The sequence below is a fragment of the Anas acuta genome, chromosome 2 (assembly GCF_963932015.1).
Source record: "Anas acuta chromosome 2, bAnaAcu1.1, whole genome shotgun sequence".
Classification (NCBI taxonomy): Eukaryota; Metazoa; Chordata; class Aves; order Anseriformes; family Anatidae; genus Anas; species Anas acuta.
Genome location: NC_088980.1, coordinates 144596379 through 144668467, shown reverse-complemented (window position 1 = coordinate 144668467; position 72089 = coordinate 144596379). Strand labels below are relative to the sequence as shown.

The window sequence follows — 72089 nt, the reverse complement described above, 5'->3', positions numbered from 1 at the left end:
GAAGTAAAGGAAAATCAAATGAGGATAAATATTAGGTTGTTATATATTTTTCTAACACTTTTGATGACCAAAGCATGAAAGACTAAAGGAGAGAGGGTATCTAACATCACTTCAGTGAAAAGAAAGGGACTTGAGAAAGGTTTATTCTTGTGACTAAAGTGTAATCAACTGATATTTGTTCACAAATATGCTCTGTGGCAGAGATACTTGGAAACATGAGCTAAAGTTATGAAATTATGTACTTGTTGACATTTTCTCAAGGGGACATGACACTGCTTCCAAGCCCTACACCTCAATTTCTGCAGTCCCTGCTTCTCTCCTCAGGTTTGGACAAAATGCTGCCTATTGAACAAGTTCATCTTGAATACTGTAAATGCTGCAAATCTTACTCTGTGTTGTATGAAAGCAAAGCATGTGTATTCTTTTGAAGAATTTCATGCTAGAGCTGTCTACCCTCCATCTTGTGATAGATGGCAAAGCCAATGCCCACTTATGGGCATATTTAAGATATTTCTGATCATATCAGTATGTTGCTTGAACTCAAAGAATATTTCTGCTTACTGCTTCTTAAGATCCATGCAGCAACTGGAAGGAGCAGGACAGTGACAGTTTCTTCTGTGTTTGTATAACTCTGAGCATGCATATGTTATATATCATACGGAACAAATAACTTTAAAAGCCTAGTACCTCAGACTTGAGTTCTAAGCTAGATTTTTCTCACTTGTTTTATATTTAATGTATTAAACCTATCTTCTGATACAACCAAAAGATAAATCTTGCACCTTTTTCTGCCTTGTCTGAAGTCTCTCTAGCAACAACAGCTGTGCTTATGGGTATACTAGTGTTCTAGTATACAGTATGCAGGTATGGGTTCTAACAGTTCTAACATTATTGCATGAATATTATGAGTAGAAGATGTTGTTTTCCTGAGAAACTTGCTTCTGGAAGTTAGTAACATCTTCAGAATGATGCCTTTCCACACTGGTTATAGACTGATGATTATAGAAATCATGATGGTGAAATAATGATCTTAGTGATGAAGATGTATAATTAAAGATTCTAAGGATGCATATTTATATGCATATTAGCTGTTTCCATTTCGCTGCTCATTAATATTTAGGCATAATCTTGTCCTTGAAATTATTTTTTTATTTATTACAATGTATTCTTTAGCAAATTCTAGTGAGAAATCCAGTGTTAAATCCATTGCATCATTAATTTTACCAAAATCACACCCTGCTATATGCTTATATTTTAGTTTTGAGTACTGAATCCCCAGATATGCATAATCTGTAAGTGAGGGGAGGGTTGGCATAAAGTACCTGCAGTTAAGTCAGTAGTGGCCAATGCACATTAAGTGCTTCTGGTCAGGATAAAAAAAACAGGGAGGAAATGTACAGGATGCAAACTCAGTTGCAAAGTGCTGAAAGCAAACTTTAACAGCTATTTCTTGACAAGCTGCACAAGACAGAGAAATATAATAGCTGTAAACATTTTCTGTTAGTTATGCAACTAATCTTGATTGGTTTAGATTTCATTTCTGTATTATTGTTATTATTTTTTTTTTATTTCAAAGATTGATTAACAGATTGAAAGAAAAAGGGAATAAATCTTGAACTAAGATAAAACAAAAGATGATTTATACTGTCTTGTGAGTCTTTTCTTCTTCCCCCCCCCCCCCCCCTTTTTTTTTCTGGCACTGGTTTTAACATTTTTTCCTAATGTTCTGACTAGAAAAATGCCACCACCAGTTTGAAGAGAGACAAGCTCATTCCATTATGACACAGCAGCTATGACAACCTCTTTTATTGTTGCTTAATGGTGTGTTCAAGAATGTCAACACAGCTTGCAAATATTTCTGGTTCTGCTGTTTCAGGGACATGAAAACAGCAGCTTCAATTGTATTGAAATATTATTCAGAACAGCTTAATACTTTCAGAGCATTTCTTGGCTTCAGTGTGCTTGCCCATATTTGTAGTGATAAATTGTCCACTAGTCTTTGAAAAGTTAGTTTAAAACTCTTAGTACAGTGAAATAAGCTATGCTCAATAAAACAGAGGTGCCATTTAATTGGATGTGGAGACTGAATACTTGATGAATAGTTACCTTTTCATTTCTCATTCACAAAAATCACAGAATAGCCCAGCTTGCCATGACCTGTGGTTTCCATTTGAAATGACTGTGTGTGATTGCCCACTTTGATATGAAATGGCTCCTGAACAGTTTTTGTGAAAGTGGTGCCAAATCATAAAAATCACCATAATAAATGACACACTTATCAGCAGTTTTCAGCAGTCAGAGGAAGGAATTTGCTGGACACAGTAGGTGAAATTTGTCTCTGGAAACACAGTTTAAAAAGACTAGGCAAAATTATTATCTGCTCGCTCAAACATATATTTTAGGAAAAATCTAATAAATCATAGGATCATAGGAAAAATCACATTGGAAGGGAACTCAGTAGGTCTCTAGCCTGACCTCCTGCTCAAAGTAGGTTCAGCTCAGGGTTCACACCAGATTGCTCAAGGCTTTGAGCAAGCCCAGTCAGGGCTGAAACCCTCCCAGGATGGACCCTGCACAGCCTCTGGGTAATCTGCTGCAGTGTTCGACTGCCCATATGGGGAAAAAGTTCCAGTTTATACCCAGCTGAACCTCTCCTCTTTCAGCTTATGCTGAATCTCTCATCTACCCACCAGGAAAAACTGTGAGAGCCTGGATCCCCATTTTCTTGATGACCTCCTCATAAGCACTGGGGTCTGCTCTTAGGTCCCGCCAGGACTGTCCCTTCTGCAGACTGAACCAGCCCAGCTCCCTCAGCCCCTTCTCAAGGACAAGTGCTCCTGCCCTGAGCATCTTGGTGGACCTCAGCTGAACTCCCTCTAGCTTGCCAATGTCTTTTTGCCAATTTGTTGGCAGCCCCCAGACTGGATCTCAGTAACATATCTCAAAATCAGAAAATTATTTCTGTCTTCATCTTCTCCATTGTTCAAAATCAGCTCATGAGGTCACCCTCTGAGCTTTTCATACAGTAAATCAGGTCCCAGGCTGGGTACCACAGAATTTGATTCTCAGTTCAGTGTAATGGTTTTCTTTTATTCACACGTAGATGTTTCTCTTCCAGTTCGTACACTCACACATTTTTTTTCCCAGACCTATATGATAAAATCAGTTCATATTTCTATCAGTGGTACTGCAAACGTCTATTTTCAATTCTCTTTTCATTAACTCACACCTCTGATCCAAATATACGTCTTGCTCTGCATTATCTAACCTTGAGAATGGGAGATACAGCATTAGCCAAACAATATTACTTTGCTTCCAGAATGTGTGGGTGTGTGTAGGAAATAAGAACTTTATTTTGTTGCTAGAACTCTGTTCAGTACCCTATTGCTCACTTGATTTTACAACTTCTTTCTCCAGTATCTTTACAGGTAGTGAAGGGCAGAAAGAAAGAAAATTAGCTTGAGCACGTTATTTAATCAGAAGTATTTGAGGATATTTCCAAAAGGAAACAAACAAACAAATGAAAACAAAACAAAACAAAACAGAAGTAACACTATCATGACTGTTTCAAAATACAATGATTAAAAGAGTTCACTTTTTAGGTACTATGCCTCCAAAACATGCTTATTTTAGAGTCATTCTTTACTCCTCACTGTTTCAATGTCAGGGGAAATAAAACATCTAAATGCATTGGATGTCTCAGTGCAATGGAGAGCATGAGTTTCTGTAGGCAGGCCAGCCAAACCTGTCCCTGACCTGCTGAAGTGGCTTGGTACATGCTGCCTGGACTTGCTCTCCCTAGCTCATGTGAAGGGAGATGTGCCTTCAACAGCTGTAGAAGTGCAGGCAGATCGCAAGCTGTCAGCAAGAATGAGCATTCAGCTTCTGACAGACATTCTTGGAAAGGGCTATGAGGAAGGAAAACCTCTCTGAAATCAATAGAACTTGAGAGATCCAAAAATTTCATCTGTGAGGGAAGGGCCTAGGGTACACCATGAGGCACCGCCACAGCACTGACTCTATAGTGCTGTCTCAAGCCATTCTGATTTGGTCCTCTGGACTGCAGAAGGGCCATCAGGAAAGGCTGATTTTATTAAATGTATGGCAAGGCAGCACTGCCTAGTCCACCGACTTTGTTGTTGTCTTTTCAAGCTGCAGAGGAACATTATTATCTTCTGGCCTGGCCTCCTGAGTAGCCACGAGGGAGAAAAGCTGACTGAAAGCAGTGCTACATTAGTCTCAGGGTTAAGAAGCAACCACTCTCCTGCAGGTCTACACAAGCTGAATGGAACCTTTCCACACTCCTCCACGACTGCCATAATGAGTATTTTGCAACTTGTTATTTTTTAAAAGCAAAACAGAAATAAAAGAGCATGGAAAGCTCAGTGTGCGCTCCACAGGTGACTGAGGTAGCTGCACTTCTGTGCTGCCAGCCTGCTGTAGGATGCTATCTGCTTCCGTAGGCAGTTTTCTTTTCTTGGCCCCCTTAAGGATAGCTTAACCCAGAGAAATTTCATCATTTTAATGCATTTATAGTCATAAAAGTGGAAAATAAATTCTTTGGAAAGGAAAGGGAGAATTTTATTTCATATGGAAGTACAAATCATAAAAGGCCTATCTCTGACTATACATAACAATGATAATCCTTGCTTGAGCAGGGAAAGTGGCTTTTACAAAGAGCTGTGGAAGAACAACTTTCTAAATGTGCCGACAATTTACACTACTCTAGTATAAGTGCATTTCTCCTCCACCCCCCAAAATTGTCTGTAAGTAGAGATTTAAATCTGAACTTCCTTTCATTTGCACATAGGTTTCTGGAGCTGAGATCTTGAGCCTGGGTTCCCACCCAGCTACCACGATCCCCATTTGCATCTGGCACTGTGCTCTGGTGAGAGGCTGGGATGAAGCGTGCTGTGTTAAAGAGGAGTCTCAGGACTGCAATTCTCCAAAACTTAAATTAAATATAATCATGATCCATGCACCATCAACCATGTAAGTGATTTTTGAATTGCCATGAGAAAGCATGTTCATTCATTGACTTCCTATGCTTGTGTCTTTTAGATTCATATTTTCATTTGACCATAGTGTCTAGCACATATCTGTGCGGAAGCTGATGCATGTGGGGCGATCCCTTGAACCTAGCTGACATAGAAGCAGTGTCTGCGGGGGTAAACAGCAAGTGTGGGGGACCTGTGATAAAACTGCCTTTGCCTGCAGCTCTGGAGTGAGGCTGCCGTCTGTGCTGTCCAGGAAATTTGGTGCAGAGGGAGAAGATAGAAATGATCCAGGAACCCTCGTCACCTGAGTTTGGGTGACATGCATATTGCTAGAAGATAAGCAGTGTGATGGACTGCAATAAAATGATTTTTAGTCTGTTCCAGATATGGCTGCAGGCTTCTCACAGCTTCTGTTGAGATTTTGGCAAAGTAGGAGTGTATCCTGAGCGTAGTGGACAGGCCTTTGCCTAAATTTAATCTAGAGTCATATCAAAATACTGTGTCCTTGACCCTGCTCCATTCACCTCACTTTACAGGGGACAGATCCCAAAGAACACAATGAAAGGACTGTGGAAGAGAAATGTTATCCCTTCTCAGGAAACAAATGTCTTACTGTATATAACAGGTTAGAAGTATTTTAACTGTGCAGAATTAAAGAATGGCTGAGGTTGGAAGGGATCTCTAGAGGTTGTTTGGTCTAACTCCTCAGCTGAAGCAGGGATGCCCAGAAAAGGGTGCCCTGGACCATGTCCAGGTGGCCTTTGAATACCTTCAAGGAGGAGACTCCACAACCTCTCTGGGCAACCTGTGCCAGTGCTCTGTCTCCCACACAGCACAGAAGTGATTCCTGGTGTTCAGATGGAAGCTTGTGTGCTCCAGTTTGTGCCCGTTGCCTCTTGTCCTGGCACTGGGCACCACTGAAATGAGCCTGGTGTCAAGTGTTGATATACATTGATGAGATCCTCCCTTAATCTCTTCATATCTAGGCTAAAAACTTCCAGCTCTCTCAGCCCTTCCTCACAGGAGAAGTGTTCATCTTCATGGACATTTGTTGGACTCTCTCCAGTACATCCACGTCTCTCTTGTACTGAGGAGCCTGGAACTAGTCACAATACTTCAGATGTGGCTTCACCAGTGCAGAGTAAAGAGGAAGGATCACCTCTCTTGCTGGCGGTACTTTGCTTAATGAAGCCAAGAACACCATTAGCCTTCTTTGCAGCAAGGGCATGCTGTTGCCTCATGTTCAACTTGGTGTCCACCAAAACCTTCAGGTCCTCTTCTGCAGGGCTGCTTTCCAGCTGGTTGACCCTCAGCATACATTCATGCACAGTATTTTTCCTCCACAAGGATTTCAGCCATCCATGATGGATTTTCCTTTGTTATGTTAAGAAATGGATATAGGTATTTCCCAACTCCCTCACCTGGTTAAAGTGCCTAGAAGATTACATAGAAGCCTGCTTCCTTCTTTCTCTCCTTTTTTTTTTTTTTTTTTTTTTTGGTAGAGAGTGGTTTAATGCTGAGTGGCACCCACTTTGAACATGTTTTCCCATCGCTGCTCTACCAGCTCTGAAAACTGCTTTTGTTTGGATATTGTTATTATCTGCTAGAGACTGATAGGAATGTGGAGTCACTCAGTGAGAAAGGGAAACATGGTTCTCATTCAGAAAGAATGCAGTTTCATCCACGCAGTTTACAGCACAGTTGTATTTGAAGTTGAGCCGCAGGATCTTGTGGCAGTAAAAATCATTGTGATTTATAGGAAAATGTCACTCTGGCTGTCTCCTCTATAAAAGCTTTTTACTACTCTTGTTGAATATAAATCAGAATTATGTGGCCAAGAAAATGATGGTTTTGGCAAAATGTTATGAAGACAAAAAAATAAACGGATTTGAATTGTCTTGGCTTTATTCTGAAGAGAGATATTACTGGAATTTATTGCCTTGCCAAGATCAATATCCCTGTCCTTAAAAATAGGTGTGTGTAACTGTATGTCTAAATTCATATCCAAATTAATATAAGGATGTTCACTGTGAAGCTTACCTTCAAATCACAATAACAGTAGATCTTAACTGCTTGAAATGAAGCTGACAGTTTCAAAATCTTACTCTGGCCATATTTGTAGCACCACACTTCAAACTTTGGATTTTTTGTCTCCTTCTGGGGGGATATATGATGGGTCTCAGCATATGTGACTCAAGCTCAGCTAACTTCAACCAAGAATTTAAGTAGGAGATGATCCTCCCCTCCCATGCTGTGTATTAGTTTAATTTATAGGGAAAAATATGTATAATAAAATAAATAAATGATCAATTCATTAGTTGGTTGTTACAGTTTTGTGTTTCTCCCTTTGGAGTGAAACTGCTAGGGAAATGGATGAGCATTATCAGAAGGTGAAGGAAGCCAAACAGAGGGTAAGAGAGTTTGGGGCTAGTTGTGTACTACCTCTTTCAAAGCCATGCTGTTAGCCAGGGGTTCCCAACCTGCAATATTTTACCTACACATGGGTTTTGTGTGTGTAGTCAGTGCAGCTTCCTGAATATGTCTATGGAGAGGGACATGGGGTCTGGGTGGCCAGTATGTTCAGCTTTACCTAGGATCTGAGTAAACTCAGCTCAAGCCTGTTCCTGGTTAGTGCACAAGGATCATTTATGCCCTGATCATAGACACCAGCAGAGATGTACAAACTACCAAAGAGGTTGGACACAGAGCAGGAGGGCACACAAAGGACTTTCCCGGCTCAGGCATCCAAGCCCTTCTTTCTTAGAAGTCTAAATCTCAGACAATATTGGGCAATATCATACAGGGGGCTAGAAGGGGAAAATACTCCATCTCTTGCTTCTGTAGAAATGGCAATAACAATCTAAAAATTGGGATATAAGTGGTAACACCAGGCTGGGCCCAGCATTGTTCTAATAGTTTGTTCTTTTATTTATTTATTTATTTATTTATTTATTTATTTATCTATCTATTTATTTATTGAGGGGGGAGGTAGGAATAAAGTATCATCTAGACCAAATTAGTTGAAATGGTATTCCACAGATAGCCACAGGTAGCTCACAAATGAACCCCTGAGTGAAGAACAGTTCCATGTCAAGTCATTAGTAAAAATGTACTGTGGAATGATTTAATGTAAAACAAGTTTTAATACACTTGAATCAGGCATAGCCCAGGGTTGATATGGACTTTGGAAGGACTGCATAGTAAATGTAGTATTTAGAAACATGAACATATGTGGTAATGAGCCTTTATGTACTTCTAATCCATTCTATATGTTCTGCACAAAAAATGCTGATATATCTCTCTGAAGAGTCCTTATGACGCTCCCAAAGTATACTTGTCTATTTTGACCACTCTAATGAAAATTCAGGATTAAGTGATACAGATTTCTGACTTCTGAATTAGAGGTATATTTTCTGATGTGTCATATTTCTGCCTCAGTCTTCCTGTCTGTGCAATGGAGATAACTTCACCTACCTTCTTTCTTCAAGGAAGCCAGGTGGGATTAAATGATTAATACTTATTAAGGATTTTAAAAATGGAAAAGATGAGACAAGCACAAATTGCATTTCTTGCCTTACATATACAGTGAAAGGTGTTTCCTTTTGCTTCTATTGTCAGAAGATTGCAACAGGCCAGAACATTCAGCCAAAGCAGTCACAGATGTTGCCTACACCCACATATTTCTGAAGCTTTTGGTGATAAGTATGCAGTCTGCATACCTACAGGAATAAGCATGTACTGGTTCACACAAAAAATGAAGATACAGCAATTTAAATCAAGTGCTGATGAATTGTGTCTACCTCCCTCTAGCTATTTAATCCAATTAAAAAAAAATGAGAGAAAAAAAAAAAAAAAAAAAGGAGAGAGAGATTAAATCAGTAACTTTACTTCTTCCTCCATAAGACAATAGGTTTTCATTCCTCTCTCTTCTATCATGCTAATGTCAAAAGGTCAAGGTGGTACCTTTCAAAGTCACTTCAGTTGGATCAGATATTGAAAGGCCAAAGTGAGAAAGAAATTGGAATGAAAATCACTTTAAGATTTGCATAACACAGAGAAGTTAAATATTAAAACTGTTCAGGCCCTGGAAATTTATAGTTAGCTACTATATTTTTCTGAATACTGCTGCATACACAGTTTGTTGACCAATAGCTCTGGCAGGACAGAAAGAAGGAATGTGAAAAACTACTGTAATACAGAGAAATATTGTAAGAATTTAGTCAGTCTTTTCAGAGACAGATTCATACTTAGATTTCCAGTGTAATACATATGACAATGAGATCAATACAAGTATGCAAAATTTTCAAGTTTTGGTCTGTAAAGCCCAGCTTTTCAAATAGAGTGTTACAGTTCTTAAGACAACCAGATTTCATCCGTTTGGAGGAATCTGTGATGCTTAGACTCTGAAAACCAGAATGTATGTCTATTTGATAATTAATTCCTTGATTTGGGAAGAAAATGTCTCTCGCAAAATATAAAAAAAAGCTTGACTGTGACATAAAATGCATCATGTTTTTCTTTGCATAAATGCATTTGCTTTCAATCCTTGTCCATAGTGGAAGCATTAATGTGAACTCTGTAAATAAAATAAACTTCCTAGATTTTTTTTTTTTCAACCATGAGCCCTTATTTTACCCATAGTCATCAAGGCCCCAGGCTTTTCTAGTTAGTCACTTCTCTGGTCCAGCTTCCTTTGCTCTTGTCTCTGACCTGGACATGTATTAGTCTGTTTTGGTCACACAGTTACATCCTTTATGCTTTAAACTTCAAATAGCAGAACCAGGCGTTGGCTCTAGTTTGGGGTTGCTGTCAGATTGCAGAATCTCTTCCTTCTGAGGATGCAGAGCCCATGATTAAGTCATTTTCAGGAGCAATGATTAACTGTGTAGATGAAAGTGACAGCTGAACCAAATGAGCTTGACAAAATGATTACTTTGACTAGCAAAAAATAATTTACATACACAGTTAAAAAAAGAAATGTGCAGGTATCATCACATCTTGTTATTTTTACTAATAAAGTCTGTTATGAGATTGTGGATCAATGCACATGAAAGAGTTTAGATTTCTTCCCCTTCCTAATGTCTATTATAAATGGATTTTCTGGTAACATCTCTCTTGGTCCAAAAGATCACATGAAGGATATTTTAGAAGAGTTCCTCTCATGCCTACATCAACACAATACCTATGTCGTTGAGTCTTGAGACAAACCTATAACCCACTGTGTTTCCAAAACCTAAATATATTGATTTTGATTTAATCTGTATTTGTTAGACATAAGAAACCTGAATAGAGGCTTCAGCAATCTATATATCTTAGAGCTGGGTGGCAGGCGGATATCTTAAGTCTTCACTTATCCTCTTCAGTGGCTGACTTGTTTGTTTGCTGTCACTCGTGAGGCATCACTTCAGGGGGGAAAGCATAGAGAAAGGGTGCACAAAAGGCTGATGCCCATTATCTTGAATATACTTGGAAGCAGAACAACAGCCAGAGATCATCCCACTTGAACAAATCCAATGAATTATCTCAGAAAGAACTCTGAAATACCCCTGAAGGCAAATAATGTGGATGGGTGTTGCGTTTGGCCTAAATCCCAGCCTTATGTCTGCTCTTGCACAACCAAATAGATGTGACCAATAAAATTGGTTATAGGTCTGTGGCTAATCACTTCCTTAAGTGCTTTGTGTTTAAGAAAAGTGTAGAAGACACAGTGAAAATGTAGGCTGTCAAGATTCACAATGTTTAATATGCAGATTTCTGTCTATTTACATATTTATTTGAACAGGTTTAACACAGTTTGGCTTACTAGACAGCATAAGAAACCAGGATCTTTCAGCTAACATTAAGGAGGATATGAAGACACAAATGAAGTAGATACAAGGGATTTCTGCACAAAGTACTAAGAAAGAAGATAAATGTGATACCCTGGTTTAGTCTAGGTTTGAAATGGCTAATAAATATTGGTAAGCACCATATACTTTTTTGCTTGAACTTTTGGTGGGTCAACATAATTGCCATGTTTTGAGCTGTCCTGGCATTGCATGCAGGACTGGGTAGCATACACATATATTCTGCCATTAAAAATAACCTTATGAGAAAGAAAATAACCTTTTGGAATCTGAGCTGAAAGAAAAATACATGATTTTTGCCATAAGTTGACATAATTTGGCTGTCATATTTATCTTCATAAATCAAGTTCTACAAATAGATTAGTAACATGATTCTGCTGGTAAAGGGAGTCTGGCATATACCTGACAAGCTTCTGATCTAAACACCTGTGTTTTCAGTACCTTCTTAATTAGGTGCTCAGCTTTTCATGCCTCCAAATACATGAGCTGTAGCTGGGAGGCATTCTGCCAGTGCTGGGTGCAAACTGTCAGAAGTGACAGCATGACTTCAGCTGTACCTGCAGAAATCCACATGTACAACCACACCTACATTTCTTTCACAGCGCAGGTGATGGAATTGCAAAATGCATTGTTTGGCATGTTCCCAGGCTGGACATGAAAATAGGAGACTGATTTTGAAAAGATGAAGACAGAAAACGCTGCAAAGCCAGATTCTGTCTTTAGGCTTAGGCTACAAGATAGCCCACCCATAACTTCACTTCCTCCAATCCCACAACAGGAGCCATTTTCTCAAGTTCTTATGAATACAGAGAAAGAATTTTTTGCTGTGATGCTGGTTTATCCTCATGCCCCAAACCCTGGAAGCAGGGTCAAGATTGCACCTACAATCCTAGAACCATAGAATATCTTGAGTTGGAAGTGACCCACAAGGATCATCGACTCCAACTCATGGATCCACACAGGACCACCCAAAAATCAGACCACATGTCTGAGAGCGTTGTCCAAATAGTTCTTGAACTCCAGCAGGCTCAGTGCCGTGACCACTGCCCTGGGGAGCCTGTCCCAGTGCCCGACCACCTCTGGGTGCAGAACCTTTCCCTAACCCCCAGCCTGACCCTCCCCTGTCCCAGCTCCATGCCATTCCCTTGGGTCCTGTCGCTGTCCCCAGAGAGCAGAGCTCAGCGCCTGCCCCTCCGCTCCCCTCATGAGGGAGCTGCAGGCCGCCATGAGGCCTCCCCTCAGCCTGCTCTGCTCAGGGCTGAACAAACCGAATGACCTCAGCTGCTCCTCATACTCCTTCCTCTCTAGACCTTTCACCATCTTTGTTGCCTTCCTTTGGACACTCTCAAATAGTTTCATGTCCTTCTGATATTGTGGCACCCAAAACTCTACACATTACTTGAGGCGAGCCCACAGCAGGGCAGAGTAGACTGGGTTAAGCACTTCCCTCAGCTGGCTAGCAATTACACTGCAGAACACAAAGCACTTAAGGATGTGAGTAGCCACAGACCTCTAACCAATTTTATTGTTCACATCCATTCTGTAGTGCAAGGATAGACATAAGGCTGGGATTTAGGCCAAACTCAATCATCTATTGCTATGGATCTTTTAACAGCAAACCCCATGCAAGAAACAGCTGGAAGGAAGGAGAGAACTGTTTATGCCTGCTCTACTCTCTCCTTACTCACTGCATACTGTTGAGATTTACAGACACAGTGCAGGAAAGTCTCTGTGGGGCTTATACCCTTCTATTCCCCTGAAGGCTCTCAAAAGGAGCAGCCACAACACAATTCCAGGTTAAATTGCCATCTTAGAGATATTTGGCAAGAGCTCACGGGTGCTGCTGAGACACTTGACTTAATTTTGCCACCAATTCAAATGGAGTGCTGGGCTGCTTTCCTGTCTCTATTTGGATTTTAAATCCTCCCTGGATCTTGCAGAAATAATCTCTGCCAGAGACAACTTATCGCTAGGTATTACTGAAATACTCCCAAAGAGTGCATTTATTTTTTTCTTATTCTTGGCCTAGACCAGGTCACAAAAAATGGGAAGAATTTTAAAGAAAATTCCCAGAAGTGGATGCCAAGAAGTGGATGCTCTTTTTGCCCCAAGTCTCTTCTTCCCCAGGTTCAGGTGAACAAGCCAAGCATGGTTTTTCTTCACCCATATATACCTGGTTTGTTTTCCAGGAACAGAACATGAAGTGATGTGCTCTGTGTAGGTAAGTGCTGAGCAGGTAAGGGCATCTCCCCACCTGGGGACAGAAGCCAGAGAGCATTTGGATGACACTGAAGGCTGAATAGACTCTAGTTTCTCAGACAACCAAGGTAAAACCAGGTGTATTGTTACTGGGAATTCCCTTGTTAAAAATGCTGGCAGTAGGCTTCTACATTTTTTATTTATTTATTTTTGTTTAATATATATTAAGTGTTCTACCCGCTGTGCTTTTAAAGACTTTCTGGTAAGTAGTTCCATCTTCCTGTCTTCTCCACAAGTCAATGGCCAGGGAACCTGTGTGAATTTAAGCACTTCTTCATAGCTGCCTCTTCCAGCATCTTTTGCCAGCTCTGACCATCCATCAGAGCCTTCCTCCAGGGCAGGACCTCAGGGACGGTCGGTAACAGCTCCACTGCTTGTCCTGCCTTAGCTCTAAATCCCTGGACCCATAGGTAGGAGCAATTTGTTTCCTCCTCCAGCTCTGTCAAACACCTGGCTTGCGGTTTGGAATTTGTGTACTGAGCACTTAACCAGAATCCAGAATTGAGTATTAAATATTTGTGATACACAGGGAATGAATAAAGAGTAGGTGAGGAAAGACCATTAACAAACCTTCTTCTAGGCCACTGGAAAGGATGTGGCAAGAGTAAGCGGAGGATTTTCCTACAGTCAGTACCAAAAAGTCAGCAAGTGTTTGAAGTGAATTAGTGATAAAGGGCTCATTAGAGATATTGGAGAAACTTTAATAAAATGAACATGGAAGATTCCAGCTCTTTAATTTTAGAGTTTGCTCCTGCAGGAATGCTTAGGTTTTTATCTCCTTCAATATTTTAGCAGGATAGACTGTGTTTGCAATCAATAGTGGTTTGTATTCCTTGTAAAGTAGAAAGTGTTTAATGTGTTGAGAAAATTTGTTCTCAGAAAAATAACTAAGTGGTTTTGTAAGAAGGATGAAGTTTTTCTTTACACATAGTAAATCAGATTCACTAGGGGCAGTTGACATGCCCTCTTTTCTTACAATGTTCTTGAGATTCCATGTTTTGACACCGTCAAAGAACAGGAAAATATGCCAAGCTTCTGCTGTTTGAGATACCAGCTGGTAAATTCCTCCTGCCTGGAAAAATCAAGGATCCAGTCACAGGGTCTGATCTTTACATAGGGACTTGCCACCCCATCCAGAGCCCCATGGAAAGAAGTGGGACCCTCCACTGTTGCAAATGTTTGTTATCACTTCTGATCTGGGTCTCAGACTTGCATTTCAGATAGCCTAAACCCATGTAAGGCTGTTGTTTAGGAAACCACTGCAGACATACCCAAGAAACTGAAAGCAGTGATGCATTTATCCCATTCAAAATGGCAGGGTAAAAGGAGTTGCTAAATATTTTAAAGAAATTTAACCTTAAAAATATCACAGTCATGATTATTCTGTGGCATTCCTGTTCTTCCCCAATAAATAAACCAAGACTTAATATGTGTAAAATAGATTTTACTAGAATATGAGAATGCATGGGAAAGTCTACACCATTTACTGAAGGAAACTTGAACTTCCTGTGAAATGGAAAAATTTGAGAGCAAAACATTAAGATCATTCATTGATTATATTCATTGGCCTTAAACATTTTATTTATGGACAGTCAGAAAAGATGGGAGAGGTGCTAGACATAACCCAGCCACAGTATATAAATTTCCATTATTGATGCTAAAATCCAAGTTATTTTAAAGAGGATTGGTGCCTTTAGCTCACCTTCTGTTTTTAATAAAAATTGCATTTTCATAGAAAAAGTAATAATGGCCTCCCTTCATTCCTTCAGATTTTGGAGTTTGCTGTAGACTTCAGTATTGGAATAGGCACAAGGTACAAGGTACGACTTCCTAATGATTACTTTCATTCCTAGCCATGGCAGTAAAATCCTACTCCTTTTATATATGCATATATATGTATATGTAAAATGTACCATATACCCTTGAAAGGTAAGGAGAACATTCCGTGAGTTATGTGGTGGAGATACACTGCATACACTGTGTATGTGATCCAGACATATGAAAGTCAGTAGAAGGACTATGATGTTCCTCGGGGGAGATTGGATCAGGCTCCACATGATTAAAGAAATAGGTTAAACATTTCTGGTGCACTAGATGTCAGAAATATAGAAAATGTGGTCTGGTGTTTTACTTCAGTTAAATTTCACTTTTTTGGACATGTAACACAAAACCTCTGAGTACTTTGTAGTTACTGCAAGAGATTAAATGCTTGCACCTGAAGAAAAGCCATCTGAACAAAAATAGAGACGAACAGTGTTATCAGTTATACGATCCCAATTTGAGAGAAAAGGGAACAAACTCTGTCTGTGGTAGACACTGGAAAAACTAAGAGGAAGAACCCCCTAAAAAGTACTCAAAGAAAGATGAATCAGTTGAAATGAATATAGCTTGCAAAGCACTCTGAGGGCCACAGTAGGACATATGGCTGGGAGACCTCCATTAACATCCTGACCCAAAGCTGCTTCCAACAGTCTGTAGGCTTTTCAGAGAAGGATCTTGATGGGATGGGTGTCACAAGTCTCACTGACTATGACAGTGTATATATGGTGTATCTAACGTTGCACTGCCTGCAAGTGTGCAGAGAAAAGGGGCTCTCTAGATGACCTCAAGAGGCACCTTCCAACCTCAACTGTTCTGCAGGTCTGTGATTTATGGCTTCTTCAGCTAGTCTGAAATGTCTGCATCGTACCACTGAGCAGTAGCTCCACGTCCTGTCAGGCCTACCTTGAGACAGTGTTACATGGGTCCTGCAGTTCAGATCATTTGCTGTTGAAGAATCACCTGAGTTGGCAAAGCAGCGTGTGCTGTGACCAGTCTTATATTGTGCTCCTGCTGCTTAGCTGCCTGAAGAAAATCTATCTAAGTGTAAGGCACATCTCTTTCAGGCCTTTCTGCTGATGAGGTTTGCTTTGTTTGTGTTGCCAAAGTCATAGCATCGTGGAATAACTGAGGTTGGAAGAGAACTCTGCATCTCTGGTCCAGCTGCCCTTCTCAAAGCTGTATCTAGTTGGGTTTGGGATATTGCCAAGGACAGACTGCAGAGCCTCTCTGGGCAACCTGTCACTGTTTGACCACATTTGTGGGGGAAACAAAAAAACAAAACAAAACAAAAACACACACACACAAAAAAAAAGTTTTGCTTTTGTTTTTAAATATATAAATATAATTTATTTCAAATTGTGTCCATTGCCTCTTGTCTTGTTACTGGCTCTGTCTTTTTTACTCTCCCCAACAAGTATTTATATACATCAATGAAATCCTGCTGTACCTTCTCTTCTCACCAGCATGTACTGGTGCCTGAAGTTTTTGCTCCTAAGGGTCACGAGTTTACATTTCCTATGTTGAACACCATGAGGTTCATCTTTGCTCAATTCTCCTGCCTATATGGGTTCCTCTGGATGGCAGTATGACCCCTCTGGTTCATCAGCCACTCATCCAATATTCGTATCATAGGCTAGGATGGAAGATGAAGTCTTGCTGAAAAACAAACTGTGAGTGACAGCTTCTTGCCATAAACCTACTCCCACAGATGACTTCCTTCACAGAATCCTCTAAGGACACTAGCAAATGTCAGGGACTTCACCTGCAATAATTGAATACTGTGTCCTGTTGTCACTTGGCTTGTAAGTCCTCTGTCACATTGGAAGCAAGTTATCTGGCACCTTTCTTACCATCCCTCTGGAATATTGCTCTTGAGCTAACAGCAAACCCTGACCCTCATTTTGCAGGGGATGGGAGAACATCAGCTCTTCCAGTCCTGGGTGTCAGCCCAGCCCAGCTAGCACGTAGCCAGGCGGGCACCCATGTGTGCTGCAGTGATGTGACAGGAGCACCACTGCTTCTGTGCAGAACTGGCTCAGTTCGTGCAAACCTCTTCTGGTGTGTTAGCTTATGGCCTGCATAAATCTGAGGTCTTGTCAACTGTAACTACGGTGCTCAATGCTAAGCAACTGTGACATGCAAGGTGATTTCAGGGAAAGCCATGTGGGAGCAGGAGAATGTTGGAACTGGGACTCAGTTTTGTTCTGACTTGCATGCAAAGCTGTTAGCATGAGCACTTGGCATGGAAATTGTACAAAAATGGCTTGCCAGGGGCTTGCAGTCTGTGCCTATGTGCATTTCTGTGGTGAAATTTCACACCTGCTAGCCAAGCCAACTTGTCCTTAACACTTTACCTGGAAGACTCCTGGCAGAGGCATGCCTCTAACTTTCTTGAGATGCCCACATCACAGCCTTTGTCACTGGCACCCCAGTTGTGGTTTTCATTCTGGGACCCTCAGTGCCTTGGAGCATTGTGGAGTCAAAGGGATCATCAAAAGGGTCTTTTGGGCATCCTGTAGCAGGGGCATCTTGCATAGGTTTACATCATACAAGGGCTGAACTTTAGAGCAGAAAAATTACGTAGAAACTCTTCATGGAAATACACTTTTTCTAACCCTGGGGTTAGAAAGAGAAGACCATGGGGTCTTCTCTGCCTTGAAAGAACGGTTCCCTGTATTCTCTGTCTGCAGATACATCCATACACAGTCCCATGATGTACCCCAATTCTCTACCAGTGAGTTCTGCAGCATCTTCAGAGAAGAACACTCCTTGGTGAGCACTGGTCTCCAGTCCAGGTCTTCCAGTATTGCTCAGGACCACATGAAATTCAGAAGTTAAGACAGATGCCAACAGGGAGAGCAAGACATGGTGTTGCCTATTGCACTGTCCTTAGCATCCCTGCCTGGGGTCGGTGAGGTGTGGGGGCCTGTTGCCCTGTGTGTACTGATGTGTGCACAGACATGGCTTGCAAACAGGTGTGTGATGAGCATGAGGCACATCTCATCTCTTGGACCTTCTTCCATTACACTTGGTTATGGGATACTTTAAAAATGAGGTACCATCTGTGCACTGGGATGCCTTACCTGCCCTCCCACCCTGCATCCAGTCAGGAAAGTCCAGCCTGGGGTCTGAGCCCATATTTAGGTATGGCAATGTGCACAACAGTCATAATTCAGGTCTCTGAGGAGCTTGCCTTTATGACTTAAAAAAGCTATGGTGTTGAGCCTTTTACATCAGATACACGCTTCCAAAAATAGGTCCCAAATTTAGCTCATGTGGCATGTTGCTCCTGTTGATGCACTACATTCTCCTGGTAAAGTTTTCTGCTCCTCTGTGGATAAAACCTGTGAAGAACTGCTCAGAAGATAATCTACAGTCTGCTCTACCAGTCTAGTGTAGCTTTCTTACAGCATACTAGAAAAAAAATAATAAAATAACAGCACTAACTCTCAGGCCAAGTGTCATATGAGGTAAGAAAGTCTATCTGACATAATTTCTTTCTTAGAAACTTTTGGTGTTGAAAGTCTTCAAACTCTGGCACTTTGCCAGAGTCCACAATCCCCACCACAAAATTAGAAGATATGTAGAAAAGAAGTCCCTTTCCAGGAATGACACAAACAGCAAAGAACACAGTGAGAGGGGAAAAAAATCTCCCAAGAGAAGTGTTCAAGACAGATTAGAGAGAACATTTCCCTTTTAACTTATAGGGTACTGAGGATTTGGCCATACATTTTGGTGAGTCTTACAGAAATTATTTTCTGATTATAACTCTCGGACCTGAGCTCTGCTCTTCCCACAACTGATTGTTTCCCAGAAATTACATTTTTCTTATTTCAGTTTGGTTTCTTTGATACCGAGCTGCCTGAAACCAAGAGTCAGAGCAGAAGGGAGAACTAAAATACCTAGCTCTGAAGAAAGTTTTTTCCCTTTTTTTGCAGGTACCAAAATTTAGAAATTGACTAAAACATCTTAAACACAACATTTTCTACCCAGGCAGATCCAGGCAAATTCCAGCTGGGCTGACTGCTCTTCTGTTTGTTTGAATTTTACAGTATCGTTTTAGGCCACTTAACATAAAAGAATCTGCTGCTGCAAAAAACACTGCACAGTTTCAGTTCACATTTGCAGTTCATTTGTTCATTGCTCTCAAGGAGACGAGCTGTTTTTCTTTTCTCTGTTGAAGTTTATTATACTGTGGGCAAAACATCAAAGGGGAGAGCTGGCCTAAGCTGTGGAGCAAGCCACAAGGGGCACACTGTTACACTGGAACAGTCAATATTTTTCAAATGCTAAAGATAGGAAATATTTTAAACCCTTTTTTTCCCCTTTCTGCTGGATGTGCTGCTACATATGCCTCGCCTGTGTCCTGAAAAGGCTGCCAGCTCCCCTTGGGACAGGTGTCCTTCATGGGGCCAGGATGGGACATGCAACAGCATCCTTCAGACAGGAGCAGCAGTGGGGTGGAGACATCCCAAACTGCTGTTGGAGGCAGGCTTGCCTGAGACTGCATCCGGGGACAGCTGTCAGCACATCATGTGCTGCGAGAAGAGGGGAAAATCCAAGCTGATAGTGGCTAGTAGTGACACTATAATCCAAGGACTGGACCATGTTTTACAGCTATTAATATTTTAACTTGAACCTGTCTTATGTAGAAATGAGAAAAGCATAGAGAAGGTTCGGGGGGGTCTCATCAATGTGTATAAATACCTGAAGGGAGGGTGCAAATGGATCCAGGCTCTTTTCAGTGGTGCCCAGTGCCAGGACAAGAGGCAATGGGCACAAACAGGAACACAGGAGGTTCCCCTGAACATCAGGAAGCATTTCTGTGCTGTGCGGGTGACCAAGCACTGGCACAGGTTGCCCAGAGAGGCTGTGGAGCCTCCTCTTTGGAGATCTTCTAAAGCCACCTGGACGTGGTCCTGGGCACCCTGCTCTGGGTGTCCTTGCTTGAGCTGGGGTGGGACCGGATGGACCCCAGAGGGCCCTGCCAGCCTCAGCCATTCTGTAATTGTGTCATTTTGTCATGGATATTCTCTAGACATTTGGTAACAGAAGACAAGGGCACAGTGGGAAGACAGCCATCAGCTGAAGTTCACTGATGTTACCTTGCGAATACAAGACTGCTTTATGGACTATGGTGTAACTTCAGCATGGACGTGTGTTTGTGAGCCATTTCGGTCCTGATGAGTGTCTGTTTAATGATCTCTTCTGACAAAGGGAGAGGGGAGTTTAAACCCCTCAGGTGACAGGGGCCTGAAATACCACTCGCTCAGGGGAGACCTCTTATCACAAGAGTGTTGCACAGAAAGGTAAAGGAAATTACTTCTCCTTAGACCTTGTTTTGGTGAAATTCTTCCCCCCTCTAGCTACAGGCTTTGTTTATGTGTGTTACCAGCACAGTGCCTTGAGCTAGAAGGTCACTTGTCTCCCTTTGGATTTACATGACATTATTGCTGAAGCCAGCAGGATGGAAAATGGAAAGCTTCCAGACCTATATCATCTCCTGTTAAAGACAACCCAGGCTGCCTCTTCACAGAATACAGTCTCACTAAATCCCGTGGCAGTTTGCTACCCTTTAATGCACACTCAAATACAAGATACTCTCTGAGGGAAGAGTGGTATTGTGAAGATCTCTGAAACACTGCTGCTAAAAGCCTGCTCCCTTCTGCCTGGCACACATCTGAGCCAGGGACTCAGGGGCTCTCTCCTGACTGTGGTGGTTGTTTTCTTCCAGCCATCGCAGAGCATCCTCACCTGCTCCATCTGCTCATGGCCTTCTGGGACAGACATTGTTGGCAGCCAGTGGGTGGTTACCCACCCTCACGGTGCTGCTGGGTAAAGAAAAATGAAGCATAAAGGTTGAAAAAGAGCTTTAGTGAAAGAGCAGGTTGGATGCTTGGCTGATGTAAGCTGGCACAGCCCGGCTGCAGCCAGGAGAGCAGCACCGCAACATCAGACCTCGAGGAAAGCAGTAGATGTGATCTGGGAAGGGAGCAGATACTTCAGTTACTCAGGAAACTGCCTCCTTTACTTGAGGAAAATGCCGTTCAGACTGTGATGGAAAATATTTGGTTGTAGCAATACAAGGGTTTTTCAGTGGTGATCATACAGCTGACATTTTGTCCAGAAAAGGCAGAATTTCTTTGATGTCAAAGGACTTGTTTAGCATGAAGGGTTAAAGATGCTCTGGCTAGGGCAGGAAACAGTCTATAATTGAGGAAACAACACTTTTCCTTTAAAAGACTTTTTCAATTGCTTATGATTTGCCAGAAATTCTCCATGCTAGTTGCTTATTTTCTGCCGGGTCCTCTGAGAAAAGTTTAATCAGAAGTCATTAAGACCTTTCTAGGAGCAATTAGGAAAAGCTGCTCTGCTTTGCCTATAGTGAAAAACAAAACAAGACACCAGAACACCCAACCTGTAACTACACAACCAAGCAGCTGCATGTTCTGCAAGGGCAAGGCAGGTACCTGTCAGGTCCCTGACTCGACACGTAGCACTAGTGGCATGCCCAGAAGCAGAGTGTAACTCCTGTTACCTGAGTCCCACAGCCCCTACAAGAGGCACAGCTTGAGTCACTCCAATGACTAGCATCCCCGTCTTGTGTCTAACACAGAAGATAATTGGTAAATGCTGACAACAGGGAAGATTAATGAAGGGTGAGGAATATGAGAAGAGGAAGGATGAAACATCAGCAAGGCATGTTGAGACTGAAGACACTGCATAGAGGAAACTGGGTCTGCATTAAAAAGACAAACAAGAAAGAAAAAAAAAAAAAGATAGCGCAGAGGAAATAGATGGCTTGAATCAGGATGCTATGGGATTTTGAAGGCAAAAAATGTGAGTGGGATGAGGAAGTGTGTGCATGCGCATGCACGAGCAAGTGCATACAGGCAGCCCAGCCCTTGCAGAGCTGTAGAAGAAAAGGTAATGAACTGGGGGAGAGAGAAACAGGACAGTAAGTATCTTGGAAAGAACAGGAAGATTTTGTGAAACTTCTCTTTCAATAACCTTGTACATGTACAAGCTTAGATGCTTAGTTTTCAACATGTCACTGATGAAATATTTGTTTGGGGAAAGTCTGAAGAGCAGTAGTTAAAGGACAAGAGAACTTTCTCAGCTAACTTGGGCAGCTTGTATTGTATCCATTCACTGTTCCCAAAACTGTGCATAAGAGGATGACCTGATTTTACCTCTTGTTCTTCCATTGCAATGTGAAGGACCAGGAGCCAGCACTGTTATTCATATGTACCAAATATGTACCAAACAGAGCTTCTTGATCTCTGTTTATGCTGGGGCATAGAAGTTGTACATTTTCCTAAAAATCTTAACTTGGCTGGCTTTATTTTAAACTATCAGTTCTGATGAAATGCACTCAGCATTTCAGTAATGCAAGGATGGACTGTGTATGTGAGGCTGTATCCCACAGGGGAACTTCACCACTTGGAAGGTCACAAGCTTCTTTGCTGAACAGCAGAAGGTGAGAGATGCCCCAGGGGTCACACTGGTGAGCCATCTAGCCCACTGCTTTCTGGTGGTGGCATGAGGAACTGCTATTTAGGATGAACGCTTGAACATGACAGTGCAACTCTTTCCCTTAGCACTCAAAATCCACAACTGGTGGATTAGGGACACCAGAGCATCCGTTCCTCCTTCATCCTTTTAACACACTGATCCATTATTCATTGATTAGCCTAATCCCATCATAAACATACTAATACTGTCTGTATCCACAGCTTTTCTTTCTTTCTTTCTCTTTCTTTCTTCCTTCCTTCCTTCCTTCCTTCCTTCCTTCCTTCCTTCTTCCTTCCTTCCTTCCTTCCTTCCTTCCTTCCTTCCTTCTTCCTTCCTCCTTCCTTCCTTTCTTTCTTTCTTTCTTTCTTTCTTTCTTTCTTTCTTTCTTTCTTTCTTTCTTTCTTTCTTTCTTTCTTTCTTTCTTTCTTTCTCTTTCCTCCCTTCCTCCTTCCCTCCCTTCCTTCCTCCCCTCCTCCCTTCTTCTGTCTTCCTCTCTTCCTCTCTGTCTTCCTCTCTGTCCTCCTCTTCCCTTCTTCCTCTCTTTCTTTCTTCCCCTTTCTTTCTTCCTCTCTCTTTCTCTTTCTCTTTTTCTCTTTCTTTCTTCATTCCTTTCTTTTTTTCTTCCCTCTTTCTTCCTTTCTTCCTTCGCCTCTTTCTTCTTCTCTTTCTTCCTCTTGTTCTCTCTTTTTTCTTTCTCTCTCTCTCAGCAACATTACACCCTCTGTTCTGTTCCTAATAACTTTCTCATGAGCTCCAGTATTTTATTGACTTTTCTTGCTTGCCATCGCATACTGAGCTGATGATTTCAGAGAGCCATCAGCAATGGCTCCAAGATGTCTTTCCTAAGTTGTAACTCTCAGTTCCAAGTTTGGTATAGATCATTTTTTCCTAGATGCTTTGCCCTGTATTTATCTACATTAAAGTTCATCTGCCACCTTTGTGCCAGCTCAGTTTGATGAAGTCTTCATGGCATGCACAGAATTCGACTATCTGAAAGAATTTAGTATCTGCAAACTCTGCAAAGTCTGTGGCTCCATTTCTTCAGCTGCCATTTTAAATGAGCTGACTTGGTTAACATCCATAACTCCCTAGGAAAAAGAAATCTCTCCAAAATCCCCTTAAGGTCTGAAAGCCAGTTTCCACTTGTCTGACCTAGTGGAGCTCCAGGGGTTTCAGTCACATGTGATTTATAGAGGTCAACAAAGCCAACTGAGTCCTGCAGGGAGAAGAGGGAAGGATGCTATCTCCAGATGCCTCTTACCTCCTTAGAAAAGGGGCTTTGCTTTGCGTTACTGTATTGGGATTGTTCCCAAAAAATATGAAATGTGGAATATGAACATACCGACAGAAGTATGAAGTAGTGTATGGCACTAAGATGTTGCTGTGTCTGCGTATGACAAAAAAAAGATGAAAGTGTGACCCCCATCCATTCAGACAAAGTAGTTAACTTATAAGGAGTCTTCCTAATTGCACTGCTGGCAGCTTTGCTTATTTGGAAATTAGGGTATGGAGAAACCCTGAAGACTGAGTGTCCAAGGACGTCCCTGAAGTCAGTGCAGCCAGTGAAGGGCTTTCTGTGGTTGTAGCTCCATCTACCGGCACTAACTGGGCTGATCTCCACGTTTAAGTCATGAGCTACACCAAGTAATGTTCTCCTTGGAGGTCTTGTTGTTTATTTATTTTTTATTAAAGAAAAATAAGGGATTCATGAATGAGTTAAATTCACCATTGACTTCTTCTCCTAATATCCTTTCAGTCAGCAGAGACTCACAATTTGGTGGTATCAATTAAGTGGTGACACTGAAGTAGTTCTTCATCTTAGAAGTCCCATGTGACATTGTGCCTCACCTAGCTTGTTTCAACATTGCCAACCCTAAACAGATCACAACCCATGAGTCAGATCCCCTAAAACAACGAGACCCCACAAGTGCTGGGTTTTTATCTTGGAGCCTTCATGTCTCCTAAGTCTGCCATGGACACAAAGGCTCTTTTTCCTTTTGTGGCAGCAGCTATTCCAGCAATAACTTATCCCAGCAGCAGGATCCTAAGGAGAAAAAGCAAATGACACAAGGCCAAAGAATTTGTAATACCATTTATTTCAAAGGTCAGCTCTATTTAGTGCTGAGGGAAAATTCTGTTCTTACTTCCATTAGTGAGATTCCTTGCTGGCGACCTCAAAAGAAGTTGCATTTATATAACTAAAAGCAAAATCTGCCCTCCTGTTCATCAAGAAATTTCTCTCTGACGTATTCTGTCTTTTTTAGGAACATTTGCTCCAGCTAAGACCCAGACATGTTGTTTGACAAATTCATTATCGGGTATATTTACTTTTTATTTTAGGTCAGGGACTGAACCTTGGGTTTTAGCCCAGGAACAGCTGTCACTGCTACGGGTCAGGTCAGCTGTGTCTTAGCACTCAGATGACACCTCTGTCCAGCTCCTCCTCCTTTTTGCTCTCCAGCTCATGCAGGGCCCATGCTGATTGTAGCCAGGGAACAGAGAGGAAGAGAAGAATTCCTGTCCTTCTTCCAACCTTTAGAGCTGATACCATGTTGGGAAGTGGACTTGGGAGGTGGGGAACACTTCCCCTTCCCCTCTGGTCCTGAATTTGGGGTTAAAGCACCCAGTGATGATTCACCTTGCCTCTTATTTGAACAGCCCAAGGCTCTAAGCTGGCCCTACAGGTTCCCCAGGACGTCACATCCCAGCACAAGGTATTTACAGCTTGAAAAACAGGCATATTCAAGTTTCAGGACCTAGACTTATTGCATGAGACAAATGTAAAGAATTGCTAAAGTCGTAAACCTCCTTTTATAACCAGTGGGCCTCCCACACAATTCCTTCATTTGCCCTAACTTCTACGTTGTCTTGGTGGAACCATCAAAGTTCATCTGTGCATGTGCTGCCTACCTAAGAGTGAATCACATCCAAATACACCACGTTGCTTTCTGGGTTGTCCAGCTTGTCCAGATCACGGTGCAGCTCCCTGCTTGTCTGCATGCCTGGCTTTCTTTCCAAAACCAGGCAAGAAGCAGGGAGAAGAGGGGATGCCTGTTCAGGTCACACTATCACATAGAGCTGTGATGTAGCTAGGGTGTTCACCTGGACCCAGGAAACTGGAAATAACTCCAGATCCTTCAATTTGGAAACAGTAATACTTATGGTATCAGTAATTACATTATTAATTTATGCTACAATATGCTTTCCACTTGAAAATTAATTGCAAAGAAAGATGGTTATAGTCCTTTTAAGGACAAAAAAAAAAAAAAGGGGGGGTTGCAAAGTGTTTGTTAAAAGAAAAATTTTTGCCTCAATGGTTTGTGTCATTGAACCTAAAGTTTATTCCTAAGTTTATTGAACCTAAAACAACACCTGCAGCAAGGTAATCAGATCACCCTGAAGCTCCAGTGCCTTTGTACAGGGAAATGGGGCAGTGTGAGGTCCTGGCTGTGCAGCCAGAGTGCGGAGGATTCTTTGCTCTGCAGGAAACCCCTCTGGGCTTGTTCTCATCTGCTGTTTGCTGTTCCACAGCACTGGCCTGGTGATATGGGCCACACTTTGCTGAGAAGACTAGAAAATAAGTATGGATGAGATTAAAAGCTCCAGTAATTCCTTAAAGATTACTAGTAATGCTGTAATCAAGTATAGGTCCCTGGGGCCCAGTCCTTGCACAAGAGCCTCTCTGGAGCCAGGTCTGACACTGGGTTTGCTGGGCATGTGTGTGAATATATTGCCCACAATCTCCAGAATCCTTACAGATATTTGTACTAATCCCACAGCAAGGAAGGTGTTCAAACATACCTATCCAAGCCTGATGACTTGATCATTGTGCTTCCTTGGAAGGCAGCTTGAACAAATTAGTTGCCAAAACTTAGCTCAGGTTTCTGACCTGCAAGCTGTGCCTTGGCGGGCTGGATGCAGGTGGTTTTCCTAACACCAAGGTTGTAAGGCTCAAACATTGCGTGTAGCAGGAAGCAGCTGAAACCTGCAGATTCCTGAGGATCTGTTTCCTCTTCTAAGATGCAGGAGGCAGACCAACACCTCAAGCAGGAACTCTGTGTATTTACAGCTGGATAATCAAACTGAAGGTCAGAATACCCAGAAGCTAGCATTGGATATAGGAATGGCCAATTTGGCACATAAAGCCTCCCTTTAACTCATAATCCTTCACAAACAGTCCTACCTCTTAAGCCCATGTAACTAATTGCCTGACTTAACACGACCGTGACAGAGACAGAAATGGTCTCTGTTGATCACGTACAGGCCGCACGGCACCGCTGTCTTCCTGCCCACATTTAAATCCACCTTTGCCTTGAGCAACTGGGTTCTTCTCCACCACAGGTCTCCTTCAGCACATGAGCCTCTCTGAGCTTCCCATCTGTGACAGGAGAACAGCTCTTCTCTTCCCAAGAGCTCCTCAGGTACAGCTGCAGTAAATTCTGGGCTGCCCAGGTTGGAAGGGGGTTTACAGGAGCACCATAAGGGACCAACAGCAGCTTAACCCACCAGGGGAAAGGTGAAGAGTCATGCTGAACTCCACTTAAAATAATAATAATAAATAAATACATATATATATAAAATACTTCCATTGCTGATTTTTTTTTTCTTCTTCTGATGGTGTTCCATGTGTCTCCAGTGTCTCCACAAAGGCCAAGGTATCATGACCAATTGTCCAAAATGCAGATCAGAAAAACATACAGCATGCTCTCACTTTCCAATTTTCCATTTTATAAGACTTTATAAGACTGAAAAGTCCATTGTTAGGTTTGCATTTCAGTTTTAGGATTTGTGGTTCCCCATTATATTCAGACACAACCAGGAAGCCTTTCTGTACAAGCCCGGCAGTGGACTGTGAAATGCATCAGGATACCAGCATTCAGAGACCAGTTTCCCCCTATATAGATAAAAATGGAGCAAACTAGTTCTCCAAGAGTTTTATGCTCTCTTAACATGTTTTTTTTTTTTTTTTTTTTTTCAAATTCAGACTGGAACGTCAACATTTTTTACACTTATAAAGCAATTGCAAAAATACAAGGATTAGAGGAAGTGCAATGGGAGTCAGTGCTGTGAGATGGTTTTGGAAGCTAAAGAGGAAAAGACACTGGCCTATTGATTTTTCAGTGCTTTTTCTTTAACTTTTTATGAAGGGAACAGATTTGCATGATCTCTGTCCGGTTCTGCCTCTCTCTTTCTACAGATGTGTTTTACATCAACATAAATTTACTCACTTTATGATTTATAACCAATATACAAAGGCCTGAGAAATCATTAACAGCCTGATCCTGTACATATCAATAGTCACTGCAGGTGCTGTGTCACCTTGGATCATTTCCAGATATTCAGGAAGACAGAAATAGAGTCAGGACTTCGGTGAAGCACTTTCTGTGCATCATTTTCTGAGTATGTTCTAACAGGAGCTTAGCTTTCTAAAATGTATCCTTTCCTTTCTCTTAAGTAATAGCAAACTAGTGCTTCTCCCTGCACCTTCTGAAGAAAAGTCTCCTTATAGAGAACTTATTTAGCAGCAGCTGTGGAACAGCAGTATCCAAAGTACTATGAAATGGTTTTTTTTGTTTCAATAAAAGTAGGTACCTGCATGGTATCTTGGATATCCCTGCACTGTAGCTTCACATCATAGAGACATTTGACGAAAACACTTTTTGGCATCTGTGGTCTAATTCCGTCCACCTTAAATTCATTGTGACAGTTTATATTCCTATCTCCTCCCGGGCTCCCTTTGTTCTTTGAAGAAGTCTAAGATCGTGTTCTTCAAGGTCATCACTCAGAGGCTTGGGGACATTTTTATACATTTAATTTAGGAGAAAAGAGTGAGACGTATTAGAACCAGCTTGCATATATCACCTGTAATAACCATCACAAGGTTCGTGCTAATTCCCTATCAGTATTTGCATACAGACATCCCAGCATGCACACACCATTTGTGAGTCACACCCGTCTTTTTACAAAGTAATACAAAATTAATTACTGGCCTTTTTTTTTTTTTTTAAAAAAAAAAAAAAAAAAAGAAGGAATGTGATGGCTTCCTTGTTTCTTTTTATGGTGTGTCCTTCCTTAGATATTCCTCAAAGACCAGTAAAACTCCTTAGATGCTAACAGAACATTTATGTCCTTTCAATGCTTTTTAGCCACCTTTTCATACAAAAGCCACCTTTTCATTACTGGAGTTTTTACCTTTATCTCTTCACTGCCCTTTGTTTGTCTTTGATAGTTAAGAGGGAAAGTTTCACCTTTCCTCACTATGCAAATAAAGTTCCCATGGTATGCTAACTGCATTCTGCTACCTGCGCTTCTTCTACAAGTGGTGTAAGACATTTAAACAGCACCCACTGGTCATCATCTTTACACCTCAGGTTTGAACTCAGAAGTTAGGTACAAAGGCCAACTAACCTTGGACAGCTTTTTAATTGACACCACGTGTGGGATTCATCCTCTGTATGCTTAAACAGGCAAAAAGTTAAGATCTTTCCCTCATCGTCCCAGCTGGCTGCAGGTGCTGTAGCTGTGCACAGTCTGCAGTGTGCCGTGCACTTCTAGGTTCCAGGGTGAGGGAGTAACCACACCAAAGTGCAGCACCCATTTACAGTGTTGTTGTAGCTGATCTGGCTCTTCTCACTGATGTTCATGCTGTATCACATAGCAAACCACTATACAAAACTAATGTAGTTGTGCCATCTTAAGAAATCTTAGACTTAATTTTATATGTCTAGAATCACGCTGAGCTGCAAAGTAGTTTTTTTGACACTTTCCAAAAAGGGAACTAATGACAAGACTTTACAAACAGAATTAATAACCAGTCTGCTGCCATAAACATATTAAGTAACTTTAATGCTGCTTAGCATAAGTCCGTTAAACATTTTCATCCATATACTCCAGTGTAAATGTATTTTATACAATATGAAGTGTTTTAAAAGTATATGGCTCTAGGTAAAACGTTCACAAAACAAGTTTTAACGCAAGTAGAGGATTAGAAAAAAATAATCAGGCAGAGTATAAAATCTTTGGAAGATAAAATTTTCAGAAAAGATACACAAAACCATCCCATTGCAATATTTCAGGAGGTGGTCCCAGTAGTCAGAAGGGCGGCTGCTCACTGTCATGTCCCTGATAAAAATCTCTGTCCTGGGTCAGCACGGACTGAAGGGCTCCACTGATGGTGGCTGGCTCTCAGAGATCCTTGTTCCTGGCAAATTTGGCAAAGTGACCTTCAGAGCAGATACTTTTGTTGGCTCAAGGAGATTGAGTAGGCCCAGGAATGAGGGAAGTCCTGTCTTCCCTTACCCAACCGCCGCTGGTCTTTGTAGAATTGTAAGGTGCACTGGCAAGATGCAGTGAGCAAGTTGTTCTTGAATGACAGAGAACCTTTACGTTCCCACATTATCAATTTGGCACTATTCACAAGAGCAAAAAAAAAAATATTTACTAGCATTATAAAAAAAAAAAAAGAAGTTTTGCCATCTGCCAAAAAGGATGAGTGTTAAGGAACAGAGTGCAACGCTATCGTTTCGTTAACTTTGTATTTATAACATTGCATGTCATTATACAACTGGGATGTTCAAAGGAGGCTCAATTAAACTTCATTCCTGCCAAAAGCAAACTCCCTCATGGGTGGACTGCTTTGCATTCCACTGCTTTCAGCAAGATGTTGCATAGGCATCTCTCCAAATAAAAACACCTTTACAACACCGCAGGTTTAAGATGTAACAAATAGCGCACTGCATGAATTGAGGTCAGACAATATTCACCATTTGGTAACATTCCATTCAAATGAAGTTGACTCACATAATTAAGTAACAAATGCAGCACTTGAAGTAACAAAACCACAGCCGTACTTCAACAAAGTAAAACAGTGCAAATATTCCTGTTAAACAAAATTATATCACCTATATACACACAACACAAATGCACTGTTTGTTTTGCAGTATAAATAGATCTGATTGAGCTAAATGCCTAAAACTAATGAACTACTGTCTGGCACTCCCAGACACTTTCCATCTACAAAAGAACACAAGAAGCTTTAGAGGATCAGATCACCATAGCTGAATATGGTTGTAAAATAATACCAAAAGATTGCACTGCATGGATATTTAAAATATTTCCTCTGTACAAAGTTAATAATTTATACTAAGCTGATACCGCAAAGTCAGTTTGGGCTCTGATTATGCACGGAGCAGCACACACAAGACCAGTGACTCCACCAGGAGCCTCAATGTCCACTTGTGTGGAGCGCACTGTAATGCTGCAAAGCACTGAAAGCCCAGTCCCAGGACTTAACAAAGGGGGAGCTTCTTCGCTGCCTGTGCAGGTAACATGTCTGTTTAGTTTCAGCTTTCTTCCTGCTCTTCTGGTTTAGCACTAAAATTCTGCTATCTGCTCATGATATCTGTTTATCCCTGAACTCTAATACTATTCAGTGAATAACGTTTCTAATGAGGACCCAATAAAAGTAAAAACTAAAAAAGGAAGAGACAGAAACATGTCTTCTGTTAAGGAAATCCTGATTAGGGGTTATTTGCATTTCAGCAGTTGAAAACAGATTTTAAGCAAAAAAAAAAAAGTTTTTTTTTGAATTACATTACAGTAAAACAGACAAGTAGTAGTTAATATGATCTGAAGTGGAGCACTCAGGCATTAAAGTCTCTTCAACCGCTATAGCTTCCATCTCCTTAACGCCATGGCTGTGCTGCAACCATAACAAACAGCTGTTGCAAAGGCAAAAATCTAGAGGAGTAGGGGGGGAAAAGAAAAGAAAAAAAAAGTGAATCACACATTATATTGATCTACTTTTTTTCTATTCCAAAAGAATACACCAACACAAATGATTCAAAAGGTAACTCCCCACCCAAAATTCTTATTGTAAAGACAGGTCTGGGATCCTCTGAAGTTTTCTCACAAACTTCTCTGTTTTAAACCCATGTTACTGTTTTTAACTTGCTAGCTGCAGAAGATCTTTTGAAATAGGATCTAAACAGAATATGTTCAGAAGTTATGGTACAAAACAATTGTGCATACTTACACCTTGCGTTTCAGTTTTGGAAGTTTGAAAACTTCAGTTTTTAGTATTTGATTAGAAGACCTACAAGTGCATGCCTTTACCAGCAAACAATTAAGGAGACAAACATCTAAAAAGCAGAGTTCTTTACTTGCAGAAATACAGAGATTGATTCAAATCTGGCCTCCTTAACCAGATAACCAGACACTAGAAGAGATTCCTAAGAAATGCCAGGAATCTGCTGCTGCTCAAGAACTAAATTGAAGAGATAGAAACTGAAGGTCATGCCATGGCAAACTCAGTTATATAATATAAACCAGAAGAAAAAAATTACACACTGAATTTTTGAAACATAGTTTCTTGTATTGTCCAGTGCTAATGATAGTCACTCTCCTAGAACATACAGATTCAATCATGATCACAACCTTGCTTTCCATACAAGTGTTAATCCGACACATCAAGTTTTGAATAGATGCTACATCCTAAAACTATCACTCATAAAAGGAAAAGATACATTTTTAATCACAGTATACATATCTAAGAAGTAATTTTAAAAGGCAAATGTCCACAAGGCTTTATCCTTTTTTTCCCCATTTAGATCATAGGATTGTTTTAATGAAGTGTTTGAAAAGGGTCATAAGTTTTTTCTCTGTATGCCCCGACTTTCTAATTAGATAATTTTGGGAAAAATAAATAAATAAATAAACAAACAAACAAACATGAAGATGCTAAAGACTACAGTATCTGATTCAGCAGTTCCCAGCATTTCTTAATTAAAAATTACTGAGGTGCAAATCTCCTCCTCCCTATCTTGGCAGGGATTTGAGGGTCACGAAGAACTGAATTCTCCTTAAAAACAGTATGGAAGGGGTAAAGGGTTTCTTGGAGTATTCTACTGTCAGAAAAGATAATGAAGGTGACTGAAGAAAAATATTTTACCAAATATTAAGTAGGATCTGAACACACTCAAACAAGGACTGAAGAACTACACTGAAGTGTAGAATTTGAGATATTTAATAGAAAGTCCTCTCTCAGTTTGGACACAGCCATGAAACACCACCTCTGTCTGTGTACCATTAAATGTGCCGGAGTGTGCTAATGGCAAGAGGGTAATGTTGGGCATGTCAGTCTCCAAGTCCTGAGTGCCTCACCTCACCCCTTCAGAGCTTGGCTTGCCAAAGCAAAAGGTTTTTCCTTTATTTTCTTTCAGAGAGAATGTAAACTTCACACCTTAGGCTCATCTGTTTTTATCCTAAGATAAGCTGAAGGTGTTTACAGCATAAAATTCATGGTTTTCTAGTTCTAAAGACAACAGATAACCACAAAGCATTTTAGAAGCTTAACAAACCCATACAGTTCCCTGAGGTATGTGAGATGCTCTTGGAGGTTAAAAAAAAAAAAAAAAAAAAAAAAGGCTCAGTAGTTTTAGTTCAGTTCCACACCCCTCCTTGCCATTCAAGAGTCCAGTCAGGGAGAAAGCTAACGCCTGGTGTATTTCCTGACTCAGCTTCACACGCCCACATCACCAGATACAGGGATTTGGCGATGATGCAATTGCAGTGATAAAAAGGAAGTCTGAGCTTAGGCTATCAATAAAAACACTCTAATCCTTGTCATAGGTAACAGCATGGCCCTTACAGCTAACTTTTATATACTTTTTTGATGTCAGGCATATCTGGAGCTGCACAAGGAGCTAGCCCAAGATTTTTCCCCATGGCATGTTCAGGACTACCTGAACAGTACCAAAAATCCCAAGCAATCACAAGTCTGAGCACAGGCTTGAAATTCACACCTGATGCTCAGTTTTTATCTATTTCTCCTATTCCAAAAAACAGCATTGCTTTTACAATATCTCATGTAAAATTATAAGCTGGAGTGATAATACACTTCAAATACTGTTGTGAAAAGTACCCTCTGAGCATCTATCACATTAGCTCTGAGCAACAGCTTACTGCGATATTTTTTGCGTGCCACTGTGAAAATATTTGCTGCTTTCAAAGACGATCACTTCTTCCATTTTGAGTAGTTGGCTACAAGGACTTACAACAGACTTCTGTCCCCAGATACACATTAATGAAGTACATACCGAGGCTGCTATGCTTATGTTATATTCATGATCAGCTAGAATCTTCTCGTGTGTGGTGGAGTTGAATTTGCGGGGGAAGTAATGCAGAGAAGTAGTTGCTGCTTGCAGTAGGAAAGCTCCAAAATAAAAGACAAAAGTAGCCCCGTGGAAAAGAAAGTCCTGAAAAGCAAAGAACAGATTGAGTCTGTGCTACAACATGCACCTAGTTCTCGTAGTCTCAGTGTAAGTGAAAGCCAACACTGAAACCTGAAACAAGCACTGATAACAATAACTGTAAGTGAGCAATGCTAAATCCATCTGAGAGCTTAAACAGTACGTGTTTTCACAACTGCTTGCAATTACAAACAACTCACTAACATAATTAGCACTAAGACAACCCTCCCTCTCCCCAACCTCCATATTCTTTCAAATGAAGAGGCACATGTGCTCAGCTTATGTACGTGTGCTGACCTTTTAGATCACTTTAAAGCAATTAAAGCTCACAGAACTCTCCATTTATAAAGCTCAGATCAAAAAGAAGGGACGTTCAGGCTGACTATCACAACTGAAGCAGTACAATACAAACTTGCAGTCTCCCGAATCCCTTCCCAGCCACAACCCCAACTCCAAAAGCTCCCTTTACATTTAAATGTTGCTTCTGTACGTGTCCAGAAACATGCCAACCTTGACACAGCTGAAGTTTACTTCATGGTACAAAGTCCAAGTACTGAGGCACCTCCTCAACTCTCTCTGTTTTGGCTCTACACAAAGTAATGTGGAGGTACTTTGTGATCCTGCTGAATAAAATGCCTGGGACTTAACAAGAGCTAGGATTTGCTTTATATATGTGTCTCTCGTGCTCTTCTCTAGGCAGTTCGCTGCTCTGTAGTGAATGCTAGCTAAGCACAAGGTTCAGACATCTAACATTTCTGGATTCTATTACTGGTGTACACAAAAAAGCAGCTTTGGTGCCTAAATCTTTCTGTGGCTTGTGCCTCAGAGTGTTCCATGCGGCAAGATGCAAGACATGTTCCAGTACAGTTTGAAGACATCTAACGCATTTTTCCAGCACCTCCCTCTGGTGTTGAGCCTGCAAAGCATACATGTGCACTGCACTCAGTTCCTGAGTCCAAACACCACGTGCAGTGTGTGCGTACACGTGCAGGCCTGCACCATTTTGTGTATTATACACAAGCATGGGTATGCTTTTTGATGAAAACCATGATACATGGTCTATCTCGAGCACAAATTCATTGTGGACCTGTCATTGGTGTGAGTGCAACGGACTACCAGTATGCCAAGAGCGAGCACCCAGGAGGAAGCATCCTGATATCATCACAACAGCAGAGAGTATTCATACACACCAGAACTTACTGTGCATTACCCTTACCTCATGGCTATCTGATAGCAAGGCAGGAATGCGCTGCGTTTCCCTGATTAGAGAAATGTTTCTTCAAAGGTGTTAGATTTTATTTTATTGTTATCATTAAAAGAATTCCTTTCCAAATTAATTGGTTGTTTCGTATTTGATAGCAGGTGGAGCTACTCCAGTACTCACACTCCAGTTAGTTTCAGCAAGTTATGATCTAAGAGGCCACTTACAGTTTCCAATTCCACTTCCACTTTTTCCAATTCCACTTTGACCAGGAAATAATTTTCTCTTAATTAATAATCATTTGAGGATAGGTCATAGACAATACTACTTCTCTTAATGACTACTTATTTCTAAGAATATAAGTTTTGGCAAAAACAGCTGCAGTAATTCCCAACTTCTGGTCTTCTATCCTGTCTGCTTTACTTTTTTTTTTTTTTTTCTCCCCCTAAGCTATCACTTCTTTAGGAGCATCACCAGGAAATGCCACTGACATCCACAGAACTAAGAGAAGACAACTAAGAACTAAGAGAAGAACTAAGACAGACTGCATGCAGCTGTGTGCTCCCTCCGTGACAAACCCCAAACCCCAACATGACCTGACATACAAATTTCATAGCGCTGAAGTTCAGCAACTCAATTGGTGTGCATAAATCCATAGATAATCAAGGACATCCAGTATTTTGGGGCTACTAAATACTGGAGGGAACACAAATAGCTCCATGAGGAAGATGGTGCTGAATGCATGCAGGAGAGGTGTTTTCAGAAGACGAACTCTTTCATTTCCTCCATCCTCCTGCTGAAGCCTCTAATTTCCTTCTCCTGGCCAGCAATTACAGTGAAGCCATGTAGCAGCAGAAAGGTTTCACATTCATATGGTTAGGGTTTCTATGACCGAAAAAGCCAAGATGTTATTAGGGAAGGTGGTCAGTTTTGTTTTTAATAATTGTTAGCACGGTGCCTAACTTTCCATTGTCTTAACCCTTGTATAATCACGGAAGCATCACACAAGGGATATGTAAAACAGCCCCAGATCTGCGTGATATGCTACTTCACATCTAGTTTTGTAAACTAGTGTACTGTGAGTCAGGTCATAAGAAAATGTATTTGTCATACCATCTGGTTTAATACAGTGATGTATTAAGGTCCATATTTTCCCCCAACTTTTCACTGTGTAGCATCTTATTTTTTAAATATCTGTATGAGCTCAGTGGAGCTACTTATGTCATACGGTATTAATAAACGCAGGTCTGTCAGAATCCCAAGCTATTTTTCAAATTTACACTTAGCCTTCCAGAGTCTGAAACCACCTTTTTTTCATGAATCTATAAAGGATGCATTTGTACTCTCCCATAAACAAGCCACAACTCTTCCCATTTTTCCTAATTTTATAACCTGTAATATCTGAGTTCCATTATAAGTTTAATTTCTGAAGTACCAAAAACATGTATTTATATAAATACGTGCCAACCTAAAATGAACACGTACACCTCTGTATTGTGTAATGATAAAAAAGTTTTAGTATTTCTAGTAATTATTTATTTGAAACAGCAGGTTTAAACTAAAGAGTTTAGTGCCAACAAGTTGCAGAACTTTTGTGTACCTAACAATAGTGGTCAAATGATACATCTACTGTTATTTCTGTTGAAGACTGGAAGAGGCTGGATTTCAGCCACCATGCTAGAGATAAAAGGATCCACACTGCATTTATTTAAGAAACTGCCTTAGCTACAATACCTTTCTGGAGTAAGTTAGAGTCCCACAGGCATGGCTTTTATACAGCTCATCTAGCAATTTCCTGACACGGAAAGTTTCTCACTGATTTATCAAATACAATGGGAGAAAATTAATAGCACAACCAAGCACTACCAACACCAGGCAGCCAACGTGCAAGATAAATGCTAATCTTAAAACAATCTTTTTCAATCTATAGAAGACTCTGCCCTTACCCAGCAACCCTGAAATAGATTAACGATTGTAAATTGGCAAATAGTTTCAATGAAACCCAGGACACTATTAATTTACTTAAGTTATGCACCTGCTCAAGGGCTTTGTTGCGTCATAACTTGTGAGGATGTCACAGCGTAAATTCCTGTAACACTCTCTAATTGTAACTCATTATGAGCTTAATTACTGCCTGTATTGTGCTGGAAAGCTAAGACTGTACGTATGTGTATTTGTTTTTATAGAATCCAGTCTGGTTTAATAGAATTGTTTGTTTTAGTAGAATCCAGTTTGTTACCATTGATGGACTTTGATGCTGTTAGAGCCTCAAACTTATAAAGCTCTATGATCTTGCTTTAAACAGCATTTGTTTCAAAGAACTGTCAATAACTTGAACAGATACATAAATATATTGATGCTGAAAAACACAAATCCAGTTATCATCAAAAAAGTGTCAGTAAGAAAACTAAGGCACGTGAGAGAAACTGCTGATCACCTTCACCTTTAAAACATGTCTGTTTTTATATTTCAGGAGTTTTGATCCTTTCAGAAGATTTTTTTTTGATAATTCCCACTCTGATGACAGTTTTGCCACCTGTTATTATTCACTCCCAGCATTATTAGAGAGAGTAATACCACCTTGTGCTCAACTACTTGAGCACTAAAAACCTCAACGTAAAAACCGGTTTACGACAACAAAGGAGTACATAAATTAACAGTCAATAACCTCATATATCCACGTTGCTGGTAAAAACCAGAACCAACAGCTTCCCTTTTTTAATAGGAAGGTACAGCCTGTGAGAACTATTGGCACAAGCCATAATGCTCCATTACAGCAAGTCTTTTCTTCACACTGGACAAAAGCTGAAGAGAACATAATGAGATCTGTAGTTTCCCCAGATTTCCCATAAGGAAGATAAATTTATAAAGATAAATTAAAAAAAAAGGTAAGCTACTAAGGCTTATGCTGACTTTGACTACATAAGATCTAACAGCCAGTTGTCAATGATGTTCTGGAACTGACCCCAAGTCAGCTGAAGACTTTCTTAAGCGAAGGAAACTTCTTGGGTGCTTTAGTCTGGTGCTATTTCAGACAACCACATCACACAATGTGTTCAAAATATGTATTGTTTCCTTTACAACATTACATACATCTTTATACCTCTAGTTACTCACTTCTCTAGTAGCCCAAAAATATTTTCTATTTTCTAGTCTATAATTATTTCTGACCATTTAAACCAATTGGTTGTCGTGATTTATTAAACTAGCTCTTTTCCTGCTGCTCATGCCTTTTATGTGCTTATAGAGGACAAGTACACTGCTTCAGTCTGTTTCAAAAGGCAGGTTCTTTCAGCTTTCATCATAAATGAGGTCTCGTATTTCCCCTCGTATGTCACCCTTGTGGCCCTACTCTGTCCTCTTCCAGTTCTGAGTTCCTTTTCTGAGAAACTTCCTGTTAAATGTAAGCCTAGGCATCAAGACTTAGGATAACTACTTCTCATAAAATCATTTTCAATTTATAAAATAAACATAATCCTTTAAAAAATACATGTATACATAAATAAATAAATATCTTACTGTCTGGTTCCAGTTGACGGCAATTCTATTTGCATAACCGAAGAGGAACACGCACAGGAACACGATGGAGAGGAACCATGCAGTCACTGCTACGAACATTACCCATCCCTGCAGCAGTGGCAGTGGAACTTTTGTAGATGCTACCAAAATCCAGACTATTGTTCCAAACAGCTGCAAGGAAAGGAATGCAGACGATGATCTGACAGAGAACTTTCATTCAGTCCCTTCTAACTCAGAATTAGCACTTCATATCACACATCAACAAGCCCTCTGACTACTTTCAGGAAAACAGAGGAAACACTTCAAAAGTTCTCTAAGAGTAGAAGAGTTGTTCTGAGAAATGATAGGCACTAAGTGGAGGTTAAACAAAGCCCCTCTTAAAACAGTCTCGACAATGGGATTTACATACTCAGGTGACTTGTGTGCTGCTGCTGAAAATGCTGCCCTTACTGTAATTTAAAGGCAAATATAAGAAGTGTGAAAATATTACTCACGCACATAAATATACAACTATATATATAAATATACACATATATATACACACACTCATACACTGGAGTTAACTTGATGATGATGCACATCAAATTTGGATTCAATCTCATACTGTTTAGCTTGGTAGTCCTAATCAGATGAGATACATAAAGAAGATGAAACTACATCTTTTTTTAATGTATTTGTAATAAAATGCCGATAAAGTACACAATAAGTAATAAAGTGAAAGACAAAACTAGGTTATAGAATAAGGTGAGTTATAAACTATGTTGCAATGGCTAGAGAAATGTACATTTTCCAGAAGTTATTGTAACCAGAGAAAGAACACAGCATTACCAATTTTTTTCAGTATACAGATCTGAGCGAATGAGTAGTGGGGGTACTGTGCCATAATGGACTGATGGAGCATTTACTTCCCCTGTTGGATAGCTACAGTTAACTTCAAAGCAAGCTATTACTTCCTTATTTAAATCCTACAGATTTAAAACTACAAAGTCAGAGGCTACATTTTCAGATTCAGATAACTTCCTTGAGAATCAAGGTTGGAAGAGCGATACCTTTCAAAAGCTGCCTGCTATAAAATTAGTTAATTAGTTGCATAGAAAATTAGTTGGGTCCTCTCTGGTGTTATGTTGCAGCAGCATGCACGTAAAGACACACCGGTAGTCTCAGTTCAAAACTCCCAAGGGTTTTGGTATTAGCCTTCAAGTCATTCTTTAGGGTTTTTTGCTGCTGTGTGACAAACCGCTTTCTCTAGTTTCACAAGGCTGCAGGTGCAAGTCTGTTACTTATTGACCAGGCTGCGATGGGCAGTGGGGAAGCAGAAGGGATAGCAGAAAGCATCTGCTAAATAAAAAGTGGATACACACGAGATGTTTTCAGTATTTTGAATGTGGAATCTTGCAGAATTCTTTAAAAAATGGAAACAAAAACAAGGAAAAGAGAAAAAGGAAAATAGAAAACTACTGCAGAGATTGCTAATCTCAGCGTGCAGGGCTGTGCAATTTCCCCAATACTACAGCTGTCCCCTTCAGCTCGCAGGGCAAATGCCTGCCAGGTTAGCCAACCTAATTAACCTTTTGTGCCAACTGACTCAGGCTCTGATTCAGCGCGAGGACTTGGTGTTCAGCTCCTTCCTCAGGTGCCGTTGTACAGCTTGCAGGGTGGCACCTAGCTCACACACACACGGGGCGGGATGCCAAGAAAAAAAAAATCTTAATAAAATCGCTTCTGCCAGATTTCTCTCCACCAAACACGCTAATTAGTGCCACAGTTGCACAGAGACTGAGCTCGAAGGACCCCAGTCCCACATAAATCAGCACGGCCTTCCGCACACACAGATTAAGCACACTTGCAGGAGTTTGCACAGGACCTGTAGCACAACCACTGTAACTTTTCAGAGAGATTTTTGGGTTCTCAGCAGCTTGAGCTCCCCCTGCCACCCATCAGGACGGGGCTGGGGGGGCAGCTCCCCACACAGGGCCGGGACAGGGGTGCCCAAGGGGAGGCGGGGATGACCGGGGAGGGAGATCCCGGCTCCTGCTGCTTTTCCCCGGGGCACACAGCCGTTTTCTCCCCTTTTTGGGCTGGGGTAGGAGCGGCGGTGCCTCCCCTTCCCTCCTTCCCTCCCTCCTTCCCGGCGGCTGCCACAGCCCGCTCACAAAATGGCAGGTGAGGAGCGACGGGGGGGGGGGGAGGGAAGAAGTGTACGGTGTTCCCCCCTCCAAAAAAAAAAAAAACACAACTCACGATCTCCAGGAAGATGAAGGCTCCCGAGTAGGTGCGCAGGATCTCCAGCCCCGAGGGCAGAGTGACCCGGGGGGGCGGGAAGTAGGCGGCGGGGTTGGGAGGAGGCGGCATGGACGAGGCTCCCCTGGGCAGCATGGTGCCGGTGCCGCCGAGCGGGGACGGCTGAGCCGCGGCCAGGTGGGCGAGGAGGAGGAGGAGGAAGGAGAGGAGGAGGAAGAGGAGGAGGAGGAGGAGGGAGCAGGTGCGGGCGAGCCCGTACGCACCGCCCCGGCCGCCTCCCTCCTTCCCCACCCCGCCCCGGGGCCGGAGGAGCTGCCCCGGTGTCACCACCCGGGACTCTTCTCCCGGCCAAAACCCCGCACCAGCAGCCGTGAAAAGCAGGAGCAGGTTCCTCAGGAGCCTCTCAGGCCGGGCTGGGGGCCTCCTGCTTGCTGGGTGTTTGCTCCGGATTGCAAAACCGCCCGTTCAAGAGCCCTGAATCAGTTCCAGCCGCGTTTACGTGGTTGTTTCCTCATGCCGATCTGCACAAGGTGGTTATTTACCTTCTGGTTTAGATATTTGAGGCTTTGAAATTAGGAGGATGCATTTTTTTTTTTTTTTTTCCCTAAGGAGTCTATTTGGTTTACCTGTTCAAAATACTGAACACAATCACGTGCATCTGCTTTTCATTCAACCATGCACAATTACTAAAATCCAATAGTATTACAAAAGTGTTTTTCTGATGTAAAACTTTGGGGTAGATACAGGTCTAGAAAGGTACATGGTCATCAGACCCCACATATAATGTATTTTCTCATCCTTCTTAGTATGAATACCTTTTCCAGATCTTTCCCAGATGAAGGATGTAGCATCCACCAGCATTTTTGTTGGTTTTCCCGTTGTGGCTTAGGACAGAATCACAGCACAGCCCACGTTGGAAGGGACTTCAAAAGATCATCAGGTCCAACCTTCAAAGGAAAAGAGAGCCTTCACCCTTTGCACCCTGTCCAGTTGCATCCTCAAAACCTCCACTGATGGGGGTTCTGCCTCTGGGGTTGTTCTGGTGATTGATTATTCCCACTGTAAAAAATATCTTTCCTTTGTCAAGGTGGAACTTCTCATGGTGCAGCTTGTACCTGTTGCCCCTTCTCTGTGTGGTTTCTTGTGAAGAGAGAGCCTCCATCCTCTCTGTAGACATCCTTTAAGTGCTGGGATACTGCGGTGAGGTCACCCCAAGTCTTCTCCAGGGTGAAAAGATATGATTCTTTCAATCTTTCCTCATAGGGCAGGTTCTCCAGCCCTTTAGTCATCTTCCTGGCCACCATTGGACCCTCTCCTTGTCTTTTTTAAATTGCAGAACCAGAACTGGACCATATGCAGACTGCCAGACGCTGAGCAAAGTGGGGTGATCACATCTCCATCTCTGCTAGTAATGCCCTGCAGAAACAGCTCAGGATCTGATTTGTCTTTGTTGCTGCAGTGACATCTTATTCATGTTCAGCTTGTTGTCCACCAGCACCCACAGGTTCCTGTCACCAAGGCTGCTCCTCAGCCACACAGATCCAAGCCTGTACTGGTCCCAGGTCCAGGACCTTGCAATTTGTTAAGCTTCATACAGTTCTTGCTTCTCCCAGCCTGCCCAGGTCTCTCTGTAAGATGGCACCCATTCTGATGTGTCCACCTCACCACAGTTTAGTGTCATCAGCAAACCTGGGGAGGGTGCTATCAAGGCCACCATCCAGATAGCTTACGAAGATGTTGACCAGTATTGATCCCTGGGGCATCCCACTTGTGCCTGGCTGCCAGCCTGAGCAAAAAACATTAATTCTACCCTTTGAGTGCAGCCTATTAGCCAAATTCCTACCCATCTCACAGACCACCCATCCAATCTTGTCAGTTTGTCTAGAAGAATGTCAGAAAAAGTGCTGAGTGCTTTGGTAAAATCCTGGTAAAAAATACCTGCTGCTCTCCCCATGTCAACAAGCAGATATTATTTTGCTCTAGAAGATGATGAGGTTAGTCAGGTATGATTTGCCTTTGGTAAATCCATATTGGCTTTTCACAACCACCTGCTTCATTTGGTTTGTAGTTGTTTCTAGGACTTGTTCTATTACTTTCTCAGAGGATGAAATAAGACTTAAGGTGTCCACTTGAATGAGTAAGTACTGTTTCATCCAGTGTTTCTGGGTGTTAATCCTCAACATATTCACCTGAGATTTTAAAGCTAATGTTTTAAGAAGGTTTCATGCAAGTGTAGCTGCTCTGAAGGTTGAACCAACAAGGGCATTAACATTGTATTCCTATGTTTTTAGATGCACAGTGTCTTTCAGAGGTTTGTTTTTTGTGATGACAAGAAATATTTTAGCTTGAGATGCCTGTCCTCCCCACCCCAATCTAAAATCTAGGTGGGGAAGCAGTCAGCTCCTCTAAACACATCTCATCTGTGCTTAGAGCATACCTAATATATAAGTAGGATGGGGATACTTCTAAAATGCAGTAAGAGCAGCTCAGTTTTTAAATCATGGCTAATAGGGAAGGAAGAAGCAACAATTTGTATTTTCTTGTGCTCTCTCCTCATCGCCACACCCCTTGTGGCTGCGTGCCTCTTCCACTCGTAAGACGTGGGAGATGTAGGGTTGAATTGTCTGTTTGGCTAAGGGAGGCACTGAGCCTGGCCTCCTCTCTTTTCTGAGTGCTTTAACCTGTCAGTTATCAGATGAGAAGGATACCTCTTATTCCTCCTCTGGACATATTTTAGAAATGAACATGATGTCCCATTCATTTATCTTCAGGGAAGAATTCCAGGCTCTGGAGGCACATGCCCACAGGTCCTGACTTGGGTGTGTTTTGGAAGGGAATAGGATCCAGACTTGTGCCTAACTGATGAGGTGTAGGTGGTTCTTTCTTGGGGCTGCGTTCTGGAGACCATATGTCCAATTAACTTAACAGTCTGGTCCTAAATCTGTTGAGATTGCCCTGCACAGGGAGAGATCTGAGTGGGTAGAAAACTGTGTTGAGCAGTTTATGATTTGGAAGAAGAAATGTGATTATTTTTCTCTTATTCAGAGGAAGTACAAATAACGCTTGGTCATAAACATTTCCATCTTTATTATCCTGCGACACAATTAATCTGTGTGGGCTCCAGCAGCAATAGATTTTTTCTTCTTGTAAGGACCATTCATTTTAACCTGCACTTTCCTTTTAACACTGATATTCTTGACTTTTACAAGGTTGTCACAGTAAAGTCTAAATATCACTGTTAGGTATATGTATACACAAATAGTCTTAAAGCAGATTTATAGAAATCCTTTTTTTTTTTTTTTTTTAAATAAATCCTAATAATTTAAATGATTTAAATGAAAGTAGCTGTTTAAATGATTATTACTATGTTTGGGCAGTATGCATGACAATGCTGTATCTGTCTCCTTATATACTGATTCGGATACTGTTTGAATCTTTTAAAAATCTGAAGTCCAGAAGGGATCAGTATCAGGACTGCATTTTTAAGTTTCCATGGCAAAAGCATGTTTGTGCTGGACAGCTATCTTAATAGCATTTTTATGTAAATAATTGCATCGAGGCATGCTACAAGGCAAACTAATGATGCAGCTTCAAGTCCACCAGAGTTGATAAGTAGACAGATGTATATTACAGAATCACAGAATCACAGAATCACAGAATCACAGAATTTCTAGGTTGGAAGAGACCTCAAGATCATCGAGTCCAACCTCTAACCTAACACTAACAGTCCCCACTAAACCATATCCCTAAGCTCTACATCTAAACGTCTTTTGAAGACTTCCAGGGATGGTGACTCCACCACCTCCCTGGGCAGCCTGTTCCAGTGCCTAACACCCCTTTCAGTAAAGAAGCTCTTCCTAACATCTAACCTAAAACTCCCCTGGCGCAACTTAAGCCCATTCCCCCTCGTCCTGTCACCAGGCACATGGGAGAACAGGCCAACCCCCACCTCGCTACAGCCTCCTTTAAGGTATCTGTAGAGAGCAATAAGGTCGCCCCTGAGCCTCCTCTTCTCCAGGCTGAACAAGCCCAGCTCCTTCAGCCGCTCCTCATAGGACTTGTTCTCCAGGCCCCTCACCAGCTTCGTCGCCCTTCTCTGGACCCGCTCAAGCACCTTGATGTCCTTCTTGTAGCGAGGGGCCCAAAACTGAACACAGTACTCGAGGTGCGGCCTCACCAGAGCCGAGTACAGGGGGACGATCACCTCCCTAGCCCTGCTGGTCACACTGTTTCTGATACAAGCCAGGATGCCGTTGGCCTTCTTGGCCACCTGAGCACACTGCTGGCTCATATTCAGCCGACTGTCCACCATCACTCCCAGGTCCTTCTCTGCCTGGCAGCTCTCCAACCACTCATCTCCCAGCCTGTAGCTCTGCTTGGGGTTATTGCGCCCCAGGTGCAGGACCCGGCACTTGGCCTTGTTGAACTTCATACAGTTGACCTCAGCCCATCGGTGCAGCCTATCCAGATCCTCCTGCAGAGCCTTCCTACCCTTGAGCAGATCGACACACGCACCTAGCTTGGTGTCATCTGCAAACTTACTGAGGGTGCACTCAATGCCCTCGTCCAGATCATTGATGAAGATGTTAAAGAGGACCGGCCCCAGCACCGAACCCTGGGGGACGCCACTAGTGACTGGCCTCCAACTGGACTTGGCTCCATTTACCACAACTCTTTGGGCCCGGCTATCTAGCCAGTTTCTAACCCAACGAAGCGTGCGCCAGTCCAAGCCAAGAGCAGCCAGTTTCTTGAGGAGAATGCTGTGGGAGACGGTGTCAAAAGCCTTGCTGAAGTCAGGGTAGACCACATCCACAGGGTTGATAAGTAGACAGATGTATATTGACTCACTCTACCTAGGAAGGTCTGTTTATACAACCAAAGGGACTAAAAACTTCTCTTAACTAAAGTATTAAATAAAGTCCAAACTTCCCCTGGTGTTCTTGATGCGCTTATTGCAGCCTAATGTAAAGTTGGGATTGTCAAAGAACTGCAAGATCACTTACTTTCATTTTTAGATGATAAGAAATATCTGCAAGGGGAATCACAGTATCATTTAGGTTGGAAGAGACCTCCAAGATCACCTGGTCCAACCTCTGATCTAACACTAACAAGTCCTCCACTAAACCATATCACTAAGCTCTAAATCTAAATATCTTTTAAAGATCTCCAGGGATGATGACTGAACCACTTCCCTGGGCAGCCCATTCCAATGCCTCACAACCCTCTCAGTAAAGAAGGTCTTCCTAATATCCAACCTAAACCACCCCTGGTGCAACTTTGGCCCATTCCCCCTTGTCCTGTCACCAGGCACACGAAAGAATAGGCCAACCCCTACATCACTACAGCCTCCTTTAATGTACTTATAAAGAGTGATAAGATCATTCCTGAGCCTTCTCTTTTCCAGGCTGAACAATCCCAGCTCCCTCAGCTGCTCCTCGTAAGGGCCCTCTCCAGACCCCTCACCAGCTTTGTTGCCCTTCTCTGGACTCGCTTGAGCACCTCGATGTCCTTCTTGTAGCAAGGGGCCCAAAACTAAACACAGTACTCAAGGTGCGGGAGGAGATAAAAGTGAAATAAATTAAAATTCCAGCATTTAAAAAGCCCAAGTGTATGTAAGTCAGTACACATGGCAATTCAGTAGTCAGTGCAGGGAAAACACCAGTAGAATGAAACTTGTTTACAGGCCTGTAGGTTGTTGATAGTTAGTGAGTCATTTTTCAAAACTAAGAGAGAATCTTACATTTATTTAGCTAGACTTGCTGCAGAGTATATGGCTGAGGCAGTTAAATAATCTCCAAGATGCAACAAATGTCATAGGGTGAATTAATCGATGACTTAAATTCCAATTATAGTGATGTAACGTGTATATCTTTAATATGTATTGAAATAAAAATATCTTTTTCTGAAGAGAGAAATTAGTATTTTGAAAAATACAATGAAAATTACTTATATGGATATGAAAATTACTTATATAGCAGCCCTATGTAGCCAGATTCAGACTACCTTTTGTGTTGTTCAGCATTACACTTCTGGAAGAGCTGAACATTTTAAAGGATACTAGGTTAGTAGGTGGAAGTAATGTCAATGTAAGAATTTATGGTCTTCATCTTATCTCTGTGTGTTACCACAAGCACTTCTGGAAGCAGATGTAACTTCCACAAAGATCATCAAGGGATTGGAGCACCTCTCCTATGAAGACAGGCTGAGGGAGTTGGGGTTGTTCAGCCTGGAGAAGGCTCTGGGTAGACCTTACAGCAGCCTGCAGTGCCTAAAGGGGACTACTGGGGAAGGACTCTGTCAGGGAGCATAGGGATAGGACAAAGGTAATGGCTTTAAACTAAAAGAGGGTACATTTAGATAAGGTATAAGGAAGAAATTCTTTACACTGAGGGTGGTGAGGCAGTGGAATAGGTTGCCCGGAGAATCTATGGATGCCTTGTCCCTGGAGATGTTCAAGACCAGGCTGGAAGGGGCTATAGAGATATAGAAAAAGCAAATAGAAAGCCAGAAGTTGATTGTATGACATGCAGATTGTTTTGTTTATAGATTAATTCATTTAATATGCTCCTGGAAATCGCATACAGGATTCTGATCTCATACTGGTAGAAACTGGGTGTCATTCCTCTTTATCCAGTGAAATTAAATTGGCATAAAACTGTTTTGCATAAGATGAATGACAGGGAAACCCTTTTGTGTAGTGTGTTTGCCCAGTGGTAACAGAACTTTACGGTCATGTTTGGACCAGTGCATATTATGAATTGGTGTGTAAATACCACATTGTTGAGGTTTCTTCAGAGGCAGCCTAACAATTTTTATTCTGACATGCAGGGCCAGGCTTTTGATTGCATGCTGGCACTTTTTGCATCGCCTAACTAAAGGAAAAATAACCGTTGAAGTCATTTGCCTGATCCAGTAAAACTGCATTTAGGATGTTCGCTGAAAAGAGGGGATGAAGACTGAGAAACTGGTAGTTGGACTGCACACCAGCAATACTTACTGTTTTTTTCTTCCTGCCAGCCTCCAGGTTCGTGGTGTAAAAGAGGAGCAGTTTAGCTGGTTGCAGAGGAACTTAGGTTGGCCAGCACAGGCTGGAGGATGTCATCTAAGTGCTGTCAATGCAGGATGCAGCACAGTGCCGTGCCATTAGAGCTGCTGGTAGCGTGGGGCTCTTCTCATTTCTCATCACTCAGAGCTTCATGGACTCATCTTTAGTAGTAATATGTTGGCCTCTGATCTTCTCTCACTGGTCAGAAGTATGTACCTGGTGTTTTGATGAACTATCCATGCTGACAGAAAGTCACTTTTTTTCCCTAGTTGCACTTTGTTTGCTTTTGGGGGACTGTTTGTTTTATTGAGTGAATTCCTGGCTAAAAATCCAATAGAGGGCAAAGGGTAATTAGGCAAAAGACAAAGGTAGCTTCATTTTCCCATGAATGAATTCAGGAAGGAGAAGTAGGGAGAGAAATCAAGCACAGCATTGCTAGCCAGTTGAGGGAAGTGATTGTCCCGCTCTGCTCTGCAGTAGTGTGGCATCAAGTCATGTGTAGAGTTTTGGGTGCCACAATATCAGAAGGACATAAAACTATTAGAGTATGTCCAAAGGAGGGCAATAAAGATGGTGAAAGGTCTAGAGAGGAAGATGTGTGAGGAGCAGCTGAGGTCATTTGGTTTGCTCAGCCCCGAGCAGAGCAGGCTGAGGGGAGGCCTCATGGCGGCCTGCAGCTCCCTCACGAGGGGAGCGGAGGGGCAGGCGCTGAGCTCTGCTCTCTGGGGACAGCGACAGGACCCGAGGGAACGGCATGGAGCTGGGACAGGGGAGGGTCAGGCTGGGGGTTAGGGAAAGGTTCTGCACCCAGAGGTGGTCGGGCACTGGGACAGGCTCCCGAGGGCAGTGGTCATGGCACTGAATCTGCTGGAGTTCAAGAAGTGTTTGGACAATGCTCTCAGACACGTGGTCTGATTTTTGGGTGGTCCCTTGGGGACCCAGTAGTTGGACTCAATGATCCTAGCGGGTCACTTCCAACTTGGGATATTCAATGATTCTATTAAATTAAAATATGTTTGTAGACAAATGCTCTGTAATATTTTGAAATAGCATAAAAACTTTTGCAAATGGAGCAAGCCTTTAGATTTCAAAACACCAGTTTATTCAGTTGTAAATAAGAAGGATTAATCTTAGTGTAAGATAAGGCCACGTAATTAGGCCTTATCTGATGACTGTTAGTAGGATGGTAAACATAACTATTTGAATGCAATTATGAGCATCATTAAGTGAACGATAAGTAACCTCTATATTTGTAGTTTCAGTTTGCTTAAGAGTGTAGGGTCTTATTCTGTTGGCATCTTTTGCTATTTAAATTAACTACTGGAGTTATAAGGCTGAGAGGGAGCTCTTTGAGCACTGAATAATGCACAGACTCCCAGTCCTTTTACTGACAACACTTCATCTCAGGGTCTTTGACCCTGGCATCCAGGAATCTGACACCTCTGTTGTTTATGAGCTTTCCTCTGGTAGTTCAAGCTGCACATAAGTCAGTGTAACTGGGCTTGTGCCAAATCAAGGGATCCTGTTCCCCCACCCGTGGTTTACCTCTGCCTTCTTTGTGTCAGAGCTGGCATAAATGAGGGTACTGAGTGGGTCAGACCAAGACATAACTGTCCTTTTTTTCTCTTTGATTGATTAGGCTTGTGCTGAGATTGATTAGTTTTCTGTAATAACAAATTGGTTTAAAAATAAACGCAAGATTTATGAGCTGAATACACTGCTATGTTCTGTCTTCTTTATGGAATCTGCCAAATGTGGATTTTAATTCTCTTGTAAGAGGATAAACAGAAAACCATTATTATGATTTTTAAAAAAGATTTTCTGAATAATACATAAATAAGAAATAATGATGCACCCAGCTGCTAGAAGCTTTCACATGATGAGCCATGCTTCTGCATCTTTAAAACCTGTGCTGCTGTAACCATACTACATAAAGAGAAAAAACAGATCACATGGATCTGCTTATACTGAAAGAATATTGATTTCAGCATGAAATTCAAATTGTTCATAAAGAGGAGTTTAAACATATAGTTGATATATGTGTAGATAATTTTAGTGAAATTAGTATGTGGAATTTATTTTAGTTAGACAAATTTGAACTGCTTTAATGAGCGAGATTTACAGGGTTTTACATCCTGGAAAACTCCAAGAGTCTCAGTAGAGACAAATAGGACACGTCATCATTTGTCTCTTTTTTTTTTTTGTGAACTCAGGGTAAGCGCAAATACATGTTCTGTCACCTTGAATTTTTTGAGCTTGTCTGTCCACTGAAATGATAAACTCCCAGGGGGCGCTCACATGTTTGCAGGAGCTTATAGAACATGAACCTTATTTCTAATGCCCAATTTTCAGATGTCAGATTGTGAAATGCTGCCCACAAATATACTTACACCATCTGAAAACCAGCCCTCATACTGATGGCAAGTTCCAAATGGTAACTGTTTCTGGTTCACCCAAGTGCTGAAGCAACATCAGAAGTTAGCATAACAGGTGAGAACAGTATCTTTATTTCAAAACATACCATGAATTTGGGGAAATACGTGGTTAGTCCCATTTGTATAATGATTCCACTCTGGGGAAAATTCTGGAGGAATCTCAGCTGCAAATGCAATGAACTGGGAAGTATTTGTAAATGCAATTTATGGTGAGTATATTTTTTCAGGCCTATTTCAACTACTCAGATCCTACTGAGCTCAATGTCAGGTTCCTACTCAACCCAGCTTCAGGTTCTTGCACAATGTTTTGGTAAGTTTAAGCATTTGATCAAGTAGGTCTTGATTCATAGTAGAGCAAACAGGTTCGAGGATTTTTTTTCCTTCTTTCACAAATCCTAAACCAGTTACACTGCATTCCTGTTAGCCTGGCGTCCTTCATGAAGAAATAAGTATTACACAGAGTACGTATGCAATTTTTGAATAGAAAACAATCTGTAGTTCTATTAGCATCCTTTAACTTATGATTCACAGAGGAAGGGGAAGTGTTTTGTCTGTCCTCACACTGAGACACACTCTGCTAAGATGTGGTTCAGACTATGAAAAATAAGTTAAAGACCAACTATCTCACTTTCACTGTATGATTTTTAATGAGACAACTACAACAGTTACTCACCCAGGTAATGCTAATGAATATTTTAGTTCATTCACAGCTGATAATACAGTCTCGTGTTCATCAGTGCCTGATCTTGTGCTTTTTTTCCAATCATTTTTTCACTTCTTATATATGTTCCTCCATTGTCATGAGGGTTGTCACCCTTTACAGTAAGTAACTCCTCAGAGTGAACTTGCACATTGTTCTTAGAAATTCTGAGTGAGGGGAGGGAAAGGGAAGATGAAATAGCTACCAGGAAATTTTTGTTTTTTATTTACAAGACTGTAAGTGAAAACTAAAATCAAATGAGCTTAAAGGAGCAGTCTCCCTACGCATCTCTAATTCTAAACAAAATATCTACTTTAGAATCTGATTTGGGATGGGATCTTATGCTCACATATCCTTCTGAGTGTTTACAGTGTGTAGCAGTGCATTTCAAATACTTGCCTTTCCATTTTTGGCTTACCAGTAATTTTGTGGAGCTGTTTAAATAGCTTAAATTTTAATCCACAGGTATTTAGAGAAAGGAGGGATCAGTGGTCAAAAAACACAGCTCATTAATTTTGCATAATAGCAAAAGAATAAATAGGCCAGTATTCTGTGCATTATTTTACTAATAGAATAGTCTAATTGCACTGAAGTTAATGTTTATATGGTACTTTGAAGTTATAATTCATTGTACTGGACTAATGCAGTGCTCATACACTTCTACATGTAGCTACATTCTGCTTGGAAAGAAATTATTAACCTAGCATGAAGTCTTTTGGGTTTCTAGTGCACAGAAAACAAAACAAAACAAAACAAAACAACAAAAAAAAACTGAACAGGTGCGATCTGGCTGACCAAGTGCTTATGTGCATCTCTGAGCTATCTGGCTAGATCCCTACTGCAAAGGAAGAAAGAAACAGCCACATTTGAAGAATATTTTTCATACTAAAGAAGATAACTGGAAACAGATCACAAATCATTTGTGTCTGCTTCTCAACTATGAAGGAAGTTTATAGTGACTGTACCCGACGTGGACATCTACCTTGCACATTCTTAAAGTTAGGTGACAAAAAATGCCTAGACCAAACTAGTTCAGTTTTCTGCAGTGATTTGAAAGAGGATAGAAGGGCTGCTTAAAATAAGTTGAATAGCAGTCTGGGCTGGTTGATTGAAAGGACTGACTCAATGTAACTTGAAGGGACTGCATACGCATATGTACCTGGTTCCGAGCACATCTGACATGGCGAATGAAAAATGTTATGCTGTTTTTCTTTGCCCTCAAAGTCTATGCTTTCCTTTCTGTCAAAACCTAGCAGGCTAAATTCTTAGAGCAAACCCATTCAGACTTGATGCTGTATCAGCCTGCCATGGCTTCCTTCCAGAGACATCTGAGCTTCCCAGCCCCTTGTGTCGGTCACCATGCGGATGGTATCTCGGAAACAGTTGCAGCCTTGCACATTTGGTGGTAAAGTAAACAAAAAAGCAAAAGTACAACCTTCCTTCTTGGATCTATGGCAGACACAAAACTCTTTTCAGCCTTCCCCATATACACTTAACTGATTGTCTTATGCCTGGAGTCTTTCTAGCCCCACAGAAGCAGTTGTGATCAGCAGGTAATCAGTGGAATCCACATCTATGTTTTGGGTCCTTAACCTCAAACATAAACAACTTCTTCCCTCCCAGTACTTCTTTCCATGTCCCAGTCTGGCTCTTCTGTAGAAAATCCTTTCTTTTAGAGTTTTGCTAACCCAATTAGCAAAAAACCAAAAACATCTTTGTAAGTGTAAGATTGTACTGTGTTCCTTCAAGACTTTCTCCAGCTTCTTCCCCCAAAACTGGTCTCCCAGATGGACCATTGCAGGGCTCTTCTTCTGAGGTGCTCTCTTTAACTTTTTCCAAATCTCTTATGTCTAAATTATGCTTTCTCTCAGACACATGATCTGATTTTTTAATTAATTATTTTTTTATTTTGTGTGTGTGTGTGTGTGTGTGGTCTCTGGGGATCCAGGAGTTGGACTCAGTAATCCTTGTGGGTCTCTTCCAACTTGGATATTCTATGATTATATATATATATATATATATATATATATATATATATTTTTTTTTTTTTTTTTTTTTTTTTTTTTTTTCTGAGCCATACAAGCAGCTAGCCCTCATTTCCAGCTTTTCAAGTAACCCTCACCTCCATTGGAATAGGAAAATAGGAACTTCAGAGAAAATTACCTGACTGCCAAAAGAGGATGAATATAGGGACTGGTAATACAACATGCAATCAGATGTCTCTGAGTTACAAATCAGATCCCTGTGTGTTGGGAGGAACCACAGCCTGAAGTTTCAGAATTTAATTAGTTATATGTAATTAGAACAACTAGGAAGGATAAGCAAGGATACCTATCTGATTCCATAACCTTCCATCTCTGTGGTTCCTCTGCTTCCCAGATTCCTATAGCTACTTGGATAGTATGATGTAGAGTTGTTCTGCTATTATTATTGTTGTTATTGTTTTTATTGCTGTTGTTATTATTATTATACTGTTCTTTTGTTCTCTTTAGTGAGAGTCTTTCAGTGGTATGGCATGATATGGCTTGTATAGTCACTATCATCTGTCCACGGAGAAAATCGTATGAAGTGCAGTCATATACGTTCCCTGCATAAACTTTAATATGTCCAGTGTTATGTGCCTACATGTACACTGGAAAAGGTTAATATCTGAGAAAGTAGGAATGAAAAAGTGTACCTTTCACAAAATTATGTGTGATTGTAATTGTCCTTGTACAGAAAATGTATTTCTACCTCTTCAGGTGCTAAGAAAGCTCTGTCTCTTGCATATGTGAACTTGTAGGAAGCTCTGGGGTTCCTGAGTTATTGAATTCAGATTTCTTCTTGATCTACTGACAGCCTTTCAAATTTCCTCAGACAAGCTTTTAAGCATTTTCAAGACCTAGAAGCTGGCTCACAGTGGGAAAAGAATTCCTCAGTTCACATGCTAAGTATCCGCCAACTCTGCATTCACATTTTTCTGCAGTGTTTTACTTAATTTTCTCCCAACTGACTGATCATCATTGTTGCTCCTCCACCCTCCACATGGTATAGTGTCCCACGTGCTCAGGGAATGTTGTGGGGCAACTGGTACAAAGGCTTCCATTGTACGAAGTTGGGAAAATTAGCATCTCTTGCTGGACAATTCTTCACTGATAGGTTAATGAAATAGCAAAGACTTGAAAAGTCTAGTAAGGGGAAAAAATGAACAGAGGATTCATGACTGAAATATGTTTTCAAAAAGACATTACTTACATTTATTATGTTTTTAAGGATTGAGCTATGTCTGAAACAGTAAGAGCAGAGCAATAATTGGCATCTCGCTACTTTTACAAAGCTATGCCTGTTTTGTAAAACACATAAGTAAAGACTAACGCAGCTATTATCTGGGTGGAGAGGGAAGATATATAGTGAAATGAAGTTACATTGTGTGAGAGGGTTGCAGCTCTGCAAACAGGCCCATGCTGTACTGCATCTTGCTAATGGGGAGCTACAGCCCCCTTACTGCCCCAACAGCAAGAGATCTGCTCTTCTTTAGGCACGGGACGTCTGTGGGATTTAAGTATAGGTATAGCATGGAGGATGTTACAGGTCTTACAAATTCAGAACTCAAAAACGCACGTGATCACACACGCTTCCCAGACACAGAGATCTCTGTGAGGTTCACTACTGTGCTTTGGCAGGCCACTGCTGCTTTCTGCAAAACAAGGTGATGCAAGTTCCTGGTCCCACCCATCTAATGAAAATTAAGTGAATCTTTTCTTCCCCGTGTTGAAATATCAGCATGGAGAAACCTTTCCAGGCCCAGGGAGGGTGTGGCGGCCTGCAGCAGCAGTGTGCACTGCGTGCGGCAGGTAGGCCGAGCTCACAGAATTCTTGTACCATTCGCTGTTCTCCCCTCCCACACAGGCATAAAAACAACCCGGATTAAGCTACGACTTTGATCTTCCTCATTCTTTCTTACACACGTTTAGTACGTTAAGTATGACTTCAATGAAAGAAGAAAAGAAAAAAAAAAAAAAGGCAGTTCATGGCTTTCCTAGCTGTGCAGTTGTATTGAAGTGAGGCAATCTAGAACAATGCCTTCCAACAGAACCAGAAGCTGGCCCCTTTCTGTGACACATACACTGTATGTCATCAAACAGCGTCAAATCGCATCTCATAATAACTGTTTCATCTGATTGAACTTCAACTACAGTGTAATATTCAGGACTAGATGAAACCAAATAGAGCTTCCTGTATATTCTTGTGGATGTGGTCAAGAATGTGTCACACCATTGCTTTAGGTAATATTTTTTAAAAAAATGTCATTGACCACACTAAAGTCAGTGAAAGAAGTGGGTCTGCTTAATGCCCATGTGAGATTGCTTGCAATGTTGAGGAAAATATATTCCTAATGGTATATATTTATTCTGTAATCTTTTTTATTAGAATTATTTTTCAAAACATTGCATTTATCCCTAAGATCTGCACCTTATGTGCATTCTACACCCGGTGTGAGCAGGAGGTTAATGCTTGCATTGAGGTGATAGTCTGCAGGAGATCATAAAATCTGTAGATCATAAAATCCTGACTCTCTAAGAGCAGGAAGAACACAGAAGTATTCCTGGTATGACCTGTCAAGATCTTAGGCTGCTGTCTTGTGTTCACTGTTCATCTACAAGCAGACGTATCATGAGGCTGATGTGGCTGAATAGGGAGCTCATGGTGGAGTTCCAAATAAAAAGGTAGTATAGAGGAGATAGAAGTAGTGATGGGCTATGGTGGAAGAGTTTAGGAACATAACCTTAGTATATAGGGGTAACAGCAGGAAATCTAAAGCTTAGATGAAGTTGTGACTTGCACAGGATGTTTAGGGCAATAAGAAGAGCTTCCACCACTATGTCAGTAGAAAAAGGCTGAGCAAAGAAAATGTAACTGATGATGTAGTGACAGCAGACAGATAAAACTGAAGCATCCAGTGGTTTCTTTGCTTTCTTTAACAAGTTATCCCATTCCTCTGTGCTTAGGAAAAGTGCCAAAAGAGAACAACAGGCAATAGATGAGGACTGAGTCAGGGACTGCTTGAGAGTTTGACCAGAAAACCCCATGGGACCAGACAGATCACAGCCAAGTTGCTGAGGGAACTGATTTCAAGGCCACTTTGTCACTTTGGAAAGGTTATGGTAAACATGGAAGGTTCCTAATGACTGGAATAGGCAAATGTTGCAGCCATCTTCAAAAACACCAAAAAATAATCCAGGGGGCTATAGACCGGTCAGTATCACATTGGTCCCCATGGAACTTAACAGAGGGAGTCCTCCTGAAGCACATTTCTGGGCATATCAATGAGGAGAGGCTGACTGGGAACACAATGACTTTACTAAAGGTAAATCACACCTGACCAGCCTGGTAGCTCTCTGTGATAAAATGACCAGATTTGTGGATAAGCAGTGGAGAGCAGTGGCTGTCATTTATCTTAGCTTTAGGGAGGCTTTTGACACTGTGTCTCCAATGATATTCAGTCAATACACTTGCAAAGGGGACCCAGAGGGAGTGGAGGGCTGGCAGGAACCTTAGGAAATTCAGCAAGGGCAAATGCAAAGTTTTCTTCTTTTGGGGAGACAGAGTCTCCTGCACTGTTAGATGCTGGGGCTTTGCTGAGAAGGCCCTCGGGAGCCCTGGTAGACAGCACTGCCCATGGGACAGTGTGCCCTGGCAGCAAGGAAGGCTCACAGCACCCTGGGCTGTGATAGCAGGAGCACCACCAGGAGACTGAGGAAGGGATTATCCTCCCATTCAGCACTTGTTAGAGCACATCTGGACACTCTGTCCTTTTAAGCCACCTCCAGAACAGGAAAGACATGAAAAAATTGGAGCAAGTTCAGATGAGGGCCCCCAGGATGGTGAGGAGGAGCTAAGGAAGCCAGACTTGCTCATTTTGGAGAAGTAGCTTTAAGTGAACCTGATAGCTGCCTGCCAGGACCTACAGGGGGGTGTTCAAGAAGATGCAGCCAGGCTCTATACAGTGGTATCTGGTGGGAGGACAAATAACAGTGGGCATAAATTGAAACAAGAAAGGTTCAGGCTGGGTATAAGGAAAAGAAAAACATGGGAAAAATACTGGGGTTAGAGTAAATGGTTTAGGTACCCTGCTCCAACACACCGTAAATCATGAGTAGTCTGACACCATTTCCTGTGCTCCCGTCTCCATCCACTTCATGTAGAAACCTAAGGTACTTTACCTACCACAGTGAATTTCCATTGGCTAGCAGTGAAACCTGTGATCTAGCCCAAATTCGTAATTATAACAGGCATGTTTTTCCTGCAAAACACAGCTACAAGCCTTGAGTAAGTGCTAGCTCAAACTTGTGTCTGCATGGTGCAGAGCTGTACGGACTTACTTGCCAGGTTTCCTGTGTGGTACAGTGTCTTATTTGGCTTGGCCTATGAGCTAGACTTCTTGGCAAAATTTATTAACTGAGACCCAGTGCTGCAGGAATGGGTTATGTGAGCACCTGACCTTGCTTATGCCTGGCTAGTTTACACATCTGTGCTGCTTTCCTGGGCTGTCCCTCTTCTGTAGTTAGCAAAGAAGCAGACACCCCAGGTCTATTTGCCCAGTGAATGCAGAGTGGTTAAGGGGACTGGTTTTGTTTATTTTTTTCTATTTAAGAAGGGGTGAATCTGGTGTGGTAGGTGAGGTGAAGGATGCAGCAGGCAGTTCCAGCCTTTCCATTGCAGAAACCCAACACAAGTTCCTCACTTGCTTCCCTCAGCCGTGCAACAGTCCTTCCTCCCCACACATCTAGCATGCTCCTGGGTTACTTGTAATTCACTGTCTGCTAACAGGGTAGATGGAGTCCAACTTACTTCGTTGCTTTGACCATATTTCAATCTAGACAGGTGCTCCTTGCTTTTGTACATGAAGGAGACTGATTTTATATGTGATCAGACTGCCTGGTCAAATCCCAGGCAGAGCTTGACCCTTCAGCAAAGTGTTTCTGCTCCTTACCTTCTCCCAGCTCTGAGTTTTCTCCTAAAGAACAAGAGAATGGCCTGTTAATGATGGCTGTCAGCATTAAGGACACCTCTGTTTTTTGTCAGCCAGTGATCCCAGTATGGCCAGGCAGTTCTGAATTTTGTTCCCCCAGTCTGGCAAGCATGTTTTGGTGACTTTTTGGCTCAGAGGTGAAGATGTGGGCTGGGGAGGTGGGTACCAGTGTGATTGTGCCTACCCACAGGGATGTTAGTAAGCCATTTCTTCTTGACTTGTAAGAACTGACATAACACAAGTAAGTCTAGCAGCCCTTGACTTGGACTGAAAAAAAGGCATTACTTTTTCAAGAAACTTGGCCTTGAATTAGCCACTAATTCTTTATCATTATCCATTAATGATTCTAAACGCCAAATAATTTAGCTTAGTGAGTTTATTACTATAGATCCTAAAAAGTGTAATTCTGCTGGGTGCTGGGGATGTCAGTTCTCAGGAAGGGAACAATTCAGGATGAGGTGCATTGTGCAAAGTGAACCTATGGCATAGCAGGGGAGCAATGAGAAGAAATGTGGTCCCACCCCTGCATTCAAGGGGCTGAATAGTTCTCCGGAGGGTGTGTAGCAGCACAGGTAATTTACTGCTGGTAGCCATAAATGGTTTTCTGGAGGAACAAGTAGCTCCTGTGTTGGTTACTGCTCTGAGATGAGTTTGCAGCCAAACTACCAGCTAGGTGAATGGTTTGGAGGATTTTCCTGCTGAAGACCAGCTTGGCTAAGTATGACTGTTGTCTACTGGCCTTTGCAGTGCTGTATGCACCAGTAGGAGGGAGCCTTAGAGCTGACCTGCTGCACTCCTACCTGATGGAACTGCCTTCACGTTCAGGTATTCATACACCCAGAAGAACACTATGTGTAACTGGTGGCAAGAGTGACCTGCAGGGCATGCTTCTGCACTGTGAGTGGTGCCCAGCATTGTCCTCAGCCTCCAGGTAGCACTCTCATCTTTTCAGTCTCAAGTGGGAAAGAAAATCAATAGACCTTGCAGAGGCCCTGACATCTCCTGCTATTAGGAAAGAAGAGACTTTTAAGCAGCCCGAGGAAAGACTAAGAACAAACAGGCTCAATTCTGAAAGCAAAATGGGTGCTGTGACCCAGGAGCATCCTAGACTTAAAAACAGTCCTGGAAATGCTATAGAAGGACCCACATGCGCACGGCTCTTCCACTATATGAAGGAAAGTGATTCTTTGGTATTAGCAAAGATATGAAAATCTGATCTATTATTGGCATACTGACATGGACAACTGAGGAGCCAGCTGTGACGTCAAAACCTGCACTTACTGCTCATCATTTGTGGAGAGTCCCACGCTAAGTCAACCCACAACTAAGGTTGCTCAACCAGACCCGAATCTGGGTTCTTGGAGGATAAAGCATGTTTTATAGCTGCTTCCTTTGTCACAAAGGCACATGTAATTTTAGCATTAGACATCAAACCTTGCTGGCTACTGAGGGAGGGTATAATATGTTCCCACAGTCACTTGTTAAACCAGCAGTGCACATTGGTACAAAAGTAACTATTTGTGCTTGTTTGCTGCCTACAGCAATGGTTTTGCTTCCTTTATATTGTTTTATTTATGCCAAACTTTTCTAGATCCTTGCACAGCTTTTGGGGCTCATCAGGCTAGGCCTGCCCCATCTCCATCTATTCTCAGGTCACATACAAGCTGCACAGACTTGCAGACAAAAGTGCCATTGGTAAGTTGGTTCTTCACACCTCAGCCCAACGGGATGGGTGACAGAGTGGGAAGCAGAGATAAGTGAGTCCTCCCCTGCATTAGTGAGATCATGTTCGCCTCTGTGTGCTCTAAATTTGCCCAAACACCCCAAATTACACTTAAAATTTAATAAAAATTCACAGTTGGTGGAGACCTGAGCTGACTTGGTCACTGCCATCTAGCAGTAGTTACTTTTTAACCTGGTGAAGTGAAGGCTGGAGGGAGACTTATCCCTCTTTGTCTGCTTTTCCTACAGTGGACAAATGAGGAGGGGTTACAGCATGTACAGAAGGTGCCAGATATCTTTTGTAGCACATTTATTTTCTCTTCTTGAGGAATTCACAGATGAAGTAAATGGTGACTTGGCACTCAGAGTCATTCCACTCTCCCGTGCTGAGCATTTCCACACAGTCCTGGCTGCCAGTGGAGTCGTGAGGCTCCCCGTCCTTCCAGTTACTGTAGTTCTGCAGCGGGCTGCTGTCTGCGTACACAAACTGCCCTTCTTTTTCCATGTCGTTCATCCCAATGAAGGCTCGGAAGAGACCGCTCGTGGAAATGTAGTCAGCAAGCAGCGCGTTGGTTGCCTCATCCTTAGGCATGGCAAGTGTTCCTCCTCTGTCCCTGCAGTGCATCAGGGCTTCTCTGTAATTCTTCTCTTCTTTGACGATGTAGTAGAATTTCTCATCTGTCTCCCTGATGCCTGCTATAACTAAAGGCAAAAAAAAAATAAAAATCATTCATGGCATTTCAGCAGCTATCAAAGGTACTTCAAGTTGATGTTTTTTTACACCAGAAATAATGAAAGGGAGAGAAGAAAAGTATTCCCCCCACTGAATTTATGATGAACAATGAGGACATGACCAGAGACTACTAGTAGGAGTGACAAGCACCATGCATGCACTAGGATGAGGGCTCTTCAGTCCTGACTGGCATTTGTCTCCTGTGACACTTTAGAACCAGACGTCCTTAGAGTAAATTTTACCAAATCGAGGCATGCTAAATGGACAAATAGCAGTGTCTAACTCTGAATCACCCGTGTTGCTTTATTGACACCCCTGTCATTGCCATATTGCCATATTGTATGTTATAGATCGTGAAAGAGTGCCGTGGGATAGGAACACAGGGGTATGGATAGCTTCTGGGCCCTTTCCATGCAGAAGAAAGTCAATGTTACTGCTAAAACAATCCATTTTAAATACAGCTTGATATTCACAGCTGCTGTAGCCACCAAGGGGCATTGACTAGGAAGGAAACTGTGGCTGCTCAGCAGCTTTAAAAGGTAAATTTCTTAGGCAACACGTATCCTGTTGAATAAAGCAGTGCCAAGAAGCATTCCTGGCTAACTGGCAGTTGATCTTGCTGTTGGAAATGGCCAGAGCTTTGGCCTGGGGCAAATAACACTTTCCCACACAACTCCAGAGTTACCGCAGGTGCAGTTTAGCAGAGGACCACTCCTGGTATGGCCATTCAGTTTTGTAGGATTTAGTAATATAGATGAGAGCTGTGCCAGTTGGCCATAGAACAGTCTCAGACACATTTTAATTTACAGATATCAACTGAGGCCTAGAAGAGGTTGTGGAGCCTTCTCAAAATCTCTGCCATGCTGGGAAATGCTTTTTCTTCCTTTTAGTAGGGACATTTTTCACTGTTCCGCTGGCAGCACTGCCTGCAAATGTGACTTTTTATAACCCATGGTTTTAGGGTGCTGGTGTCTCCCTTATTACAGGACAATGACACTTGCAGTGAGGGAAGGCATGAGGAGAGTACCATGAATGCAGCCCTCCTGCACAGCAGCAGCAAGATCAAGAGGTTCCTAGTGCCTTTCCTGGCTCTTTGGACCAGGTCTGCACAAACTTTTTTCCTTTCATTGCCTGAGTGGCCACTGAGCCTGAGGATGAGCAGGCTGACAGTGCAGAGGCAGTTAGCAAGCGGTGCCTGGTTCTTTTTGTGATTCTTTCAGTTGTGCTATTGATCATTGCTGTATTGTATTTGCTTTTATTCATCAGCTGCTTGTATCCTTACAGGTGCAAGACTGCCTACTTTCTGTATGTTACGGCATTGCATCACACAGTGAGCTCTCTGTCTTTGCCTGGGTGCTGCCACAGAACAGTGGTAGAAGAATGGCAGTGACAAAAGTTATGAGAGCCAAATAAATCACAGCAAATACACAATATAACAACCCTTACCATTCTTTACAAACTTGATGGATGTGTTAAGCCGAGCAACGTTGATATTCAGTTGTCCAACAACTCTGCGGTATCTTCCACAGTCACAGACCGTGCCTATTGCAATGCAAAGGACAGAGGATTTATCTGTTCAGAAATACTTGTGTGTGTATACGTGTGTGTGTAGGGTCAGCCACAGCCCACCTTCAAACCTTCTGGAGCCTTTTAAACATGGGGATGGAACAGTTTGCCATCTTCCTTCCACCCATATCAGTGTAGGATTTACACATCCCCTGCCCCTCTCATCATCAATTCCATCAGGCTACCGAGAACTGGCTTCAAATGTTGATCACACAATGTCACATCTGAATGCTGAAGGTGTCCTTTGGCACCTCTGTATCCATAAACAGCACTGATTCCCTAGACTTCTGACAGAAACAGCATCACTGTTTTCTCAGTGAAAGAGTATTGTGTGGTGCTGGAAATACCTCGGTGGAAGGACCATGATACTGAACTGCTGCATACAGTTGTGGTACAGCAGAAATAGTTGGTACCAACTCAAATAATCAGTCTGTCAAGCACTGAAGTCTCAGTTATATTTTCTGTTGGTAAACTGAATTCTGGCTTAGTGTACGTTTTGTTTATTCCTCTCTAATTGTCGGGAAGAAAACAATTTGCTGATGGTTTCCCATAAAGAGCCAGACTGATGCTGCCTATGAAATGTCTTATAAATGAACACATCTGAACATTCAAGGTGGGAAAACATTCAAGGTTATTAGGACAGAGAAGAACCTTCTGGGTCATCAAATCCAAATTCTCTTGTAAGCAACACATTTGCTTATTTGATTTGAACACATTTGCACATTTGATCTGACAACAGATTGTGCTCTGTCTACAATCACATATATTTTTGTCTTTGTGATCCGATTAGGAAACTATTAAAGGACTTCATTCCTTTGGTATTCCAAAACTTTATTCTAGTTTCCAGTATAAAAATATTCCTGGCCTGTTTACATATTAGTTTTTATCTTATCAACCATTCTTTATTATTTTAGCTAACTTCTCCCTGTGTTGTGAATGTTTTTATATTCATAGCCATCAGTCATGTCCCTGCCCAATCCTCATTTTGCTAAACATAACTTTTTCAGCCTTTTGCTGTTTGTTTCACCCATTCTCAAGTTTTTCCAGACAAACCAACCCCGAAAACAGAGACCCAGAAAACTCAACCATTCTTCAGAGAAGGATGAACAGCATACCTGCTTTTCCCTTTTTTCCAGACACCCCAATTAAGCCTTTGGCTCCTTTGTCACCTGAATAAAAAGGAAAATACATTTTCAGATCTCAGACAGTACATATGTCAGGGGAGCGTGTTTGAGAACCCTGTTTAATAATACATTAGTGGTGTGCTTCTGATAGGAAGCCCCGATGTACTGTACTGGCAGATGTACCCTACTGGTAGATGTACTGTACTGGCAGATGTGCCAAGTCAAACAAGCCGTGATTAATTCTGGTGAATGAAAATAAGGAGGACTCTTTAATAGCTAACTTACCGATAACACAGGCATCCTGAGTGCTGCTGGTTCCTGGTACTGCTTTAAATATAAACTGCCCAGAGTTTAGATCCCAAGAGGCTGAAAGCACTCAGAAAACCTGAGGGAGGTGAGACCTGGCCTCTCTCATTGCCTTGCAGGACACAGCCCTTTCCTGGGGTCGGTAGCTTCATGTCAGGACGAGGGACCAGATGGGGCTGATGGTCGCTAAGCCACCGAATTCATGTGTGCAGCAGATTATGTTTGCAGGCAGCAATTAGCACCTGCATGAAGTGAGGTCAGTAAGGAACAGTGTGTCATTTCAGTTGTAGTTCGTGGAAACAGGATTTATTTTCCTCCAGCTGCCTTCCCCTTGTACTGTGATTCACAAAAATGATTGTTATAAAATGAAATTGCTTCTCCAAATGCTATGCTAATAAAGGCAGGTGACCAGCATGTTTGTTTTTGTTTTCTTTTTTAAGTAATCTCAGCTGTAATTTGACAGCTGTCAAAACTCTTGGCTGTCCAGATCAAAAGCAGATGGACTATATCCAAAATTAGTGTCAGCTCTTCTTTTAAAAATTAAAACCTCCAGAGGCCAAATAATGTTAATACTTGCTCTACCTTGTTGATAGCCATGTTTTCATATGCTTTTTATTTTATACGGTTGTATTATTGTTATTATTTTTAAACAGAAATCAGGAGCTGGCTGGCATTTTAATTAACATCGCTTGACAGCCTGCACACTAATATACTGAAATTTCAGGGTTGTTTCCTTAAGAACTTGAACGTTTAATGGTCAGTCTAAACAGTGACTTAGTGGCCTTTGCTTCTGCAAATACAAAAAGGAAAAGAGAAAAAAATCCACCTAGAAGGGAGCAATACATTATACAGTCAGGTTGACAGCTTGATTTAAAGGCTGAGAGCATTGGTTTACTTTCAGATAAACAGTTTTTGGATTCTTAAATTCTAGTCTCCTTTGGTGCTTGGAGACATCTTAGGAGATAGCTATCTGCGTCTTCAGTTGTCTAGGTACTTTTGAAAATTAATCCCTCAGGCGAAATTCTTTTGTTCTTCTCTGATAGTGCGGCTGGCTAGGGGCCATCAAGGGTTTATTAAAAAGCATTGGCTTGAGAAGCTCCCAGGAGAGCTTGTTCCACCCACTCACCCGCCTGTCTGGGCTGATGCTTTGGTTTAGAGACCACAGAGTTCCCCTTAGGATAGTGGATCCCTGCTGAGCTTTTGAGGCAGGTCTCCTCGTGGCAGAAGCAATATTTCTTCTTAAGTAGCTCTAAAAGAAAAGCCTGAGACTCTTTCCAGGCCGATAATTTCATGAAATGATTTTCCAAGTAGATTTGGAGTCTGCCTTGATTTGCAAGGAGTGGTTGTCCTGCGTTATGTAAGTGCTCTCTTAAAACTCTAAAAATCCTCCCCTTACCTGGCTGTCCTGGGCATCACTTGGTGACACCTCGCACACTAATGTGGATCACCAGGCGTGGCCTCCTGAGCACCAGCAGAGTATTGACTCAGGCCCTTCAGCATCTAAAGCAGAGGCACTGGTTCGGCTATCTCTTTCCAAGATCTCGGAAGATCTTGCTACTTCCTTCACAAGGGGCAGATTTTCTCCCTTTCTCTTTTATCATCTCAAAGGACTGGTTTCTTGACTCACATAGCAAATTATTTTTAGCCATGTAAGTGATATATTGCACATGGGAAAGAAAACTATTTCAGTTAGCTCTCATCACTGATCTTTATGCACAGTTTTCTCTGGAGACCACTGGTCACAGCAGGTATTTAAAGTACCTCCATACCTGGAACTCACACAAAACACATATCTACCTTGAGGGGAAAAAAAAAAAAAAAAAAAAAAAAAAAGGAAACAAGAAAGTTCCCAGACCAGGACTTACCCTTTCCACCAATAGGACCGATTTTCCCAAGCATTCCCTGGTCACCAACATCCCCCACAGTTCCTTTGTTTCCTGAGAGAAGAAATAGGATGAAAAAGGTATGGATGGTTCCTGTCCTTTCTTCCCCAAGATGCCCTTTACTGCTGCTGTTTTCCCCATGTGTGGCCCATCCAAATGTAAGGCATGGACACAAGTGGGCTCATGTGAGTATACAGGTGAACAGATTACAAGCTTTATGGTTTAACTTTTATTTAGAAAGTTTTATAAATGAAGCTTGCTTGTACCAGCCTGGGCTGCTGAGGTGTTTCTGTGAGCCGCAGGGTTACAGGTAGCTCCTCTCTTCTGTCAGGGAACAGCAAAGTGACTCCAATGCCAGAAACCAGCCTTTAAACAAGGCCCACAGTGGCTCCCTGCAGGCAGCACAGGTTCAGATTGTTGCTGCTGTGGGATACCTGCAAGGCACTGCAAGGCACCTTAGCAAAACTGCCTGTTCAGCTGCTCACAAACATCATATTTTTGTACAGAAAATACAAGCTAAAACTCCTAGTGAGTATTGATTTAACTTCACAGCCAACCTAGGCCACCAGCATGTTGCTTAGGAAGTGTTTCTCTGTTGATTTTTTCTCTACCCCAGACAAAAGCCTTGGGTTCGTTTGGGAGGTGAAGTACTCAGGCTTTACTGGGAATCCTCCATCGAAGCAGGATTGCAAATAGGGAACTACTGGTTGTGCTGTGTGTGTTTTCTCAGTCGTTGGAGCACTGAAATAATGGGTGCATTTTTGACTGATTGATTGTTTAAGTTCTAATTTCTAGAAGTCTCACTTTGCACACTGAAGTTAACATCACTAAGTCACTTCTTAATTGGTTTGTTACCTGGTCTGCTTGAATCTTACCCCATCTTTTTAAGGTAAGAAGCACAAGCATATGAGTTCATTTAAAAATGAAGAAGGTTTTCATTACAACAGTAATAACAGGATGTTTGTAAAGATTCTATAAAGCTAGACACTTTTCTGATTAGACTTAAAATATTAGACCACTGTCAAGGAAGAAAGAACATGGATTGCATTATCATTAAACTTTAATGATACATTAAGCTTTTGAGTTAGGGTATGCAAACAAGGCTGACGCTATCACGTCTGGAGCCTCAGCGTGCTCTGCTGAGCTCGCTGTGAAGGTGTGGGACGTGTTTAATGTGAGTCCTGACACTCCTTTGGCTCCTCGTTCTCAGCCCTGATGCTGCTTGCTCAGAGGGACTTTGTTTCTCAGTTTGGTTTTCTGCAGAATGGGGACAGCTGAGACTGAATTTTGTTGAGCATCCTGATGTATTGCCAGGAAGTAACTCTCAAAATTCAGTTACACCTAAAGGATCATTTCAGTAAGAGAACAGTAATCCTTCTGGTTGTACGTATGATTTAGGTAGTTTTCAGTCTTCTGTACCACACTTATGGTTGTCACTTGGGAGATCAGCAGTAAATGTGCTGATTTATTACATGAAATTTACTTTGGATTTATTGCCAGGTGTAGCTTCAGTATCTATTGGCATGAATTGCACCAAACTCTCAGAGCATTGTTAGGTTCCCTGATTAATATTTGACAGGCATTGTGAAATCCACTGGGGTGAGAGGAATGAAAAGCATTAAACAACACTGATCATATGCACCAGTACAGTTGTGTATGTTGATAGTCATATACCAGTAATAGCCAACAAACCGACATAAATACCTTTAGGTCCTTTTGGTCCAACTTTTCCTTGTTTGCCCACTTCTCCTCTATCTCCTTTTTCACCTTCATCCCCTTCCAGAAACATAAAATAAACCATCATGGGACATTTAACTCAGTGCAGTAAGAACAGGTATACATTCTCAGAAAGTAAAGTTCACTGTCAATTTTTTTCCTACTGATTTCTTTTTATTTCACATTGAGGGCACAGTAGCCATGGGATAAATTTCCAAAGAAAAGCCGATGAATCTGACCGTTAGGAAAAGCTAAAAATTTTACCTTTGGGGGAATCTGTTCCAACATAAGGATTATACACCAACTCTAATTCTTATCCTTTAAATGCTATTAGTTACAAAGCAGATAAATAAGTGAATTGAATTTATTCAATAGATAAATATTGAAAAACCTGAGCACACCAGGGAGAAATGCCAAGGGAGACAATGGAATTTATTAATTGTTCCTAGTGACTCTGAGTTCAAGGTATGCAGATGTTATAGAAACAAGAGGATTATAAATGTGTTGCAATAGATCTTAGCATAGACCTTAGCACTTAGTGTGGCAGAAGTCTTGCCTTCAGTTTTTGACAGGTGGCATGTGTTAACATAACAAATGTCTTCTGCAATTACTCCAATACTTTATTTTGAATTAGTCATTCCCAGAGTATCTGGAGGAAGTAAATTCATTGCATTCATTAGAGTAGTGCAGAGATTTCCCCAAATGAGATCAAGGTCCTATTACACAGGTTACTGCCCATAAGTATAGTAAGAGACAGCCTCTCACTGAGCGGCTTACCATCTGAAAGAGCAAGACAGCGATTAGTAATGGGAAAGAAGTGTTATCTCTTTCCTCAGGAAAGAAGTTGCACAGAATTTCATTTGAGATTATGCAGCAAAACAGAAAACCAGAGGTACAGCAGATTATTTTTTCTATTTATTAATTTTGATCCAAAACCTGAGGAGATCTTTCCACTTTTTTTTTTTTTTTTTTTTTCTATTTTTTACAACTGCTTGGGAGACACCTGCACCCTCCTGCAGCAAAAGACCAGCACTGAATACAGACAGCCTTCCAAAATCCCTTGCCTGTTCCCTACCATTGTCCCATTGTCTGCAAGACAAGAAGAAGGACAGAGAGAAGGACAGAAGAACAGCATTACATGACACGACCGGTAACCCATCTCACCAAGGATGGTGTCTCCAGCCCTGGCAGAAAGTGTTCAGGGTGTGCTGAAGGTGACTGCTCCCCATGAGCAATGGTTGGAGGGCTCACCTGACCCAAGGACCGCATCCAGGCAACTTGTGAGAGCCACTTCTTATTCTACCCTGCATGGATTAGTCTCAAGCCTTTTAAACGCAGTTAGATTTTTGGTTCCTACAATATCCTGTAGCAAAGAGGTCAATGATTTAATGTGCTGGGAAGTAGCTTCCCATGGTTGCTTTCAGATCGACTGTTTCTTTGGGTGTCCTCACTGTTTTGTGAAAAAAGCTACCCACTCATTATTTACCTTCTGCTACTTATAGCCAAGACATAGCATATCATGGAGTGTCTCATGGGGTGATGAGAGATGAGAAATGGGGCACATTAACTGCAACATAAAAATGTAGCAGGGGGTCCTCTGGCATGTGAGTGTGTGCCACAAAATCTGTAGTGCTGGGGCTCCCTTGTGAGGGGAAGACTCACCCCATCAGTCAGGATACTCTTGGGGATGGTCATCAGTGATCCAAACTGAGAATGATAAAGGGCTGAAATTCAGTCTGAGTTGGAGGGAAGAAGCATTTGTTAGAGGGAGAGACAAGCAAAAACCTGACATATGTGCTGGTTCACTCAGGCACTTTGTTTTTAATTCCAGCTGCCTCAGGACAAAATAGGAAAGGAAAAGACTGTAACCAGCCAGAAGTAGAAGTTTTAAACATCTTTTTATTCTCACTGGTTCTTCAAAGTTACTTGATAAGTCAGTATGTATTTCCAAAAGCCAAGCTTCTTAAAATCCTGATAAAGCTTTGGGTCTTAGCCTCAAGCTGATAGAAGGATGCCTGCTTGTACTGGGTACTTGTCTGGGGGTCATCAGACAGCAGAGCCAGAGAATTTGCAGTTTAATTTTGCTGTTGACCTGAGTGCTAACATCATTTATGACTGAGAAATGAAGCAATTGTCCTTTCTAAACCCACCTGTGAAACTCTTCAGAAAACTGTAAGAATCACTTCGCAGTAGGGCAGAAATTCAGAAAAGATTCCCAGAGGTTGGCAAAGAGCTTGTAAAATGAAATTCAAGGAAAAGGTTAAGAGCTGATGTGTTCACGGTCTGCAAACCCATGCAGGAGAGGAAATGTGTGATAACAGAAAGGAATCAGGGTGCGATTAAAAGTCTGGAAAAGCTGTATGAGTTCTGACTAGAAATGTAGCATGGGGTTATTTAACAAATGGGCCACGCTGTCCAGCAGGGAAGGGAGACTTAGGAGCCTCTTCACTTCCAGCCTTTACCTGTGCAATGAATTTCCATGTGCAAGAGAAGCTGTAATGCTGGGTTTGGTGTAGAAACAGCTGAGGGAGTTGCTTTGGGCTGTGTCATGCAGGAGAGCAGATGAGATTCCTGCTGACCTCCCTACGCAGGGGACTACCTGTCACCCTCACCACCCAGTCACCTTCTCTGCGTCTTGTGGACCGCTCTGTTGGGTTAAGGCTCTAGCGAGGCTGCTGTTCTCAAAGCATTGCTTAGGCACTTAATCTTAGAAATAGAACCCTGGAAAGAAAGTCAATAGACCAGCAGAGAAGCTGTGATTACTCCCCAGAGGTATTTTCTTCCAATCTCAGTTACAACATTTAGAGCCACTAAAAGATGCAGTGGGTTTTTCTGAGACTTTGGACAGGTGGGGCTGCCAGAGATGAAGCTAGTGTATGGGGCATTAGACTCATGGCTCAGAGCCGACAGGTGAAAAAAATAAAAGGTATGGGAAAGTTTGTTCTGGAGATTTTGAGGAATTAGGAGGTGTCTCAACTTTTATTGCTAACATCTCCTGTATAGTCCCAGTTAATGCTCAAACCATCTAAAAACCTAAAGGACAGGGAAGGAAGATCTATCACCTGTTTCATCTTGGCATAAAGCAGCCTACCATTTCCTGCCTTAGTTCCATTACCTGGGAAAATGAAAATAATGCTAATTTGCCTATCTGCAAGAGAAGAAGGGAAATCCTGCTTTTCTCCCAGTATCACATCTGAGAATGGATAGGCAAAGCAAGGGTAGAAGCCAACAGCAGTAATTAGTTGTACCCTTTCATTGTTAATATAATACTGGATTGATCCCAGTGCTTGGAAAAATGGTGTTATAATTATAAATCCATTGTGCCTGCCTTTAGCTGTTGCGTGCAGTGATCATAAATTTTGGCAAGCAATGTGAACTCTTGAGTTATGCTCCCCCCTCGTGGTGTTACCGTGATTTGCAACGAGGTAGGAGGGAGTGTGAAAGGTTGTTTTGGACAGGAGATGAGTTGGCTTTCTGTCTAATTTATAATAAACATCTCTCCTTTTCTTCTGGGACCTCATATAGATGGGGCATCCCCCTGTACCAGCCACTTCTTTCGTAGTCTGACAGAAAGGGAAATCTAACTTCTGGTTGTGCTCTGGAGTGAGTTTTTGAATTTTTGTACCACTGTGCTTTATACTACATGAATTGTCTTACAGAAATAAATAAAATCTGATCGTGACCTCATATGCCTGATATGGTTGTGGATGAAGCACTGGAAGCCAGTAGCTGAAGCATAGCCATTTCTCTACCTGTTCATATTCCTGCAAGCTGATTCACTTCTTCTGTGTGACAGATTTAAATTATTAGAATATTTAAGTTAATACATGAAACAATAAGTTGCTAGACTCTTCCAGCTTGGGACTGTGCAAGACAGAACAAAAGAGGAAATGATAAGCAGTAAATGGCTTCTGCAGCCATTAGAAAACTGTAACTGTAATTGAGCGAGAGAAAGCCCAGTCCTTTCTTCTCCTATAAACAAGCTCAGGGAAATGCTGAAGGTCTAATAATCAGCAGGATTTTTAGGCAGTTGAAAGGATCTCTGCCTCTTTAGAAGTTTCACTGAACAATGCAATGTTGAGAGGTTACATTTGGTAAGAATGCAATTAGCAAGAATTTACTGACCTTCGGGTGATTTATATTTCCTTCCTCAGCCTTTTGTTGGCAGTTTATCTGGTTTGTATTCATGAGCGGAGGAAGTTTTCAGGTTAAATTGTTCACATATGTTTAGTGGCTCCCCAAGCCTCGCGATCAGGGGCTGACCCCGGATCTTGGAGAATCAGGCTGTAATCCCCAGGGATTGCAGAGGCCACGCTTATCTGGAGATGCAGCCCTAATCTGGGCGAGAGCAAATCTGCAGGCTGTGTGGGGTCTAAAGCTGGGAGGGGTCTCCTAACAGGGTTTGGGCATGTTTTTCTCCAGGAACACTTAGTAACCAGCCTCTTCACTCACAGCTCTGCTGAGACACCCTGGCTCCACGCAGGGTTTTACTGAGACATGTCTCCAGGTGTTCTGACAAGCTGTGGCCTCAGGTCAGCTGCAATTCCTGTCTCCTGACCAAAAATACTCCATAAATGTTAATGTTTCTTAAGCCTCTCCTTTACAGTGAATCAATTAAATGCTTCCTCTGAAGAAAAAGAAGGACAAAGCCTATTCTCAGTAGAGCCCTCCCAACAGTCCCAGGTTCAGCTCCCTGAGCCTGCAGGCTCAGCATGCTTCACAGCCCCGGGTACCTTCCTCCACGATCCCTGGGCATGCCCCCCATTTCAGCTGATAGAAGCTCTGCCTTTGGTGGGCTAAAGCACAGTTCTCCTCCTACATCAGATAGTCTGAACAGAAAAAAGGACACACCATGTACTGCAGCCTACTGATGAGCCTTTGCAGCACTTGGACGGGTACTCTCTCTGTTGAGAGGTTTGGTCACCAGAGGGAGTCGCAGACTCCAAGAAACAAATAAATAAATAAATAACCAACACCAAAACAGTTTGTCTTTCCATTGTACAAGCATGTCACAGTTACGTCAATGGAAAGACTGAAGATTTCCTCTAATTTCACTTTCGTTGTCTTTTAGACACTTAGCAAATTTCCCGTAGCTGAGGGGGTTCTTGTTTCCAAGCTGCATGCGATTAGTGAGGACATGATTTCTTGTCCTGCCCTGGAGTAAAATGATATAATCTGGCTGGAATCGATCTGACGTGA

General features: G+C 41.9%; 2 protein-coding genes across 3 annotated transcripts in view; both read right to left on the bottom strand.

Moving 5' to 3' along the window:
* Nucleotides 1-29258: 29258 nt before the first annotated feature.
* MAL2 (mal, T cell differentiation protein 2) lies at nucleotides 29259-41061 on the bottom strand. The gene is made up of 4 exons (XM_068672552.1): nucleotides 40649-41061; nucleotides 38408-38578; nucleotides 33535-33693; nucleotides 29259-31177 (listed from the first exon to the last, which is right to left on the bottom strand). The coding sequence occupies exons 1-4, from the start codon at nucleotides 40781-40783 to the stop codon at nucleotides 31106-31108; spliced, it is 537 nt and encodes a 178-aa protein (XP_068528653.1). The 5' UTR covers nucleotides 40784-41061; the 3' UTR covers nucleotides 29259-31105.
* Nucleotides 41062-59839: 18778 nt separating this feature from the next.
* COLEC10 (collectin subfamily member 10) overlaps nucleotides 59840-72089 on the bottom strand; it is a 17938-nt gene continuing 5688 nt past the window's right edge. The window contains exons 2-6 of one of the 2 annotated variants that reach the window (XM_068672550.1): nucleotides 66879-66950; nucleotides 65157-65228; nucleotides 62977-63030; nucleotides 61742-61867; nucleotides 59840-60264 (exon numbers count right to left, since the gene is read on the bottom strand). In XM_068672550.1, the coding sequence (XP_068528651.1) occupies nucleotides 59873-60264; nucleotides 61742-61867; nucleotides 62977-63030; nucleotides 65157-65228; nucleotides 66879-66950 (716 nt within the window). In that variant the 3' untranslated portion in view covers nucleotides 59840-59872. The remainder of the gene's footprint in view (nucleotides 60265-61741; nucleotides 61868-62976; nucleotides 63031-65156; nucleotides 65229-66878; nucleotides 66951-72089) is intronic. The other variant, XM_068672551.1, reaches the window with a different exon arrangement.

Bases quoted from the DNA above. Each gene is read 5' to 3' on its own strand.
- MAL2 (XM_068672552.1), bottom strand. From the start codon at position 40,783: ATGCTGCCCAGGGGAGCCTCGTCCATGCCGCCTCCTCCCAACCCCGCC. The intron at 38,579-40,648 runs GTGAGTTGTGTT...CTTTCCTTGCAG, and splicing joins CCTTCATCTTCCTGGAGATC to CTGTTTGGAACAATAGTCTG. The intron at 33,694-38,407 runs GTAAGATATTTA...TTTGCTTTTCAG, and splicing joins CCGTCAACTGGAACCAGACA to GACTTTCTTTTCCACGGGGC.